This window comes from Chelon labrosus (genome assembly GCF_963514085.1).
Source record: "Chelon labrosus genome assembly, chromosome: 8".
In the NCBI taxonomy this organism is placed as follows: Eukaryota; Metazoa; Chordata; class Actinopteri; order Mugiliformes; family Mugilidae; genus Chelon; species Chelon labrosus.
This window is the reverse complement of record NC_140358.1, coordinates 7131381-7203469: the sequence shown is the minus strand read 5'-3', so window position 1 is coordinate 7203469 and position 72089 is coordinate 7131381. Positions and strand designations below refer to the sequence as shown.

Sequence of the window (72089 nt, the reverse complement as noted above, 5' to 3'; positions counted from 1 at the left end):
TGACCTGATGATGGTGCTATATGTAATACCGTTCACTTAAAACCATGAATGTCAGTTTTGCAGTAGTATTTAAATAAAAGAATTCTGAGTTTCAGAGTGAGTTTCAACCTGTGCTAATGACGAATATTTGTCCAATCACAGTAGAGTATATGTTGACATATTCCATTAAACAACACAAAATCTTGTCCACATAATCCATATATGTATACAATGGAGTAATAGGCTATACCTCAAACATGCGGCTGCTGTGAAGTTGATGTTCAGGTTATCTGTCTGGATTGCTGCCTGTCATTCTCACTGGGGGCTAAATCATTATTGACAGATGCCAGCAGCAACTGACTTACATCATTGCGTTGAACACACCCATTACAGGGAGGAAAGTAATTGGATTCACAAATCAGCTGACAGCTCCAGGTTTATCATGGCATTGGGCTTTATGGGCAATATTTCAGGGACTTTTAGGCACTTTGTCAGAGGTAGTTTGCAGGTAGCAAGGAAACGGCACAAGAGACAGCACCAGGGGAGCATCAGCTTTCATTTCTTACCTTTTGTGGAGCTTTTATGGAGCACAAGCCATGATGAGTCAACTGTGATACCACTCGGCCCCAAAGAACTAAGCCCTGCATAATTGACTAGAATGGCACATGCATTTATTGTTTAAAATGAAGACCAGACAAAGTAATTTCTGCTGTAGTCTACCACATCCTCCTATACCAAAGTGTGTTCCAAACTGCATTCATTTACTAACTTGTTCTTGGATCAAATTATAAATGTGCCACATGATGTTATGAGGCATTTGTCTCTCTACTGCATCAACAGGCTCTAACCATTGTCAAGGACCGATTTGGGGAGAGGAGAGACATGAAGAGGAATGTCATCCACAGAGTTTTTTTGTACTTCATAAAACCCGAGGCCGTCTGAAGTGAATGAAGAGGTCAGAGCATATGGCATGGCACGGTATGAGATGACCCTTTTCTCACTCAATCTCTGTCTTGCTCTGTTTATTATGGCAGAATGAGCAGCATGTTCCCGCTGCCGGTGAAATAATGGCACCGCCTCTCCTGGGCCACAGTAGAAGAAACTGCCTTGATTTAAGGTTCTTTTAAGATTTTCTCTCTAATCTTTTGCTTCCCTGCGCTGCTATCACTGGTCCAACCAAGAGCCACCAAGGCAGAGAGGAATGAGGATTAATTGTTTTCTGCAGGTACAGAGGGTAGTACCAGCAGCCTGCTTTATCGAGCACCCACTGAGATTCCATATGCAGAGGGAAATCTGTTCCTTTTTTCTCGATGAATTGGCTTGAGTGTGTTTGTCTGCACTGTAGACTGAAAAGGAGGTCCAGAGCATCACACTGTGGCTCGACTCCCAGCAGAATGAGTGCCCAAACCCAGGAAATTATGCCATCCACAAGGCCTAGTAAAATCTACAAATATCTGTGTAATTTATTAGATTACTGTGGGATTGTTGGAGTTCTGTAAGACATCAAAACCCCAGGGCCTCAGTCTGCTTGGATGTCAGTCTGACCTTTCTCGCATGAACATCTTTTGTTATTTAGGTACTTGGAATAGCATTGGATTCGTCAAAATCATATAATTTCAGCAGTTTCAGTTCAAGGTACCTTTATTCTTTAATGGAGCGAGACCTTAAGGGTGCTGCTTTGCTTACTTGGTGAACATGCAACACTTTTTTCCCTTCTTCAATTTCCGCTTGTCCTTGCAGTGAAGATTGGTTTGTGACAGTTCCAAGATAAATGGCTTGTGTCCTGTGGAACATATTTTATTTTGCTATGTCCAGTATATCATGCCAATAAATCAACAGTATGTGTGTAACCTCCCTGGCTGTTTCCAGCGCAGCTTGGGGTGTGCCAGATTTGGTCAACAGTTGAATGATAAATTCCCTTTCTGAAGGCCACAGGAATATGTGGGTGTTGCTGGGCTGATTTATTAAAGACAAAACAGAATGTGAGTGTGGGAGTTTTGTTACTGATGGGGTCGTGAATGATATCTGCTGTTGCCGCTGGCAGATATGGAGCAGGTGATGTCACCGTAGGTGTGCACAGGATTGTCTCATTGGATATACTGTCGAAGCCGATGCAAATGCAGAAAGATACAAAAAACAACCAAATCGCTCCCTGCAAAGGGATTTGCACTCCAAGCAAAAGCATTTTGCCTCCATAAATAAACTGTCTCCTCATCCATATAAATCTCTGCATACTCATTTTTCTTTATCAGTTTTGTACTGTAACAGCACTGAGTACAGGATTAAATCCTGCGATAACTACTTTTGTATTCTTATCAACATTCGGTTCCTTATGTTAAAATCAAAGGAGAGGAGATTCATTTGCCTAATTAGATAAAAACTTAATATATAGTACAAACATAACTGGATGAGTTAGAAGCTCTGTTATGGCCCGAGCACATTTTTGCTCAGTCAATAAAATATTTAAGGCCGCAGATTGTTTCAGTTCAGCCTGATCATGTAATACTGTCCCTTGCCTTCACATCAAAGAGCTCATTAGTGAAACTCTACTCTTAGCTCTGCAGGATCTGCTACGTGGGAATATCTTTAAGAATCCCACATATACAAGGGACCGCAAATGTATCCGTCTGCACCTGCAGTTGCATTGTACGACTGCAGATGGTTGTCAAGACGGTGGGCACGCCACATAATAGCACACGATAAAGCCCTGTACTGCAGGCAGTACTTACGCGTGAATGGGTTTGCTGTATGAATGCGAAAAGGCAGTGGTCTGCATGCTCTGCTATGCTTTTTCTCAGATACATAGACATAAATTCAATCCATTTGAGAGTTTTCACAAAGTGAGAGAGATACGTTGCTTTATGCAGAAACAAAAGACCCACTACTGTGATGTGTGCGTGTGAGAGAGGGAGACGGTAAATGGAAGAATGAGAACTCCCCAGCCCAATTGTCAGTAGGACAAAAGGGAGCTCTGCTCGCCAATTCACACACATTTTCACTCTCAACTTAATATTGCAGCTCATATTTCTCATATTGAAGCCTCACATCTGTTACTCCCTGTGGTTCATCAGTATTCACACAGCCCCTTACATTCAATTAGCTTAGTGTTCAACACGTACACACACACGTGCACTCACATGCACACACACCATCCTGCAGATGACCTTCAGCTTGCCATATGCCAGTGTGAATACTGTATTAGCTGCATTTTAAAGCATATTACTGCAGTTGGGATAACTTCACATCAATCACCAACAGTAGGATTAAATGTCAGAGCAGTCCTTTACTTGCTGTGTCAATGGATGGATACATAAAGATATAGTGTAGCATTATGGGAAATCTGCTTTATTCTTGAGCATTAGAGAAGTAGACAAACAGAAGATAGAAGATAGCTCTCTTGTAGTGTTGCTAAGGCTATATATTACTCTGCATAATGTCTAACGACATTAGATTGTTCTATTGTATTATCGAACATGGACTTAAAGTCCAAAATGTCAAACTATTTCTTGTAAGTATCAGTCCTTGACTCTGACACAACCACCTACTGACCAGATTGCCATTTTTTGTTTTGTTTTTTTCCAAATGCAAACGACTCCTTTCAAGTTAGCTGCATGGGATGGAGCACTAAACAGCCAAAATGAATAAATAAATAAATCACCCAATAAATATGGTAATATGCCATTGCATCAAAAAATAATATTAAATGTAAACATTGGCTTTGTGTTGATTCACTTATTCATTTGATTTATTAAACATTTATAAATTAATCATTTATTTTATTTATTCAAAATCAGATTTTTACTGATTCTGTTGTAAAATGAATCAAATATTGTGTCAGCCTTTCACCTATTGATGGGTGCAGACTACATCTGTCTAAAATATATATACACACAGTGTAAAAGATCACTTTCTGTCACATTTTATAAAATAATTATAATAATTAATACTTTACATACACTGATATGTTTGGTACATTTAAGGACATGTTAATCTGTTGAGTCATTTGCATGTTATTTCAGCAAGTGATTGTTTATAGACTAGATTTATGAAACTTAGATTTACGTATTGAAGCAATTCTGTCCAAACATGTAAAATCTTGCCTACCTAGCCCATTTATGAACTCCTTAATTTATTTCATTACCATGTATAGAAGATATGAAACACTTTATCCTAATCATTGTGGCAAAAAAGAAAAGAAAATGCAGAATAATCACTCTCTGTAAACTTTGTACTAAAATTAAAAACAGAGAGGAACACATCTTCAAAGAGAGAGGAAAAATTGAACCAACAAGGCAGACTACCTCCAGAGCAGTGGTGTTTAGAGACCTGCAGAACCACGATGATTTATTACATCACTGATATAATAAATGTTTGCTGTGTTTCCAGGTCATTTGGCCACTTAGGCTATAAAAGGGAGCTTCTGACAAATAGCACACAGCTTACATTGATTGTAGGTATCAATAATGAAGGACATTTACGATGGCTTATTAAAAGTGCAGAAAATACTTCATAGAATTTCTGACAGTGATTGATGCAATGTGCTGTGTTGCACTCATATTACCTTCTTTTCTGCCCTGGAGAAAGATGAGATGACTGAAGATCTTTTCACAGCCTAAATGTGATGACACACTATCATATCAATGGAGAGTATGCCTACTGTGCCTTAATGCTGTGGCAATGTGCCTCAAAGGCAGTGATAACCCTTTCCATTTTCACTCACTGCACTCTGTAGCGATTTCTTTCTGCAAGCCAAATTAGCCCGGCTGCAGACTTTTTCTTTGCAGATTTTACTTTCATTTATTTTTGCAGTGATTTTGTGAAACCCGTGCCTATTTTCAGTAATATTTTTTCAGCACAGAATAGTATGAATGTGAGTAATTTACATAGTTTCTAAAACTGTTTGCCAAACTGGAAACCTGCCTCTATCTCTAAATATATAATTGGTGGTTACAGTGATTTGATGTAATTATAGTGCATATTAATTAAATTAATTAAGAATGCTTTATTAGGCATGACAAAAAACACATTTCCACATGCATGCAGATAGTTCCCAAGCTTCACTAATAATGAAATGTAAAATGTTAAAACCTTAATCATGTTAAACTTATACATTGCAAATCTCAGTAGATGGAACAGTTATCGCTTGCAATTTTGGAGTCATGCTGTTATTTTGTTAATCTTGCCCAGACGTCTTTTCAGACCTAGAAGTTGTAGCAGGATTATTTGCAACCATACATATACAACATAAGCTTCTCATTGTTGTCATATTTCCGGCTGTTTACAGAATTTCTTCTGTGGTGGGTGACTCTCAGTGTGTTGTTTTTATGCCTTTATTTGACTATCATCAGTGGAGATAGACAGGAAGTAATGAGGCGAGGGAGAGGGGGTGGCATGCAGCAAAGAATGAAGGCTATATTTCCAACCTGCACCACTGCAGTGACGACTATAGCTTCAGTTTATGTGAAAAAGGAAAAAAGCAGAAAACAATGCATTTAAACCTCTCAGAGCTGCATTGCTGGGTCTCACTGTCCACAATATGCCGTTTTTCCATTATTATATGACTTGTTTTTTTCCCATGTTATTGTCTCAATCTGTTGCAATATTTCCTTGATTCTGGGGTATCCCACATTTTTATTGTTTGCTGTCTCCAGAGCCAAAGCTCCTTCCTCTAGGCTGTAAATCTGTTCACAACAACGTTTCTAGGGGGAATCCTGTTTTTGTTCATGATATTCTGAAGTCTTGGCTTCACTTCTCATGTACTGAACCCTTCCCTTCCCAGACATGCTGTGCAGTAACATGTGGTGGAGTGGCAGAGTTTCTCCATGTGTATAGATCAATATTAATTAAATGCAGGAATGAATGACTGAAGAAGTTTGGTCATGTCGGCGCTTCGTGAGGAATCCCTATCTAATTAAAAAGTCAGTAGACCTCCAGGCAGTAGATGCTGGCACAAGCCTTGTTGTTTTCTCTCATCTAATCTCTCTGTAAGACCAGATAATTAATGGTGCTGTGACAGGGGAGCCCACAGCCATTAATGGAATGGATTCCACTTGTTTATCCAACTTACTCCTTGTCCTGTACTTTCCTAATGAGGATGTAGGCAAGGGCGAGCCATCACCATGGTTATCCGACATTTAGGGCTGTGGCATCAGTCAGGAGCTCCTTGTAGACAACGCCTCTGTAGAGGAATAATGATCATCTATGTATGACGATACAGGAAGTATCTGTGGGTCAGATATTGTAGAAAAATGACAACTGCTGTCCATTAGGGTTAGCTTTGATACAGCCACAATTCAAGGAAAAGGGGAAAAAAACACCAAGGAATGATAAAGAGTGGCAAAGCAAAATACTTGGATGGTGGCAGTTTCCTTAAATGTGCATCCTCTTGTATTGTTTATTCAGACGGATGACGGTCACAACGTAATTGATGACAGGTGATGGGTTTATTTCCAAACACCGCTAGTCCTCCATTCGAACATATAGCCTGCAGGTAAACAGACCAGTTTGGAGATGAGAAGTGTGCCTAGAGCAGACTTGTTCCTGTGGGGACCTTGCAGTTCAAATCCCCCTGCAGAGCAACTAGCTGACAAAAGCCTTTGAAGAGATGAGCTGTCAGACGCTTAGACAGTCTTGCATTAACCCTCAACCCACCTAAGAGAAAAGAAATACATGGACCTTTGAAAATAAGAAGGAGAAAAGGGAAATATCTAAAACCGCGTGGCCTATAAGTCCCATATATGGAATACAAATACTGAATGTCAAAGCATAATTAGTGGTTCACTGTACAGTGAATAGGGGCTTCCTCTATGAATTGTAAACCTGCTGGGGAAATACAGTGTATGTGGAGAAAGTAAATGAGAATCCTTCTTTCCCACTGGTCCCTACTAAGATGGCCTAGAGGAAGGTTATTTTGCTTGTATTTCATCTCTGATGTCACTCTACGGGCAGCAATAGAAGAGAGTAATGGCTGGGGGCAAGTCCCAGGTGTGAATGCCTATTATTACACTACATAGCCACAGTATAACTAACCATAGTTGTTGTAAAAGAGCTTTCAATACTAACATTAAAAAATGTCTTATAGCGTAGCATGATGCATATAAACACAAGCTGCTTGGTTTGTGTAATGATTTGCGATGCAGGAGTTTTAAAATTTTACCTGAAATTGTACAGTTGTACCTAAAATTGTACCATTTGAAATCAGGCTGCATCACACACTTAAGGAGAAAACAGATCTTATAGCTAACCTCAAACATGTACACACAACCAGATGTAAAAGTAATGCCACAATGTACACTAGCTCTGGAGCTATGAATGCTCCACCTCAGGTGAAGTAAAGGACAAAATGAAGACAGTGATGCAACAATTAGCAGCAAATATATTGATCAGTAGCAGTCCAGTAAGTGGTGTGCCAACTCCCAATCAAACCAAAAGAACAAGATGCAGGAGGTCTTGCTGTAGCATTTTAATACTTAGCAGTGAGTAATCACTGAAGCAGAAGACAAAACGAATGCAGATAAAACAATAGTTGGGAAGATGTGGTCAACACTGGGCGGTACAGACTAGTTGGTTTGTCGACTTTACTCCTGTGTATCATGTTGACTAGTCACTGGTCACTGAACAACATGGACACCTCCGAGAAGACAGGTGAGGAGCCCAGTGGGTCATTGCAGCAAACTAGCAGCGGTTCATCATTGTGTAGAAATACTTCACTAAAGATGAAGGCCATTCTACCGTGACATGCAGAATATGTAAGTCAGTCATGAAATACAACAAAAGTGCGACTGCAATGCGCTTTCATCTGAAAAGGCATCCACTAACGCTGGCAGAGGAACGGTCCAAATCATCTCGACAGGCGTCAATTAACACCTTCCCCAAATGCCCTGCGGTAACGGAGAGAAGGAGACGGCAAAACAACAATTTGCTGGTGAATTTCATTGTCAAACTTATTAGACCTTTAACTGCAGTACACAGAGAAGGCTTCAAAGATGTACTGCATTTATTTTTAACCCAGCTACATTATCCCATTATCTTACTATTAGATGCTATTGATGGTGCTGAGTTGCATCCTGTTTTTGTATAGGCTATACATATCTGCAGCATACAGTATGTAGCATACAGTATGTAGCACATGAGCTGTCTGTAGTCTGTATTCTGTATTCAGTCTATGCTGGGTGTCTTCTCTACAGTGGTGACTCAAGGTGAGATTTTAACGGTCAGTTTTAAGGTCTGTCTAAAGTAGTTGCTAACGTTACCCAGATTTTAACTTCTAAATATTAAACGTATCTGATATTAATCAGGATGGTCATGATGGGGCAACAAGAAGTTTGGAAGGTTTAGGAACAGACCTGTTAACACCTCATATTATCAGATAATCTGGTCTGAACCTGATCACTGAGCAAGGGACTGGGCTTTTCTACTGATTCTCAAAGAGGTGACTTTAGAGATAAACTGCCCTGAAACTCCTGTAGGCTGTTGACTCCTGAAGAAGAGTACCTATTTCTTAGCACTTTGTGCCTTTGCAACTATTTTTCTCTGTAAACAACGGCCATTTCACAAATCATGTACTCTACTGCAGTGTCCTGAATACATCCTGAATAACTTTTTTTATGCTGTCTCTGTGGATTTTCTGTCATGACACAAGAGTTTTTAATGAAAATTAAGTAATGTGCTATTTCTGCAACAAGATGTTCTGAGATGTGCCAAGTCAGGTAGTGTTCAGATCTTCAGCTGAATGGCACAAATATAGACTCGGGCACTTCATTTGCTTTTATGCTCATTGTTGTGGACTGTGCCTTGCAGCAACTTCTCGTCAGTCCTCTCTTTAATTGGCTGAGACATTTGCCTCTTTTTCTGTCATTTTAAATGTGTTATGTTGGAGCTGGTCTGAGGACTTCGCACTGCGCAGCCTCTGGCATTGACTTGATTTGACTGGCTCATGAGGGGAGGAGCATGTTTGGAGAGATGAGTCTGTAAGGCATGTAAGCTCAAAACTGACAGGCCTCCATGCTATGCCCTTATTTAGATGGCTTTTTTGTCACTGTTAATTACCCTGCATTCTTGCTGTGTTGCTAAAATAAACCTAAATAAAGAAGCAAGGCTTGATGCCAACTGCTGATCTTATATTCTTTACTCATGACAGCCTGAAGAGCCTGAAGCATTTTTGCCCACTGTGGTTACCCAGATGAACACTTTCAGGAAAAAAAGCAGGTCATTGTACTATGACTGCCTCTAAAGAGCTGAAACAATGAGATGTTTTTTTGTTTTGTTTTTTCCATTCAGGCAACAAATTTAGACATATGAAACGATTTTCTTTGCCTTTATTCGCAAACAGTACAGTGAGCTTCACTTCTCTTCACCATGTGTGTTTGCAGAGCTCCTTTTTCTGTCTTCCGTATTTGTTTTCATTTTGACCATTTTAATTGCATGTCAAACTGTTTAATACTGCTGATTCATTAACCTATGCCATGTATCATTTAGCTCCCACCATCTTCATTTCATCTTGTTTTTTTCTCCTACTGTTAACAAATCTGTTGCGCCGCCCACAGTTTATTGTGGCAGAACACTTGCATTTCTCCGATTCACTATTCAGTTATATAGCCTCTGGTGGAATAAGATGAGAACACTGTGGTCCTGTTTGGTCCATATATATCTACCGTACGTTACAGATGTGATTACACTCAGGTTGCATTGAGGATGCATTTGAGAATGGTTTGCATTTGGAAGTGGTCTGGCCCCTCATGTACAGTAACTACATTCTCAGTAGTGTGTCAGGTAGTCTTTTTTAAATAAAATTTGCCTTCCATCAGTCCTAGCAACGTGCTTTCATCTGATTCCTCCATTTTGGTAGCTGCTAGCCGAGCTCTGACATGTGCATCAGTGTAATCGGTGTACCAGGAAATCGTGCACGTTTTAGGAGTTAACTGTCTTGCTGAAGGGCTCTTAAACCATGGATGTAGAAGGGATATGAAGAAGTGAAAAAGCACTGCACATGTTATCTTTTCATTTCATCAGAGCTTTTGAATATTCTTTGTCCTTGTAGCCTTTAAGTAACTAGACTAATAAATAAGTCTAAACAAGAATAAATTAGCAAATTAAATAACTGAATATGACTAGTTTGTATCTTATTCTGTTATAAAAATGTTTATTTAATGTTTTTTATTTATTAATGAATTATTATTTATGGTCTGTGTGGAGACATGCACGTTAGGTTCATTGGTGATTCTAAATTGACCGTATGTGTGCATGTGAATGTGAATGGTTGTCTGTCTCTCTGTGTTAGCCTTGCGATAGACTGGAGACCTGTCCAGAGTGTACCCCGCCTCTCGCCCAATGACAGCTGGGATAGGCTCCAGTCCCCCACGGCCCTTCACAGGACAAGCGGTTACAGAAGATGAATGAATGAATTATTTATGGTCATTATTTAAATGTTTATACTGTATGGAAAGTAACCATGTGAAGTTAAGTTCTCAATAAGTTACCTTTATGACCGCATTGGAGATAAACAGCGCAGCAGTGACTTTGTTATATATGTGGTCGATACCAGGGTTATAATCTGAGTTTTGTTCAGGTCTCTAAATCAACTAACGTACGGGAGGAGATAAATTAAACGTGTGCTCATGGTGTGCACGCCTTCACCGCTCATTACGCTCCACATTTTCTGTCACGTAACCATGCACGCACACACATAACAAACAGTGCTGTTTGTGGTTGTGAAATTGCAGGAGTGAGACAGAAGCTGTTTGCACTTTCCACTGCCCCCCAAATGGTGTAGGTGTAAGTGTTATTTGCATATACAGCGTAGATTTTGATTGGATCACAAGTGGTCACTTGAGACACATTTTAATACAAGGTATGGACACATGACCCCAGGATGCATGTTAATACCAACTCTGAATGGGGCCCAAATCGTATGGTTCTCTCCACCACATAGGTGTGCGAAACTTAGGCATCACATGGCGCAGATATTGTCTGAACAGTGACTGTAAATGGAAATGCACTGAAGATTGGCTGATCAATACTAGACCGTTTAGCTAGTCAATTTTCTTCTTGTGGTATTTCTCAGGTCCACGTGCTCTGCTTCTGTCTCATAAGGCGTGCCGCACTAAGATGGATAGAGGCTGTAGTTTACAACAGACATAAAATGGCACAGAGGGCACCAGTGGAGGGCTTTGTCATGAATCACTGCTGCATTCATCTGCATTGACCATCATAACTCGGGCAGAGCCATTTCAGAGCTTTGCTACAGGAAAAAAGCTTGAACGAGCTTTATATACAGGAAAAAAGCTTGAACGAGCTTTATATACAGTTCAGATAATCCCAAAAGAACACTGCACAAATATAAATCCATCATTTCTCTGGCTTTTCATGGATTTTTTTTTTTTAATGTGTTGTCTTTATTTTCTTCTACCAACATATTCATGTAGTTATTTTAGTCTATTCTCAAATAATCATCTTGCATGATTCATGTCTCTGGGTGATGTTTTCTGAGTAAAAAGATGTTAAGCTGCTTAAGCTCCATTTTTATATCAACACGCCTCTATTATAATAGTTTGGATAAGATGAGAAATAGGCCTCAAGTAATCCTGCGAATAATTTAGACTGTACAGCACAGATTCCTTCCTTCAAGTAGTGTGACTTTAAAGATGCCAAGTGGAGAATTGTCTCATTAGCATATTACTGTAAATGTTTTAATGGAATTGTGTTATTAGGAAAAAAATTGCTTTGTGTGTGTGTTTTTCTTTTGGTCCAGTGTAAAAGTTGCTCAGCTGCTTTATCACAGCGCTGCTGAAAATCCCTTCCAGTAAATCAGGATTTTTTTATCCAGAACACAATTATTATGGGATATAAAAGCTGGGATTAAACAGCAGATTCACAGGAATGGAATCTGTGCTGATACTGACCTGATTAAGTAGAACAGGTGTCGGTCATGATGTGACAAATCCATCATCAGTGTTGTTTCTCTGTTGCTGACATTTAAAATTCAGTGTTTCCAGCCTCATTTACATGAATTCAGTCGTTACAGGTTGCCAATTCATATTAACAAAAAAATCCAATAAGCTGCATGCAGTGAGGTATTTGTATTGAACTCCAGTAATGTTTTTTTCCAATCATGTTTCTGTTTTGTGGCATTATGACTCCTGAGCCAACTGTTGTACGAGTATCATTTGGATGTGATGAATGATTGAACCAAGCTGGACTGGGTCTGTTCCAGTCTGAGTCAGTTTGTGTCACAAGTCTGCGGGTAAAATCAAGTATTCAGATCCACTTTCAGCCAGATGATCTCATACTCATACAGATTTGTTTACTGAGGATGTGTCAGAAGCAACTAGGTGAATTCTGAAGTGGACTGGGGTACGCCTATGCACCGATTCAGCCAAATGGAGCAACGTTGATTGGATGATGCTTCACAGTACAGAATGACAATGACACAAAACACACCGTGAAAGAAAACCAGGAGTTTTTGAAGGTAAATAATTAGTATATTCTGCAATGGCTGAGTAGGTTACCTGATCTCAACCTTACTGGGCAGCATTTTACTTTCTGCAGTAAGAGTGCAAAGCATCACAAAGGAGGAAACCCATTAACGTTCACAGAGTCCAGACTTTAGGCAGCCACTGACTACAAAGGATTTTGAACAGAAGTATTCAGAATTCAGATTTTATTTATGATCAGTTTAATTCGCCCATTTACATATAAACTTCTGTAATGTGTATAAAAATGAATGTAATTCCTACAAGTCTGTGAAGGTTCTCAGTCATCCAGGTCATGGTATATAATGTAATTCCTACACCTTTCCTCCAATTATGACATAAAATCAAACAAAGAGTCTATGTTTTTGTCTACCCCCACAAATCCTGTTATTCAGCATGGTAATATATTTGTTAGATTTATCCACCTACCTGACTGTCGAAGATAGTCTTTACGTATCGTTTGTCCGGTATTTGTAGTCTCTGCTGTCTTCAGGTTTGTCCAACTCTTTCATTGTTGATTATTGGCATATGATTATTATGTACAGAATGAGCTATAGAAATAAGTCAAGTAGCTTACCTTTCTCTGGGGATGGATTTGTATTCTGTATCTGCAAATGTCCCTGGTTGAAGTAGTATCCAAAGTCGAATGGGGAGACGAGAAGTCATATCGGCGAATTCCAAATAATTCAATAGTCATTTGTGCAAAGCCTGTAAAGTCTCGCAACTCGATGTTAGTGTTTGTCGTGCCCCATATATACAGACCAAATGCGTTCAATACATTATATTATTATTTACATTATCTGCCCCTTTCAAAGGTAGTACATTGTACACAGTGCACAGTGTAATGTTTGCAAATGTTTCTTTGGTCACATAGTGTCCAAGGCCATGATGTGAATGTGTATGTGCATTGGCTTTGCTTTTATTGTGACCTTTTGCAATTGAAGTGGCTGTAGGTCAAATCAACTGTATGGGGTGTGGGCTTGTAATGCGGACAGTGTGAAGGCTCTTCTCGGGTCAACACACATCGAAATAGCCCCTGCTCCTCCCCTGCTGCTGTTAGGCAGGTGTGTTACAGGGTTGCCTTTAAAGGTATTCAGAAAACTGAACATGTATGGGTGTCAGCACAGTATCTCTTTCATAATAAAATTGTCTCTGCAATGTCTCAGGAAAGCAGTAGCTTACTCTACATTATCCCAGCCTCACAGCATGCAAGCCTTTGAAACCGTGGTCGGTGTTAAACTATCGAGCTTGTTCTAAATAATTGAAAAGATTTTAACAGATTTTTGTGAGGTTTTCTTTCGGATATGTGTTGTATCCTTGGGATGGCAGAATTTGGCTGAAATTACACACATTTTAGGCTTTGAATCTTAAACCTCCTTGAAGCAAAAATAAGATTATGTAGGTGTGAAAATGTCACACTAGCCTAGAAGACTGTTATTAACATTTCAATCTGTTCAGCTTGATTGAGTTTGGGATATTGAAGGTGCAGATTATTGATGTGCCGGGTCTTTTGTAATGTTGGTTAAATGTGCTAAGGCTGGTCTAGTTGCATTTTTTTCAGCTGTTAAATTGTAATCTATGAACAGGCTGATTATTCCTGTCCTAGTGCAGTAATGGCATCTGTGACAGGCTCATTTGACGTCTTGAAAGGTTGATTCCCTTTGTGCCATTCTTTGAATGTGGTCATCAATTCAAATGTCATGTATCTAGCTCGCAGTAGGATTGTAATTTATTTCTACTTATGAGATTGTTTTAATCCTTGCCTCCTGTCCATTTTTACCTCTTCTTCCAAAAGCAAGGAAGAGTGCAACCATCTGAGAATTCGTAAGTAGCTTAAGTGGACGGACCGAACGGTTGTTTTGTCTCAGTTGTCACACTATTTCCACCAACGAGTAAAAGTGTCGACACGAAGGAGTGGGGGATTTTTCTGAGGGGGACACAAGTGGGAAATGGTGAAGCTAAAAGGTGCAGAAAATCCAAATTCATTATCTGTTTGTTTGGGAGTGTTGTTCACTAGAGCGGCACAAAGACCCTGTGCTGCTGTACTTTGCATTTACATTTAAAGTACAGCAGCAAACACTCAGAAACTGACTTAAAAGTCGATCATAAAAAATCTAAGGAAGAAGTGAGTGGACAACTATTTGGGCAAGGAAGCTATCTGTTTGACCGGCAGCCACACTGATTCACCGTACAACATGCCACATGGTTTATTTCTCTTTGTTACAGAATGGCTTTAATAATGATTCACTTTGCCTTCTGTTCTTGCTTTCATGAAATGACTCACTGCTTTGCTTCAATGTGTATTCTTGACAATCCAGGGCATCTGAATAAATCATAATGATTGTGTGTCACCCATGACAAGCAGATTGACATGCACTCACCGCTGGATTACACTAAAGTAGGCACTATGTCATCATAAAATGTATAACTGCTGCTGAATGTACCCCAAAGAAAATAATTGATTGTTAAAACTGCACTAATATTAAGTCTAAAAACACAGCTGGTGGTTTGAACTTCTTAGTCAGCTGTAACCTGATTAGATGCACGTTGGAGGTCTGCTTGGAATGTTTAATCGGAAAAATGCAATCATGCACAACACAACAGCACATAACCACAGGAGAAGTAAAAACTTTCATGAGTTTAGCAGCAAGAGTATTGGACATCTGAGTCTGTCCCAGGTCAGGTACCATAAGGAGACTCAGGGGGCCAAACAAGCTGTGGTAAAAAATAGCTTGGATTGAGGTAAAATGCAGGTTTACAGTCAACAGTGACAAGTTGAGCAAACAAGTCCAGAGGGCTGCGACAGGCTGGCAGGCACAAGTCAAAAGACAAGCAGATAATCATCGGAACGGATACAGTCAGGCAGAACAAAATAAGGACCGGAAAGCTTCAGGGACAGTCTGAGCGATAGCAGTTACCCCAGTATGATTAGTGTGGGCCTGCACCATGTGGTTTATTAAAAATGCATTAAAATGATGCAGGCTGACACAAGCACACGCACAAAAACGGTTTAGGAACAACATACTGAAAAACAGCACAAGGTGTTGACCTGGCCTCCAAATTCCCTAGATCCCAGACTGTTTTATGTATCTGTGGGATGATCCACAGAGGCCCCTCCCCTCAACTCAACTCATAGGACCCAAAGGCCCCCACTAACAACATTCTGTTGCCAGACACCACAGGACACCCTCAGAAGGCCCATGTCCATTCTCTGATGAGTCACAACTGTTTTGGAAGCACAAGGGAGACCTACACAATATTAGGAAGGTGGTCATAATGTCAATATTTCAGTTGCTCCATCGCATTCTGTGTTCCACAAGGGGTGGTGTATTCAGTGTTCCTTGATCTAGCATGGTTATCTAAATAACATCATTTGGTGTGTAATGTATTATTATTTTTAATTTCGAAGTGGTGTTTACCTCCTATTATCAAAGCCTGACTTTAATAGCAGCTGAGGGGAGAATTAGTGCTACCAACTGTTCTTTAGGACTTTAAGCTCTTTGGCTATGGTGAAACCAAAACCAAAAAAAAAAAAATGCAGCACATTTAAAGGAAGGCTGGGAAAGTATGACTATTAAAATGTCATGATTGTCACAACCCTTGTGATACAGTGTCAATTTGATGTAATCATATGATGATTAATGATTCCACTAAAAGCTGATGAAAGCCATAGAAAATGATGTGATTTGCTGGTCCGCATGGGATTTTAATTATGATTTTATAGCCTGCATTTGGCTCACAACTGGTTTATTTTCTCATACTCACGATGTAGCAAGTCGTTACCAAACATAAAGTCAAGTCATGGTGTAAAATTCACATTTGAATGCAAAATGTCATAGCATCCCTGTTAGGTTTGCAGAGCTTGAAGCTCAAAGACTCATAGCGAATGACAAGCAGCCATCTGGCTATCCTTCTCCCCAAGCTTATTCACTAACCACAAACTGGAATAGCTTTAAAGGAGAAAGCCTCTTCTTTTGAATGAAGGCTTTTGGCACTAAAGCTCTCCCCTGTGTCACCGATCAGGGGTTATAATTAATCATGATTCAGATTTCATCATATGTAATCATCACACTCATTTGTTGGGAAAAAAAGAAGTCAAGCTCATTGTGCTTCCTGCCTGATTGAAGAGAAATGCCACAGATGGTCCAGAGAGAGAGAAATGCCGCAGAGGGGGATTAGGACTTTGGTAAAGGCAAACTTGAATAACAATATTGAATGTGCTGGTGGCATGCTGCAGGGTGTCGCGTTCAGAGGAATAGTGCTGGATGGTGATGCTGTAGCAGTGGGGACGATTGAGATTCACTGTGTGATGTGCTGTCGCCTAGAATAACATTTTATCAGCCACGGACATTAGAAAATAAACAGATGAAAAAAAAAATTAAGACACTTTATTGTACACTGCAATATTTACAAATTCTCATCACAAACTGACTAATAAGTTCAATTTCTATTTAAAATTTCACTTTTAATGGTCTGAATCCCTAATTTTACTTTAATAGCAAAGGCTGTTTCCAAATTGACTTCTCTCTTACATTTAAATATTCATTAAAACAGAAAAAAATGAATTTCTTTCTCTTTTTTTTTTTGAATACTCGAGTCTGGAAATGTAGGAAAGCAACCTCAACTTGTCAGCTGTCACCACATTTTCACTCAGTGCGTGGAAGTACATGAAACAACTTTTTAGCTGATGAACACTCGCTTCAAATCAGTGAGAAAATTTCAGAAAGAGTTCTGACTGTGGCTACAAAAAAAATGTTTGTTCGTGCAAAGCCCCATCACTCGCAGTGAGAGCGTGATTGAGAAAACAGATTTTCAAGGCCATCAGTAACACATCAATCAGGCAAAATCTGTAGACTCACGCGGAGTCCTCAGAAGCGGCAAAACCAGCCAAAATATTTATGCTGCTTCCCAATGTGAAGGGAGTGAAACAGAAGAGAATCAAGATGGTATTGTCTCCAATGTATTTAATGTGATGGATAACTTTTCTCAAGAAAGTGATGAAAAACTGCGATTAGATGAATATTGTTCTGTTGTTTTCGACGCTGATCATTGCACAGATGCCACCTGGCTGATGTGACAGAAACCGATACAACAGAAAACAGTGGGCGCAGCAGCGGAGGATGAATGAGAGAGAGACAATGGGAAACTCAGAGGTAGTGTTACATGTATGGTGTGTAATATGAGAGACATGTGGTAATTCTAGCATTTTATGCTAGCGTAGCTTTATTTAATCTCCAAAGCTTGGGTGATGTTTTGCTTTACTGGCACATTTTCAGAAGCTTGGAGCACATCTTCAAAGCATGGGATTTTATATTTAAACGATACACAGTGTTTTCAGTTTAGAAAAAAAAGAGTTCCACTCTGATCTGATGTTCTGTGCTAAATTGTTTGGACACCTGTTGTCCAATAAAGCTTTTGTCAGTGGGGGACTGGTAGCTCACCATCATAAAGTGACTTCTGTCACTGTCTGCTCTCTGCTCTGGGACTGAAACAGAGAGCAAGCATGACTCCAGGAGCTATTTTTGCCCTTGTGGATATCGACACACTGATTTGTTCTTGACAGGGAAATTAACTAACTTTACTTTCCAGCTAAAGCCGTTTGTGTCAATGATTCCAATCTGAATAAACCTGCTTAAACTGACAACCACGTGGTTAAATACATCTTTCCTTCAACTCGCTGAATTAAAATGCTTGGATACTAACACATCACAGACGCTCTAATATACTGTAACTCACAGTCTGAAAAATATTAGCATGTTCTTTTCTTATCTATGTATCATCATGACTGTTTTGATCGTTAAAGCCGACATCCTTTCTTTAAAGCATCGTTATGCATCAGATTTGACATCATTTTGATGTCACACTGACTTGAGGAGAACAGCGTCTCACAGATTAAATTCATGATGTGACTTGTCAACGTGATTATATTCTAGATGCAGAACAATCATATTACTCTTTTTCATGACTGTACAGAGGTGATTGGTGAGGTTCCCGAGATTGACTTCTTCAGTGTTTAGATATGTAAACGGTGTTGAGAGTGATAGTGTCTGGAGCCAGTACTTGTACTGGCCATGCTCAACACACAAAGCAGCAAAGGTTGGACGTCAGTTTGTACCTTCATATTGCCACTGTCCACTGACAATGAGTTGTAGCCTGTTAAATTTTTGTCATTAGTGTGAACACAGCTCTAGTTCTCACTGGGTGATCGGTCTGGTGCAGTGAAAGTCAGAGTTGAGTTGTGTCAGCTGTCCAGGGACACTGTGACGCACCAACCAATTGACCGTCCGACCGACCAACCAACTGACCGACTAGTCAATCGTTTTTTTGTCACCAATTCGTTTCTAAATGGATTAAGACAACAATGTAGCTGGCCATGCACTGATGTTTTTTTTGGTTTACGTTTTTTTGGCAGTGGTCTGAATATAGCATGTCTTAGTCAGTTCATGTAAGGATGGCGAGTGTTTGGGTGTTGTCATAGGAATAGGTGTCAATAAAAGTGTCCTGTGGAGTTTACATTCGATGCAATGTGTGTATCCTTAAAGCCAAATGCTTTGAATTTTAGTTTTTATATCTCCATTTTTTTTTTTCTCTCGAGTCCTACTTTCTTGCCTCTTGAGCAGATTGGTGCATTTGATCAAAGTCGTAGAAGTTTTCAAACATGATGGATAAAGGCCATTCTGAAATGCCCTCCTTTTTGTCACAGAGCATCCCAAATGTTGGCTCTTCAGTTATTATGGATAGCACACAGTATAATAAGCAGCTGTCTCATGTGACCATCAGTTTTGTTCCTAATGCACCACATCTGGTTGGCAGGATATCATCGGGCCAATGTTATGTTGTTTGAATTTACACGCTTGTGCTCACACATCACAGACTGTACACTGACCCTCTCTCCCAGAGCTGACATCCTTGGACACCAGTTTTCTGGTCATAACTCTTCTGCTCCTCTGAGCCTCTCATTAAGCAGCCCTCTTCACCACAAAAACATGCTGACATCAATGAGACGTCCTCATCGGCAGACTGCAAATGGCTTCACCCACTATTAAACCAGCAGCTGAGCTTTTTAAGAGTCATTATCATAACAGCATCTGTGTATGGCTGACATGACATGCTGTAATAATGATACAGCACTTGTCTATATAGCCAAGGTCCCCTTGTAGCTCAAACTAATCGTTGCTATCATGGCCAGATAGGTATGATCAGAAAAAAAACAGGAGTGAGGGCAGATGGGAAATTGTGTTTCAGACCACGAGCCTCGACTTTACAGGACCTTTGGGACACTAAAGCAGCACAGGACTCTAAGAGGGTTCAGCCCCTTTGATTTTATTGCCCCCTACCATGAGCTGCATTTAGATTAATTATACCAGGCTTTTTGGATGCATTCAAAGGGCAGACGTCTGCACACAGTCACCCACACGACATCTACTGAATTTAACATGACCTTATCTGCTGCCATGTTATCACTGAGCGCACATCCACAAGCATACATGCAAAATGCAGCTATGGCTTGGGCTTTTGACAGTAGAAAACAGATTACATGGCAAACCAAAGATTTATTAGTAGAGTTTAATGGAATAGAGATGAGTGGATGGGGGATTTAAATAAATTAACCTTCAGTGGATTCCCTGAGGCCTGGGGGAATGACAGAAGGGGACTGAGAAGGAATTTTCTCCTTGTCACTGATGTAATGAATACTGATGACAAGAAGCTGGCCTGAATGCACTCTGATCTTGCTCAGCCTATAAGTAATCATGAGCTTGTGTTGACGACCAGAGAAGCCTCATGATTAAGAGGAGGCTGAAAAAGTAATTAAATGAACTTAAAGCAAACCAGCATTTTTGTTCAATGTGTCATATTCACCTGAAATAATTATGAGGCAATGTTACACAAGTGTTTCACTGAGGTGAGCTCTTAGTGAATTCACAGTAAAAGCTTGTTGTATGGGGCACAGCGTGAATGAGAGAAATAACACATTGGAAGAACCTGCATGCAGTAATGTAAAATATCAGAAAGTGTGACCTTATAATTGTAAATGTCAGTGGTGTCTATCTAAAAATATTTTTTTTTAAATATTTTTATCTGCGTAATATTGAAAGTCATAAATGATATGCCCTGTGTAGGACACTGGGTGTTTTTTGTTTGTTTGTTTGTTTTTTTAAGAAAGAACCTGCATTTTAAAATGTCACTTAGTTTCTGAGCTGAGAATTTAATACAGTTTACCAAGCCCAGAAACTAGATCTAAGCTGTCTGCATTTTATTAACCATTATTAGTGAGTTTATGAAAGATTTATTTTTAATTCCTGTTTAGATTTGAGGTAAAGCATTGAGCATCTTGTTTTCCAGTTCCTGTGTTGTATTTTCTTGTTTAAGTTGTGTTCATCCATCCTTTTAATGCAATATCTGAATTGCACAAAACAGTGAATGGACACTGTAGCGCATTTTAAACCCGCTATGCTGCCGATAATAAGACCTCTCATTATACTGGACTTGCTTGTTTACACTAAGCCAAGCAAAGCAACGATAATGATGCCCAAGTGTGTGATATTAGATACCCTGCTGCCTTGATGTGCGACATACCTTGAGCATACTGTTGCTTTCAAAGAGTACTTTTGCTAGCCGAGAATATTTAGACCACTCTCCAATCACATACTTGACAGTTTACAAACATGGACACCCATTGGATTTCTGAAGAGCCATTTTGAAGCTCGATGTAGGTGGCAAAGGTCGTGGCTGAGCCTCGCTCTGCCTAATCAACCCACTACCTGACTAACTCAAAAATGGGTAAAGAGATGAAACATGATTGAAGCCCACCTGTCATTAAATGCGGTCTTGCCTTAAACTATGCTTTTCTTTAGGCCTTGAAATAATTTCCACTCACTTTTTTTAAATAAAGGCGAGTCACATAAAAGTGTCACCACTGTACATTAAAGTCATGAATGGGTAAATAGAGAAGAAAACGTTAATTTCGGCTGTAAAATTTAACACTCACTCAGTTCTGAGTCACAGTCTCAAGTAGACATAAGAGGAACTTTCATGTTGGCTTTATTTTTAAGCCATAAAGCTTGCCGCTTGTATACAGTATGTTGATGTAGATAGAGTAAGTTGGTAATCATAGTGGGCCGTTCACATAACACTCCACAAAAATGTTCCACTCCTGTCCTGTCACATCGGCTCAGCCTTTAACACAGATGGAGATTCAGCCCTATAACTAACTCGGCTGATGATGAACAACAATTGCGTTCGTATATTTTTTTTACAGTGATGTGTCATAACAGCGCATCATTGCCACCTTGAACAGTCTGTATTACAGGGGCTTCTATCTACAGTGTATTATCAATGGAAATAGAATCCTCTTCAGTGTTCTCTTGATGTACCTCCACTCTTTACTTCAGCTGAAATGGTACAAACAAGACATTTTCACACCCGCAATCTCATTCACACAGCGGTCTGCAGTCTCACATATGGTCTGATACCATAAAATCTGGCCTCTTGCTTCAGAGGCCTCTTGCAACAGTCTGCACAAAGGAGTGTTTATGGAAAAGCGGGCTGTGTGGTTGTCTTTTTAAGCATATTTTCACACTAAGGTATAGAACGGATATGTCATAACTACTGGCATGGAAGATGTTCTGCTGTTTTATGGATGCATGCAAAGGTGTATGTGGCTGAGTGCGATACAGACTCAAGAAAGAGAGCATGTAGGCATGTTTTTGTGTGCAGCAGCTCACAGTGCTCGGTTACATGTCCAAGTGTGTGTACATCTCTGTGTTTGAAAGTGACTGTGTGTGTAATTTCTCTCGCAGCTTCTGTACAATATAGAGCTGACAGCTGGCCCAGCTGAAATCTTCAGTTTTTCTGCATTCGGATCTCTATGGAAACTGGACGACAGCAGCTGGTACAATTGCCAACAGATACCTGTCACCACAGGTTAAGGTGTCACCATGGATACCCTACTATGTTTAGTAAGTTCTTCTAAACCTCATGGCATGCATGCTTTGGTTCTGTTTTCTGCAAATACCAACTAGAAAAGTTCATTTGATATGATTCTGAGTATCAAATAAAGTCATGATAATGCCTGGGAACCTTATAGGTAGAGGGTTTAGAGTAGAGTTTGAATGTAACTGTTGATAACTGACACTAAAACAGAGTAACAAAGAATCTTTAAACCTAATACATGCATAGTATCACCTTTCATATGCCTCTCATGTTTGTGGTTGGTTATTTATACATTCAGCATTCACAGAGCAGCATTAGCATTGCTTTTCAGTCATGTCTCTATACAAGTGACACAAGTCCAACAGTCAGTTTCCAGTATTGAACCCAAACAGTAACGTGAGTCAGAAAACCATAATAGGTAGTTTAGAGATGCACATGGAAAGACATGGAAGAGCAGTAGTGCTCATCTCAAAGTCAGCTCATTTTGACAGACTTTCTAACAGAACTTTCTTATATTTATGTGTGTACAGTAAATCTCTGCATAAAGTAAAAAAAAAAAAAAAAGGTTAAAAGAAAATGTAAGTTTTCCACCCTACTATATAGCTGTACTGTGTTTGCTTCCTGTTTATTCATGGTATGTCTGGATTTTCTGAATACACAGACCTTTCATGTCTTCACAAGAGGCAGATGTTGTGTGGGCCGACTGAGAAACTACTGATGGTCTTTCACATGTTCTCATTGGTACTGGCAGGCAGCAAGCAGCCTACTGCGCTGAGATCGACTGGAAAAAGGCAATCTGTACGTCTGGAAGCTAAACATCTACGTTAATTAGATCTGTGTTGTTGTTTTTTTGTGTTGTTGTAGCTGGCTGCGGGTCTGTGAGGACATACATTCATGAAACACTATATATAAGTGTCATGGCCACCCCTCCTTGTGTCTGCCGCTAAACATACTCAGTCACCCAGTGAAAAGCTGCGTTAATGTCAGTATGAGGATAGTTCACATGGCCAGTGTGCCAAACCATCTATTGTTAAGCCAGATCAAACACCTTGTTATTCATCTGTCATCAAGTCTAGTCTGCAAGTTTTATGGCTGACTTATCTCTCAGTTGCTCTTCCCACCTGGAGTCTCTTAAAAGTCTCATGACTGGGTTTCATGGGCACACTTCCAGATATGGAAACATTGCTGCTGGTGGTGACAGAACGCTAATCTCCGATCTATCACCAACATGAAATGTGTCACTTGAGTATGACCAATAGCAACCATGCTGGAAATGGCTTATCACCCTGTGGATTAATGTGCGTGGCTACGGTGCGTCATGCAACCTCAAGTGCAACAGAGTGTGACTTATGGCCTCAGTGGTCGATATAATTTTTGCAAAAAGCACGATGATCATTGGTTCTGTCACCGTTTGCCAGGCTATATCTTTGTTCAGTGGGAAAGAAGCAGCTCATTCAGGTGATGACAGAAAGGTCACGGACAGCTGAGTTTCATTTTTGAACTCTTTGTTAAAGGTTGCAACTCCTCAGAGGAACTAGTGGCAAAAAGTAGCCTTCAGACAATTTACTGATTAAAGATGACCTGAGAAGTGTTAATGTATTGCCCTTTATCTAATGCAAGACTTTAATAAAGTTCTGTGTCCCTGTGGTTGGAGGGTCTAAAGGTCATATCCGGTCATTATGTCTGACTGTGTCTAAGGGGTATACAAAGACATTAATTCCTAATCATAATCTTTAAGCTACATGATAGATGGAGTTCTGGGAAAGTGCTGTATCTGCCCTGAATCCATCAATCCAATATTAGATAGCATGGCTTCTGTCTCAGAGCAGCTTTTGTAATGGTGAGATTTGAGTGTAGAACACAGGCTGGCTGATAATAGACAAGGACATTGTGACTATGTTTAATTTAAAGTGAACAAAAGTGCCCTCTCTGTCCTCTGCTCTGGCCAAGTGTTTACACTATTAACCAGAATATATGGAAAGCACAGGCCAAGCACGAGCTGTAACATTGCAGATACAAATAGCTCCCTTGAGAATAAAAGCAGCTGAAGAAAGCTTAGTTGATTTAGCCTTTAAGAGGATTCACCAGTTACTGTGTATTATTATTCATTACAAAAATACAGTAAAATATATGTTTGGAGCTTTGAAGCTAATTTTTGTGGACAGCCCTTTCCTCCTTGCATCTCCTCCTGATATGTGCCTCTACGGAAAAACATATAATTATCTTTGAGCCTGCATTACCATTAGAATGTATGTAGGGACTGAATTGGGTTTAAATGAATTTGTGGTGTGTATTTATAAGGACAGCAGCTGCATAAAACATGTTCTATCTCATATTTTCAAACACCAGAGCTGAGAAGTCTTAGTTCATGCATTAATTCAAATTCTTCCACTGCCCTTGATGTTTTTCATTGTCAGAGCAGTCAAATCCTCCGAGCTGCATGAACAAATAAGCCGAAGTAATACAAAAAAATCCAAATGGCTCGGAGATGTGTTAATATTATACGACTCTGAGTGGACCATATGTTTCTGATGTATGTACCATAGACTGTAAATAAAGATGGACGGTGGAACAGCTCCTCAAAAGAGAAGCCAAAGCAAGTAGAGCTCCCCCTGGTGTCTGGCTGCAGTATAGGTCATAAGCTCCACCTCCTCCATGTTAGTGGATGGGACATGGACCAAACTAAAACACTAGAATACACGGCAAATACATTTTTTTTTTTTTCTGATAAGTTTCATTTTAGTTATTTGTTGCCAAGTCGCCATGCCAATATATATATTTATGTATTTACACAGCTAATTTGTTCCAAACGTATGGTTTCACAGAGCAGTCATAGTAGCAGGCAAAGTAGAGAAAGTGGTGGAGTGTAGAATTTTAAATCATTTTAACAAGGAGAGGGGACAGTGATGAAGCGATACCAGTTCCTTTAGTACTGTCAGTTTTGCCTTGTATTATTTGATACCCAGTGACATTAACTTTCCAGTTTTAGCTGCAGATTGAAGCTGCAGATTGAAATAAACCACTTCAAACTGAAATGAAATGAGTGTGGTGGGATGTGGTATCCCAAATTATTCATCAAAGCACTGAAAATTGTATGTTTTGGTTTCTCGATTGTGTGTGGCATTTTACAAAATCGTGATAGTATACATTTTTTTGTTTTTAAATAAAATGAGTAGCAAAAGATATTTATATCTTACATAAATGTTGTAGGACAGCGTCTTGTTAAGAATCTCAGTCTTTGCAGATCTTGGCAGAGGAAAGTGTGCATGTGAGGAAGGGTGAGGCAGAAGGATTGGTAAACACAAATTTACCCAACAACTAATTTTGTTAAGCTAACAACTATCAACTGTTCCTGCGTCAAATACCAAAGTTTGACAGTATCTTCCAGAAAACCACACAAGTCCATTGCAGCATCAAGGTTGCACACTCTGTATACATGGATAAATGAGAAGTTGCTGTTAAAGTACTACACATTACCAGATTTAAAAACCTGCACTTCAAAAACTCGGACCCAGCCCATAAGCAAGGCTACTCAGTCACGCATTTTAAAATTCTTTATTTTTACTTCATCATGCAAATAATAATCAAGATGGATTTTCTGTTCTTGAATCACAAACTAAACCAAGAGGTTTTTGGGCTGCACTTGATGTCAAGATTGCAAGCACATTTGATCTGTTCTCACCTGCTGCCTGTCAGCATTGAATTTACAGCGCTTCAGCGCTACTCTTGAAATCATGATTTTGTATTTATGGTATGGTCACTCTGCCTGTCCGAAGACAAAGAGGAGACAGATGGCTTTGTGAAAAGAAAAGTTGAGTGGATTCAGCGGGGAAATGATAGGACGACGTGTAATGTATGACTATTTCAATTGTTTGTTTGTTAGTTCAGGTCCTAAGTTTTTTGAAATGTTGTACTTATTAGAATCTGCCTCATTGGCAAGGCTGTACAGAATGAAACAAAACACCTGTGGTCCACCTGCACCCCAAAGCAGTCAGCCAAGGAGAAACACTGATATTGTTCTTTTGATTTTTCCTATCATATCCAGTGTGCACTGGGGCATTAGCAGCAGGAAGTGATGTGTATGTGTACGAATGAAAGTCAGCATCTTATGATGGGGAAACCAGACTAGTCGCTCTGTATTGTGCGCCAAGTGAAGATGTCCAAGAATCGAGTTGTGTTTAGAAATAGGAGAAATTAACCAGGAATATGCAGATGTTCTACCAGACAGTCTTGGTTATGAAATAGCTGAGCCGCATAGCCAAGGTTTTGATTTACTTTTTAATTTGCATTTCACCCGTCACCAGTTGTCTTCTTGATGCTCCGTCATGTTAAAAGAAGTGAGCTGAGGTGGCTCTAGTATATTATAGAATGTCTTCTGGACACCACCTTGATGAGGTATTCCAGACAGGCCTGACTGGAAAGAGACCATAGGGCAGACTCGGAGCATGCAGGAGGGATTACATTTCCCATCTGGCTTGGAAAAGCCTCAGGATCCCCCAGGAGCAGCTGGCTAGAGAGAGAGAGATGTCTGGGCCACCTTTCTTATCCTGCTGCCATCATGAACCAGACCAAGAACAGTGTTTGAGCTAACACAAATGATAATTAAAATTAGTCAAGATAAAATTAGTCATATTAGTCAGTAATATTTTCAGCTCTTCTCTCTACAGATGTTACCAGCTTGTTGATGTTACATTTCAAGACATATTGTACAATGGGATGCAAATTCTCTGCATCTATAAATACATAGCGCAAAAGCCAAAAATTTCCATTAAAAAAAAAAAACATATTCAAATTTACATTTGCCTGCCTTTTTATTTGCATCTTTTCGGGAAATAGTGACAAGTTGTGGCTGCCTGAGTACTCCACACGCCTTAAATGATTTTCAAAATCATGGATTGGTCTTGTGGTACTGACTCGTCTTACTGATAAAAGGGGGTATCATATTTAGCAGATGCTATCCTGCGTTGTCCATGGATTTGTCTGAGCCATTAGCTACATGATCCCTTATTATTACATGGAGTTTTCTGTGATTGCTGGTTCAAGTGGTTTTCTTTACTGGTCATCCCTCTCTGCATTACATTTAATGCAGTGTTTCCCACACATAGACGAATCTGTGGCGGTGCGCCACAGATTCAACTCCGACCGCCACAGATTCAACACAGACCAAAAAAAAATTTTAATAAAAAAATTCTTTTTTTACGCTTTTTAAAACACGCGCGTATTCGTTCAGCTGCATTTCCTTTCCCTGCTCTCTCTTCGTCTCTCTGTCACTCACGTCGTGTCTCTCTCTCTCTCTCTCACACACATACCGTAATTTCCGGACTATAAGCCGCTACTTTTGTCACTTGCTTTGGATCCTGCGGCTTATACAACGGCGGATGGATTTTTACAGCTAACGGTCACCAGGGGCGCACTATCATGGAAGCGCAAGAGCGAGACAGACAGTTCGCGCCAGGTAACGAGAGCAAAACAAACCGAGTGAGCCCTAATGCAGTACGAGAGCTGCTTTTAAGTTAAAGGCGATCGATCTGGCTGACTTTTCTGGTATAGTAGGCTGGTTATTTTGATACAGTAACGGCCGTGTTACTGCACCTTTACTGCTGTGTTGGCTGTTTTCGAAAAAGATGCTGGTTATTTAGTTGAGCAGCCGGGTTACTGCACTTTTGCTGCCGTGTTACAGGCAAGCACTTTTACAAACAAATTAAATTTAGCCATTTAACGTTACTGCCTCGTCAAAAAATTATATCCTGAGAAAAGTGGATTTTGAGGGGTATTGCTCCATAGACCGCCATTCATTCTGCACTCGTCCTGAGAGCGCCCTCATATGGAATCAGAGTGGAACTGCAACAGTTCAGAACCCGGAAGTTCAGTGAGAGTGGAACTTCTCCCCATATTAGAGAAGTTTGTTTTTTGTTATACTGCACTACGGTACTATGACTGCAGGAAGTGCGCTAGGAGCGCACCGTTGTATTATTTGTGCACTGCACGAATGCTGTTTGTAATGTCAAAGATGTGAAAGTTTGATCATTGATTGAAAGATTTGTTTGTCAAATGTAAATAAATGGGACGCTTTGCGTTTCCATACAGTCATTTCTGTCCCGACAATCCCCTCCGTGGTAGAAGAAACTCTTACGGTAATTAAACATTAAAACACCAGCGGTTTAGGGTGCGGCTAATAGTCGAGTGCGGCTTATATATGGAACAATCTAGCCTGGCTGACGCGACTGCACATCTCAATGAGATGCTGGTCTGGAAACTACGTGTTTATTTTCTCGTATTTGAGGCGTGGTTTTACAAATGCCTAGAGCCGTTTATTGGGCGCTACGAATGTCTATCAAATGCGCCTGGTAATTCCCATGCTGCCTTGCGCGCGATTCATAGCCAAAGCAGAGAACGTCTAATATGGGGAGAAGTTCCACTCTCACTGAACTTCCGGGTTCTGAACTGTTGCAGTTCCACTCTGATTCCATATGAGGGCGCTCTCAGGACGAGTGCAGAATGAATGGCGGTCTATGGAGCAATACCCCTCAAAATCCACTTTTCTCAGGATATAATTTTTTGTGCAGTAATTTGAATATTGAATTTGAAAGGAGATGCAAAGAAATTACACACTGCTGGGTGTTAGATTTTTTAGAGTCACTTATTTTGCTTTAAAAAGTATTTTAAAATGTCAATGACGTCATACACATCGTACGACCAGATACTGCTTTACGGCAATCCTTCAGTCACTGCTTTGGTGCTTTCGCGCTGTGCACTTTATTTTCTCTCGAGGCATGGACAACACAGCTGACACGGGTAAATAATCGTGCTAGAAGAGTTTCTGTTTCGTTGTTTTAAAAGACCGGGCCGAAAAAAAAAAAACTTGGGCGAAAAAGTCCGTCTTAACATTCTGGTCCCGCTTCGGATGCCACGATGCCGTCAAGCGGGATCTGGTCGTAATCAGTCCTTCACTGACCAATCAGCGTTCATTAGCACAATGCTAGCGTGTTATGGGCAACAACAACTCAACCTGTAAGAAAACGAAAGGACATAAGTTCTCGTTCATTCAACTTTTGACCTATAACCCATGTTGAACTTGCAAAACCTACAATCAAATCTGAGATTTCTCAACGACAATCGGGTGAAAGAGACACATTTAGCCGTTTAGCTCCATAGAGTCCCATTCATGTTGCACTCATGGTGATCGCCCCCAGTGGAAATCTGGTGGAACTGCAACCAAAATTCGTTACAATGGGACTTAATAGAGAGTGGGAAGGCTCTCCGTAGACGGGCTCTGGCCAAAGCCTGTTGGCAGCAGAGCAAACACATCCTTCTTGGCAGTGAAGTCTTTCAACGCCAAACGTTGCTCTTTTTTTTTAAAATAAACTTGCGTTCTAAGCTACTTAAAACACTGTCTAAGGCTGCATCGAACGGTAACGTTAGGTCCGCTGCCATGTTGGATTAACACACTACAAGCTTCGGTGTCGCGCATAGACGTCGTCATCGTCTTGCTGCCCCCCCCGTTCTGTGATTGGTTCCCTATCTCAGGAGAAAATATGGGCGATGGTTTCCAGACTGCTTTTGCAGCGAGAATGAAATCGCGCGCAAAGCAGTATGGGAACACCCAGGCTAGGAACAATCTGTATTTTCCCCAAAATTTAGCTGGTGCGGCTTATATTCAGGTGCGCCTTATAGTCCGGAAATTACGGTATATAGGGTGTTAAAATTAATGTAATAAAGTTCTGTGTAACCAACTATTAACTGTTTTTTTTTAATTATTAACCTTTAGGAATTAGGAAATCCCTTTAGGAATCCCCCCCCCCCCCATCGGTCAGACACAGTCCTCATGCACATACCCTATCCAATCGTTCTTTTCATTCCCCAATCCCCCCCCCCCCCCCCGGGCCAAACCTCCACCTCCAACCCCCCCCCCCCCGGCCGACCACCACACATTGCTTTCAAGTCTGTGGGAAACACTGTAATGTGTCTGCCTCACGTAAACGCTTGTCTGCTTCTCCTTACACACAGATAGTACAGATAGTGCTGGGTTAGGGAAGTGGTTTATTCAATACGTTCTTGTCCACAAACTATGAACACAACACAACATAGTGTAGAGTAGCTTTCCTTGAAAAAACAGTATGTGGCAAATGTGTTGGCATTTAGTTAAACATGCATTTGGATGTTTGCTTTTACCCTAGACATGAAAATCCAATATTCTCTCACTCTATCTTTTAATTCTGTCTAATATATAGCTTTTTAGCTGCTATATGTGTCTATTTGGGACTGAGCAGGTAACATACTATGGGGTTTTAAAGCGCATTTCCTACAGAATTAGACATGCACATGTTAAGTAAAATCATAATCATAATTCCTCATAACCTCATAGCATATCAATAGCATGTAAAAGCTGAAAGGGGTATTTGTTTTGTTCTTCTGAAAAACTTGTTGGCTACTTAGCAAACCAAATCTCTGTTACCTCTCGACCTCTGTATTAGCTAGCTGACAAGGTCCTCCAAGGTCATCCTGGTTTTCCCCAGAGTTGAAGAATCACTAGGCTGTTTTATGGAGGAAACATGTCTGAGAAATATAAAAATTCTAATGACTCCGTATCAAAGATGAAAGTCAGGTTATGTCTCAAGAGTTATTTTTGGTTTTACCGAAGGACAGAACTGGACTCAGCCAGAATTTGTGATTTGTGGCGAAAAGCTAGCTTATAACAGTTTTGGAGATGCAAACTAAAGTTAATATTTGTGGGATTGTTAAGGCTGGGTGGGCTGTGCCTTTCTTAGATATGTGATAGTGGGGCTCCAAGGAAAAATGCTTCACAGAGCCATTAAGCAGCCAGTCTGTCGCTACGAGTTGCTCCTATCACTTATACCATTCTTAAAATACAAACAATGATTAGAGCAGATTAACTGTGGATGTGAGAGAATGAAGTGGGAATGGTTCAATGTATGTTTGGTGTTGGAGATATCTCAATGTAAGTAGCGCATTCAAGAAAACGGGACGTTTATAACGCTGCCTCATTAGTCATGCACTGTTACAGAAGTTTCAACACTAACTGCTTCAAGGAATTCATATCCGTTTATGAGACAGTGAATTATTTCAATTATGAATCACCTTATATAGTAAGTAGTCTACAGTATTATACAGTCTGTACAATAAATACTTGAGTGGAAATCATAATTCTGTAAATTGCTACATATGGCTCCACAGATTTATCTGTTGGGTCTGCCTGTGCACCTCCGTAACCTCAACTTACTCCATTTTAGAGTGTTTGGATTCCCAGGGAGAATATGTTTGCCCACCTCCAGTCCTAGTAACACAACCATGCAGCGTAAGCAATTCAGGTTAAGGCATTTGGAGAAAAAAATACACATATCCCATCTGCCTGGACACAGATGGAGAGAAGAGACGCATAAAAAAGCCCAGAATTTCAAGAAGAATCACTGTGTACAAGCCTACTTTAGTTTTTTTACCCCAGCCCTCACAAAGTCTGATCCTTTGGCCGCCATGTTTCCTTCCTTATGCTCTTTAATGTCTTGGGTAAAGTATTGGCAAAGATCAACTTGTAGACTGACAGCAGAAATATCAAATCAGCAACAGAAGACGAACTGACACTTCACTGGGCCTGTCATACAGCGCCAGAGAGAGTGAGAAAGAAATCCCAGACAGATGGATGTTGAAGGCCTGCAGACATCTTAGGAAGGGGAGATGGATGCAGTCAGTGAAAAAGGTGTGTGTAGGTGTGTTTGATGTAACCCCAGACAGTTGCGTTACACAGACAGAGGGGAGAAATACAGGTGCGAGCTCAAGCATGCATGAACACTTGCATCAGTATTCACATGTACTGTCAGGAAGATTTTGATGAAGACTGTTTTCGACAGGGGTTAAAGATGCTTCTTGTGTTCGGATTACACAGCCTCTGCCCTGCTCTCTGGTTAAAATGGAAATGGATGCAAAGGTTAAGGTTTCATTGTGCTTTGATTTGATCATTTTCTAGTGACTGATGTGTTTATATTGTGAATGTGAAGTGCTGCACCCGCTGTAGTCTTTGTGCTTATCACGTCCTGTGCTGCAATTTTGGTAATCACTTTGACTTTAAACCGTGCAGTGTTTATTCCTGCCGAGGCCGCTTCTTCTCTCAAATGCTAGAAAAAAAAAAAATCTTGTTTGCTTCATACATGTAGATAGAGGAGAAGGTGGATAGCTAGCTTTTATTTGATTCGGAATCAATTAATGGTTAAGTGGGTCGACAGAAATAAATAATCTTGATTGTTATTGTTATTAAAGGGCAACTTTACCAGGTCTTCTTATGGTTCTTTGGGACTGCTACCTCACATATGAAAGTATAATGCTTGTTGTAGCAAGAGCTGTGTAAAATCTGATAGACTATCTAAAGCTGGGCCACTTGAGTCAGCGCTAGTTGTGTCTGAAGAGTGCAAGTTTGAGTGAGTCCCGCTCTCATCTCTGCTTGGAGCTATTTTAGTGGCTACTACAAAAACTCTCTTGCCACTCTGACTGAACTGTCAGGGACTAAGTAGCATTGAGGATGATGTACAGTAGGAGCCAGGTTTTGACATAGAATAGTCTGTGAATAACTGTATATTTTCTTCTGCTGCCTTTGAAAAACAAAAACAAAACTAACCTGACTTCAACAGCAGTATGGTAAAACAGTGCTATTATAATACAAATGTAAATGTATGCAAATATGTAGTGCTGGGCGGTATGACCAAAAATTTATATCACGGTATTTTTCAAAATTATATCGGTTTCACGGTATTTGACGGTATTTTTTTTTTTTCAAGCACGACTGGGTGTTAACCTTATTTTCTAATAATTTAGAGAATAATTACTGCAGTAAATTGGCTTGGAATGACATATTTTACTGTCATGAGGAGTGAATATTATAGAAAAACATTAATGTCCACACTAGTATTAATGAAGTGAAGGAATCAAAATGCATGACTGTTGACTGTTGCATGACTGCAGTGCTACCTTTACCTGCAGACGTGGATGACGCAGATCGTAGTTTCGTACATTCCTGATATTCCAGGACATGCTTGCGGCTGAGGTGGTGAAGTAAATTGCTCGTGTTGCCGCCTGCGGCTACAACTTTAGCCCGACAACGTTTGCAGAATATTGTTTTTTGATCTACGTCAGATTTTTTAAAGCCGAAGAACTTCCAAACAACAGACACGGCTCCTCTTTTCGGTACAAGTTCTTCTGTTTCATTTACAGTAAATTCCGGACTATAAGCCGCTACTTCTGTCACTTGCTTTAGACCCTGCAGTTTATACAACGGCGGATGGGTTTTTACAGCTAACGGTCACCAGGGGCGCACTATCATGTCATAGACGATGACACGAGGATTAAGAACTGACTTTTCTGGTATAGTAGGCTGGTTATTTTGATACAGTAAACGGCCGTGTTACTGCACCTTTACTGCTGTGTTGGCTGTTTTCGAAAAAGATGCTGGTTATTTTGTTGAGCAGCCGGGTTACTGCACTTTTGCTGCCGTGTTACAGGCAAGCACTTTTACAAACAAACAAACGGGTGCGGCTTATATATGGAACAATCTGTAGTTTCCCCCATATTTAGCTGGGTTCGGCTTATATTCGGGTGCGCCTTATATTCCGGAAAATACGGTACTCGTTCTGTAACTTCAGTTTCAGAACCGTGTTGATCCATTTTGTTCACCTCTCGACACAGGCTGTGCTCTCATATGCTGCTTGTTTGGTGTAACTGCAAAACAGCCCCCTCTCAAACAATGTCCGGCGGCGCGACGTTCCGCCGCTCTGCGTTCCCAACGTTTTGTGCGCTACTCACCGGTATTGGGGTATATGAAAAATTCATATCATAAAAAAAAAAAACACCGGTATTCGGTATGAACCGGTATACCGCCCAGCACTACAAATATGTCAAAAACTCCATTTGCTGCTCCACAGTTCAGTGTTTCCCATACAATGGTGATACTATGGCGGCCAGGGTCTAAGTTTCTCATCTTTGAGTCTCATTACAAATTAGGAAATATTCTTGCACGTTTCAAACAAGATTGTGCATGCGTTGATTTTCCTGTTGCTCCTGAAAGCATGAAAGCATTTCTCCCTCTTTGCCAGTCACACACCTGCTCTGTAATTTAACCTTACGGAGAAAACGGCACGACAACTTACGTAACATGCGAAGCTATTTCTGTTGTGTAATAAAATGTACGCTACACGATGTTTGTGCTTTAGATTTTTTTTTTTAGACCATCGAGATTTACAGTTATTACAAAAGAGGTGGTCAAAACCTAAAGGAAACGACTCCAGACGTAATGTAAACTAGCTTAAATTTATAAGTGCTAGCAAAATTAGGTTGAAAGTCAACAGTTAACTACAGATTAGATTTATTCACTTTATTTAATCTTACAATCTTACATTTTTCCATAGAATGCCACGTCTCAACAGCGTATGTTTAATATTCATATACATGAACTGCACAGGCTGCGGCTACTTGTATACATAGTTTTTAATAGTTGGGATAGCATCATAATTATGGGCTTTTATTAAGACTGTAGTATCTCCCCTCCAAAAATAATTTTCTGCTTTTCTTGTCTTATGCTTTTGTAAACAGTCAATTTGAACTGTGAAAAGAAAGAAGTTATTAACAAACTTTCTCATTCAGGATGTTACTTATTACTGTTTTATTTAATACTTTAGTTCTATACTCTCTGCTGCTGCAACACTGTAAATGTCCCCAATGTTGGAACAATAAAGGACTGCTGTATTACACATCAGTATCACAATTTTAACACAATTTACCCCGAATTTGATGATCTTGTTTAGTATCTTTAGGGCACTATCTTTATAACCATGCATGTAAGGCTCCCCCTCACTTGCAAGAACAGAGGTGCAGGTGTGTCTAAATGTGCTTTAGAACACAACTTTTTAATGACGGCTATGTTCACTTCTCTCTCAGTTCCCTCCACTTTTACTTTTTCTCACATCTTTGTTAAAAATCAGATCGGAAACCAACGACAAAGACTAACTTTTAAAATGATCAAACTAGGAGACATGTCCTCCCCCGCCTTAGTGACGCATTTGTTCTCCCTCATGCCAGGGTTGTGCAGAACATAGTTGGTTCTGGTTCGTCTTCTTACTGCAGGGCCGCTTCTTTTTCTTTTCTGCCCTTGATACGTTTCCCGTTCACTACCTCCTTTCAAATGAATATGAGGACTGTGAATGCATCCTGAGAAACATGATTCTATTCACAAGCACGATGAATTCACTGTTTGCATTCTCACGTTGTCCGAGCAGATGTACTGTATAGATGAGGTCATGCATTCCTAGCTGCTCTCTGATTAATAGAAGCCATATTGTGGCAAGGTTAGCTAGGATGATGGCTGAGAAAGGAGATAACTATGAGTAAAATGTAGGCATGATTTCTTTATCAAAGTTAAATTGTTAACCCAACACTGAACTATGGGATTTTCCTCATATCTTGCTTGCCTTTAGATCACTGATTTCTAAAATATCATTAATAATGTGTCTGTAATCTTTCTGCTGTTGTCTATCTGAGATGATGATAACTGTTTTCTCTCAGAGGAGCTCAACAGGACATTTTAGCAAATCAGGAAATGTTTTATTTGATATTAGACTAGATGTGCTTTGTGGCCAGTATTGAATGTTGCTCGCATTCCGACTGGAAAGGAAATGCATCCGTCCCACTTGAAAGTATATTAGTTTATTATTGACATCTCACTGCTTTAGACCACACGTAGATACAGAGTACTCTCAGACCTCTCTGGTTAACTGTAATACCCATCCATTTAAAAGATATACAGGTTTAAGCTGCATTCTGCTGCATTGCTTTTTTCAAGAGTCTGGCAGAAGAAAGAGGACCAGCACAAAACTTCAGTTTATTAGAGATAAAAGATATTCAGTTGTTGATGCATACAAAAGCATGGCAGCCACAGGGACAGATAAAGGTACTTATATAACAACATGCCACATATACATAGAGGAGAAGCCCACAAAAACGCAGTGAAACACTAGACAGATTGTGATGGAGAAAGGCTCCATCTGTCCTTGTCTAATAGAGGGAAGAGAAGAGAGTCAGCTGAATGAAGGGAGCTATTAAAATTCCATGTAAACACATTATAGGCCTGGTCCTGTCCAATATATAGAGCCAAGACATAACAGTGATATAGAGGCTGGAGTGCATCCATAAATGCATGAAGCCAGTCCCATGTCAGCGTCTTCTGGCAGCATCCTGATGTGCAGCAGAAGTGGTAAAAAGTCAGAAGAACTGAGGAGAACACAAGTAAACACATCTTTGAGTCAGTTACAAGGATTAAAATGAAGATTCTTTAACGGTACACATGTGATATGTTTTTTTGTGAAGTTTTGTGAATTTGTGAAGTGAATTGTAAAGGAATTCTAGTTTAAAATGGAGAGAAAAATTATGACCAGAATTCACCTTTAGAGCACACACAAGAACATATGTAAGCTCCTACATGTGGAAGCAACCATGAATCTAGAATAGAATACTTGGGTGTGAAGTTAAAAAAAAAAAATAAAAAATCAGTAAATATAATTATTTTGATGCTTTTCCATTACCTATTAGTTAATGATGCTGCAGAAGATGCTTTTGAAATACCATTATTGTCTTAAAAATTCAGAGACACGTGCTAATGTAAAAGGAAAGCTGAGATCACGAGTGAGTTAACATTTTCAACCTTTTATTGTGATGCCACCATTACAAAAATTATGTTTTTTTAAATATGTACATATATTTGGCTCATCTGTCTAATAACTGTCAAAACCACATCATCTTTGAGAGCCAAAATTCACTGGCTCTTAAACACACATGCGACTAAATGCAGAGATGAGTAAACTCAACAAACAAGCCTGTTGTCAGGCAAACAAGATCACGTTGTCTGACTTTGATACCTGAAATTGCTTCACATCCCACTGTGGCGGATCGATAAAACCGACAGGGCCTGAAGAAGCAGCGCTCGCTTGCCATCATCCACACAGAAGGTTTCCAATTGAAAAGCAGACACACGCAGAAACCGGTGTATTATTAGGAGCGGATACTGTATTTGTTTCACATTAGTATTATGGGACTAAGTCTCCAAAGCCTTCCTCCAAATATTAGAGCCCATTTACTCGTCATTCCTTCAGATTTGGAAATAAGTTTCACGTTACAGTTGTGACAGTTAATCGAGGATGTGACTTTAGTTTTCACTTGTGCTGCTGTGCTAGTCTACTGTGTTCCAAGAAGAGAATAAAAGATTAAGAAAATGAATAGGTGAAAAGTATTTATAGAACAGAATATCAGCTCAAATCCATGAGGTATGTGTGGCTGATTTGTAGGGAATAGTTTGTATGGCAGCCTCTGAGTGTATTCCAGAAATTGAAATCTCCAATTAACATCAAATACGATATTTAGGATTTAAAATCTGGATGATTCTTCTTCTTTTGGCTTGATTTGTGGTTTGCGAACGTGATAACAATGTGGATTAGTAGATTTACAGTGTGATGTTGCACTGCTGTTTCCGTTTTGTCTGCATCCGTTTCAATGTGAGATCATGTGATATGGTGCGTTCATTTCTTGTAGCATTGTACGTTTGAGATTCGAGAGCAACGTTTCTGTGAAGCTTCTTCTGAGGTGTCAGATGAAACCGTATGCAGATAAGCTGAGCACAGCTGTTTTGTCCTAGGATGATTGTTCTATGATTTCACATTCATTACACAATATGTGTATTTAATTTAATTAGAATTTGTAATAAAAATGTTACGAATACTAGATCATGGAAAGCAAAGGAAAATGCGTACTTTATGATTGTGAGCGTCGATCAGCACTACAAAACTATTCATCAGAGTGAGTTTTCAGGCTACAGATTGCTGAGCTAAACCACAGTTAGTTGTACATCACTGTGTTGTCTCATCTAATCCAGTTCTTACTGTAATCTTTTTGGGCTCTGTTCTTTGACCCAGTCACCAACAATCACCCACTCTAATCCAGCAGGTCTATGGGCCCGACGGGGACAGATTGTCCACTGCTGAAAATGACAAGTAAAAAAAAAAAAAAAAAAACACAACAAAAAAATGAAAAGAAGCTTCTTGCCTGCAGGTACTGACAGATTTATCTCACTTCCATTATGGTACCATGGAGAAAGAAACCTGCTGTTTTGCTACGTAACCCCTACTTTTGGTTACAGTTGCTCACCTCGTTTGGTTTGATGTTTCCTGATCAAATGTATTTAAATGCTAATGCATCAAAAAAAAAAAAAAAACACACAATAAAACTGCTGGTGATAGATAAATTAGAATCATGTTATGTTGAGACAGTCTGAAAAGAATAGCCTTGTTTGGTCTTTGCTGTTCCTGGCTGTAGCCTTATGTCCTCCAAATAGTCCAGACAAGCAGAGCTTCAGGCTCCAGGAAGCTGCTCGCCAGAAATTTCACATCCGCCTGCCTCTCACCATGCCAACAAGCCCGCCAATCAAAAGCTCATATGCCTTCAGCCCTGTCACGCACACTGGCCTGTTACACATAAAACTCCTGTAGTGCTGCCTTTGTGTGCACATGCATCCACCGCGGTCTGTTTGACTGTGTGTGTCATGTGCACGTGTTCAACCAGTGAGTCTAATTTGAATCAGGCCAGCGCTGTCTAATTAAAGAAGGGCTTTCTAATTAATTGCATTATGAGCAGCAGAAAGAAGAGGGCCCTTAAGACAGAGAGGTGTTGCTCCATGTTCTCATCTGTTGAGGTGACACTAATTGGTCTGGATTTGCAATCTGGCAGAGCTACACAGGGGCTCTAAACTAACTAATATCAGTTCTTGCAGGGCACACCTAACTCAGTGGTGGGGCTTCATGTGGCACATCGCCTGTGGAACCTTGCACTAGCCAGCTAAATGGTTCATTTTTCTCCTGCCAGAGACGGTCACCCACAGTTTCATTAAAGACAATATCTGTGTGTTCCTCGTGTCGTTATAGATTTAATTCCCAGGGGCAGAGATAAGGTGTTCTACCTGTGAATCTGCACATGACCATGACCATATGACTTATCGAATAATGATAAATAATGTTTCTCTCCATGCGACAGCTGTGCTGACCTTGTGAGAGCCATCCTTTTAAATCCTGAACAAACAAAGGGGACTTTTGTAGGCATCTGTAATTGCTTTTCAGTTCAGACATATCATCTGTTGTGTCATTCACACATCTCCTGGATATTGTTTCAGTTGCCGGATGTACTGTGCCACCTGGCACCTTAGCAATTTCAGACAACAAAAGAAGAGCAGTACAGTCAGCACAGCACATGAAATCCTTATTATACTTTAAAAACACACATTGATATATACAATAATATGATAAATAAACTTAATATTAACACCACAGAGGAATGTCTGTTTTGGCTAACCCAGCTACTTACGGTAAATACCATAACTACTGTATCTTCCTGCCACTGGTCATAAATGTGCGGTCTGTGTTGCAAAGCAGTCCTGCTCATAGATTAAAAAAAAATGCAAATACATTTCTAGATTTGTGTGTAAAGCTCTTCCAGTGTTCTTGCATGTAATCAGCTCATTTTAAAGCACTGATTTTGTTCATTGTGTTGTAATTAGCGATGGATGCTTTTGGACTGTGAAAACTATTACATCCAAAAATAGAACCTTCGATAATAACATCTCGGCACATTTAACCTGCTTAGTTGGATTACATTTTTCTCCGCACTTGGATGAGTTACATCCACTCTAATTCAAACAGCCCATATTTCATATTTTCTTTTAAAAGACAGTAACTTGGTGTGAATCTTTTGTGTTGTTCATCTTCACCTCGCAGCAAGAGACTATACATTTTACAGCACAGTACAAAATAATCATGGAAAACTACAATGAGTGAAGGGTGTAGAAATATGACCTACTTTGTACGTCCCATTCGTTTTTCAAATTAGTGATAGCTTCCAAGTGCAACTCTCTGTTTCTCCTGTGATGATACAACCAGTGGTGCGTTGTGCGTTCTCTTTGCAGTTTAAATGTCATTAAATGTCCTCCTCTTCTCACGTTCTGTTGTTGAATATGTTGCGGTAAGGAACAATTAAAATAACCACAAAAGGATGCAGCAGGCACATTTATTTATCAAAGTGACCTTTGTGACAGCAGCCTCCGTTCCAGAGTTACAGTACAGTGTGACTCATCACAATTTGTGTATGAAGGAAAGGAGATGAGCTTGACGTGGTTTCACAGTTTATTTCCACTTTTTAAACACCTATTTAATAAGCACTGTGTCTCAGGAACACTTTTCTGTTGCGCCATCAACATAGTGACTTTCCTCAACACCGCAAACAGATGGCTGAAAATAAGTCTGTTCAGTGTATTGTGGCTTTAGTAAAAAGGTGTGTGTGTGTGGGTGGGTGTGTGTGTTTCTTTCTCTGTGTGGGAGTGTGTGTGGTCTGCTCAGATTAAAGCCTGTCAGAGAGCCTTAGGATCAAAGCCTTTGTGGAACACAAATCTGATCTGTCACTGGAAAAGCCACCCTGTTTTGTCTGTTCCATCTTAGCGATAGAAAGCAAAGTCACTTACCCATTATTTTTCACTCTGTCATTTTGTCAAGTTATGCACTCTTTGATTATAAATGCACCACTAAAGCTGCATAAGTGCACCACTACCACACCTCTTGCTGCCTTTGTATTTAATCACAGCTTTGAGGAAACAAATATGACATCTTTAAGGTAATCTTGTCAATATTCATTTATTCTTCCTCAAACAATTGTATTTCTGGCCTGCGTTGTTAAAATATTAGAATCTTTTGAAACGCAACATCATAAGAGGAATGTATGTTCGGATGTACAGCGCATTCGGTTGATCTGTAATGGAGTGTGGAATATAAAAATAACCTTGGTTTCCGTGTTCAGCAACAATTCAGTCTCAGCTTCACGGTTATAAAAATACAGGTGATAAAGAAAACAACTTGCCTCTATATTGTGTTGTGGTTGCAGGGCTTGTTTTATGTTAGATTTTTAACAAGACTGAAATCCCTTCATTTTGCTGCACACTGTGTGTCATACTGCCTTGTTTATTTGATTTAATGTGTTGGTTTCAAGGCTACTGGTTGAACAGATGCACAATTATACATAACATATTGATTTTAACATGCAAATCTAAATTTTGCTCAGTGTTCTAACAACACCACTGCAAGCATGTTAGCATGCATGCTAAAGGTTTTAGGTGGGATTGTAGCTGACTGTTGATTATTAGTAGATTTTCCAGTCTCTGGCTGGCTCGGTAATCTGTTTTGGCACATGCCCAAATGTTTCAAAGTGAAACAAGCAGAACATTAAAATATACACCATCAACAATGCCGCTGCACCACCTGGGTTCACGGCTTCGAGCTCAATATTAGCTTGGTGAATTTGGTGGCATGACCCATATGTCCACATCAGACACTGCCATTGGTCTTTGGCTCAGTTGTATTGAATTAAATCAAAGTTAAGATAGCTCAACTTGATACCTACCCACTTTGTTTTGCCTAAGGTTTTTCTCACCTATAATGTCTACAACTCCCTGAATTGAAATTTCTGCTTGTCCCTTACCCACCTTTAGCCTACAAGGCTGCTCTGGACTCTTGTCCTTAAAATCAAAGAATAGGGTATTAGATGAGTCTCATCATGATTGTTCTTTCAGTATAGTTCATCCCACTGCAGCGCTTCATATGAACTGAATTGCACCCCTGCTTCACTGACAGTTATACTTACAACTGGCAGGCGTCTTTTACTGGAATGATCCTGTTAAGCACCAGTCCTTGTTGTTGGCAGTTCTTGCTTTAGCTTATTCCGTATCCTTTTAACCACTGCTAACCCTTTCAAATTGCTATTGTGCAAATAAGGGTTCACAAAGGCTTTCAAATGGAAATGTTCTCTAATCTTTTATGTTTCCTTTTCTCTGTCCTCCATTTTCATCTTGCAAGGTCAATAAATATCAACTGCCGGCATGACAGTGATCGATGTACATGGACTTGTTTACTTTATAGTTCCATGGTTGAAACAACTCTTTTTAGTTTTTCAACAAGTCCAGTTTCTAGAATAAGTGGTTCAGCCCTGTGCTGTTATGTTAGCCACATGCTGTTGCACAGCATGTATTGCTTGTGTAGAGAACACATGTTTAGCACAGCAGTAGCTGGGAGGCTAATAATAACACAGTAACAACAGAATTCTTCAGAGCATTGTTCCATCAGGCTAATGAGTATGGCCTGTAATGACAGATCAATGATTACAGATGATTAGTGTTTTCCTGCTCTGGCTATGTCTCATGTCTCACTGAATTGTTGCTGCTTGCTAAACTGAAGTTCCTCCCAAAAGGACCGGCTAAATGACAGAGGGCCGTAGTACAACAGCTGGAGCTGTGGATTTTACTGGCTTAGATGGTCTGATTCTGCCATGCTTTGGGTCATCTTCAGCCTTACACAGGTCCTCCAGCTCTCTGAGGACAACTGATGAAGCACAGACTCATTAACAGCAGTGTGGATTTAGTCTTGCTAAGGGACCCTAATGGATAGATTTATCTCATTACATGTGGCACTTCATTAGATCACATACTGTTGGACAAAAGGCATTTGCCGCAGCAGAACCTCATCCACACACTCATACACAGTGTAGTGATATTTTTACATTTACTTACTCATTGTGTGCATTTATGATTTAACAAACTATAACACAGTGAGATAAAGATGAGAATTGCTTGTTTGTCAAGCAGCTGAGACCTGAATTATTTACTACACCGTAATAATATGTCATGTGCATCAGAGTTAAACAATATTATTAGCAATATTAATAAAGTATGTTGACTAAATAAATAGTTTGACGGATTATATCTTGTAGTTGAAACAATATCACAGCCTGATCACAGCTGTCATCTTGAAAGCTTCACACAGTCAGTGCACTGAAATTGAGAATGAAATACAGTTTGTTAATATTTCAGGTTGCGTACACTTTAAGTGCTTTGGTAACACCTCATTTCTGACTACTGTACTATGAGCGTATTTAGATGACAAGAGATTCATGTTATATCTGATTCAACTTTATTGTCATTGCATATATTATGGGTACATACACAATTAATGCAGAAAACAAAACAAAATTAAAATGGGACGTGGATCCACTGGGCTGTACCTAATGAAACTATGGATATTTATATGAAATGGTGATACAGCTGGTAGTTGATTTTCACGTATTACATTCGACAGTGATAGTAAAGATTATCTGCAGCATTTGTTCCAAGCTGTGTAACTTTGTATCCCAAGCACACAACAGCAACCATTATTACATACTCAGTTATTGCTGTAGCCAAAGATACGAATAAATGCAACTACATTATTTAATAACTGGAAAGTAATTAATGAAATACAGTGTAGCTTTTTCATTATTCACTCTTGCTCTTCTTTTCACCAGCGTTTTCAAACAATGCATAACAAAGACTGCCTCAGGGCCCCACACAAACTGCTTGAATTGTCCTTTTTTCCACCGGTATCAGCATCTCACAGCCTTCCAGGATGGCCTTCTCTCTGCACTACTGTTGTGGTCAAACAAAAGCAAGAGAACAGAACACAACAAGCAGGTAAAAAGCTGCTGCTGTGTTCAAAGACCGCGCCTTCACTCTCTGACTTGATCAATAGCAGGTAAACATAATGTGTTCACGGGTTGGCCTGACAAACCAACAGCAGCCTTATTCCTGTAGCAGCAGCGCAGTGCACTCTGAAGGACTTTTAATTTGAAATTTTGCTTAACAGAAACCTGAAAGTCAACGGGTGCAGCTGTGTCTTTTATAACAGTTCAGTAACAGAATTAAACTGGATCATATTGTTAATACGAGGGAGCTTCTCTATTTAGTCATCAACGTCATTTTTATATTTTGCTCCTTTGTGAGTGTTACCTGCATATTCTTTAAAATAAGATTTAAAACCACATTTTCATGCCAAATAGAGCAAGGTTTAAACCCTTTTGAGTATGAATAGTGCTGTAATGTTTACTAAATTTATGATACAGCATGCTGTATGCTAGATTCATATTTATTTACTGTATTTACTTCACAAAGGTGTTATGGATCCAAGGTTTACAATCAAAACGTGGTCAGTTTCATAGATTAAAGGAATATCATATAAATAGATCCATTCTTTTGCATCATTTTCTTTTCCTTTTCTTTTGATTGCACCTTTCAATGCTTGTAATTACCTTTTGGCATTTAAAACATGTCACACTATTGTGTGTCACATCATTAAAATCTAACCCTTGCATTTGTGAAAGGCAGGATTAACATAATTTTTGTGTTTGAAATCGCACTAGGGAAGAATCTTGATGGACTGTTTGCGAGTGGCGTCTACATAATTGCAAAGCCTTCAGTATACAAATCTCGGGCTGTCAAGAGAGTCTCTAATTTGTGTTTATATTCTGCAGAGTGACAGATGTACTTTAAGTGAAGTAATTCAGTGTCTTCAGTATCTGCTGTCAGGATTTCTTACTATGTCGTGAATGTTAATCGAGTGTGTGGCCAGATAAAGAAATCAAGGTAAACACTCCATGCAACTTCATTGGAAACTTGATTTATTTTTTTATCAATAAAATAAATGAAATGAAATATCAGCTAAAGAACATCAGAAACTTGAATTCTATCCAGCATAAGTACAGTACAGTACAGTGCACACAATAGAGATACGTGATCAAATCATTTGCAACAAAACACAAAATGCTAATTTTCAGAGCTCAAAGAAACATCATTAAAAATCAGTAGATAATGATTACTTAATTGGCACTACTTGTAAATTAAACACATGTTTCACATATTATTTTGGCACGTATATTAAATTTGTAAAATTTTGTTACTGTCAATTGATGCCTTGCAACTCTGTGCTAATTTTAGTTTCTGGAGAGCAAGGTGTGTTGTGACCATTAGATAATGCCAAAAATAATTGACTATTACCGTAAAATAACATACATTCATCGACTGACGTTGATATAACAGCTACTTATGCTATCGTGCCCCGTTCCCCAGCATCTGGCACATTTTTAATTAGTAGACATGGCAGTACGTGGCAGACAGGCTCCAATTTTGTGACAGATCCATTCATTAACTTGATTTTAACTGAATAACGTCAATTTGCGGAGAAATTGTTTTTTTCTCAAGACACGTTTAAGAAGAATTTAATAATAACGGTCCTTCATTTTGTTGAAAAAAAATAAAGCAGCCATACAACAGTGTGCAGATTTAATGGCAGTCACCTTGTGAAGAGATATCCTGGAGTGTACCCCATGTAGGTCAAGACTGTTAAGTAATTTAAACCTAGGAGTCAAACCCATCCATCATGTCATGAGTAAAGAGGCATCATATGTGTCGTTCTAAGCAGAACAAAACCCATGCTTATATCTTGTGAATACTACAGTATTAGGGCTCCTTTACATCTGTATTTTGTTCCAAATCAGGGAGAAATTGATAAAATATGTTACATTGTTGCATTCAACCTTTTTTTGGTTTGTGTTCACAAGGCAATCGAGATAAGTCAATCAAGACAAAGTTCTGAAACGCTCTCAATGCCATGCACTTGCACTTGGAGATCTACAGTCGTGTAGTGTGTGACAGGCGACAGTTTGTGGCACTGATAGATGGGAGAAACTAAATGAAGCACACACTGTTGGGATTTCCCTCTCCGCATCTCACAAACATTTAGGTTTTGGATTTGACAGGAGTGATGATCAGGGGTGCAGAATTTTTACCTCCGTCATTAGCGCAGGGGCTGAAGAATGGGAAGAGCCTCTCTGTGAAGTTGCACCCAGTGAAGGAGAAGATGCTAGCCCTAGCGTCCACATCAAAAAAGGAAACCTCACCTCCTTCGTAATCGACGAACACCCCAACCTTTTGAGGTACCTCCCTCACGCTGAGAGTTATAGCAGGACCTGTGTTGGCTGTAAACTCATTTCCTTTCCTCAGCCAAATTGTCCAGTATCCATTCTTCGGGCTCAGTCTAATATCGCCCTTCCTGTTAATGGACTGGTTTGCAACTCCTAAATCCCACTGTGTTTTGTCTTTTACCTGGACTTCATAGTAAAATTTTCCTGCTGAGAAACCCTCCTTTGCCAAGACATTAAGGACAAAATCAAACCTCTCTGGCTTGTTCACAACACGCTGCTTTTGGTTTCCATGTGTGACTTGCTTTCCGTCTTCAGAAACATACAGGTTTGGGTTTGCGGTGTCAGGATCCAGTGTCACGTCTACGGCATGCCGCTGCTTTTCTTTAAAGCTGGGATCACACAGAAACTGTATTTCTGTTGTGATTGTTTTCTCCAGCTTGGCTATGGTCCCCTGAACTTTAGACTGGTCAGTTTTTAGAGACACGTCAGACCAGTCCTTTACCTGAGGCAAAGTGGTGTCCAGAGAAAGAATAGTCTCAAGAAATGTGAAGGGGTCAATGGTGAGTGAAGCATCATTGAGCTTCTGGTTTTTCTCCTTTATTTGCCTAATTTCTTCCTCTATTTCCTTAATGAAGCCTTCTCCCTCTGTTTTATTTTGTCTCTTCTTCGTCTCAATTACCTCAGTCAGCTCAGCTTGGCTTCTCTTAATGTAGTCCACCACAGCTGTCATCACATGCCTGCTGTATGACAGTGTCTTCTCTGCATTACTTTTACTGGCCTCCAGTGAATTTTGAATCTCAAGAATTTTCTGCTGACGTGCCTGGATCATATTATCCATGTCTTTCTTTCCTGATGCCAGCTGGGTTTGCCTCATTTGAGCCTCCTCCTCTAGAGTCACTAACTTGTGTGTTTTGTGACTGCCTTTACAGAGCTCACATAGAAACACTTGATCCACCCTGCAAAACAGCTCCAAAGGTTCGTGGTGATCCTTGCATATCCTGCTCTCCAGGTTCTTAACTGGTTCAATCAGCTTGTGTCTCTTCATGGCTGGGATTCTCTGATGAGGCTCAAGGTGTGCATCACAGTAGGACATAAAACACACTAAGCAGGACTTCAGGGCTGGGAGCTTTGCCCCAGTGCAGATATTACAGAGCACATCTCCTACACCTGCTGGTTCTGGAGTACCAAAAGGCTTTGCTTTACCAGATGTCTTGAACTTTGCTGCTATCTCATTAATGAAAATGTTAACCCGAAGCATTGGTCTGGTGTGAAACTCCTCTTTGCACAGTGGGCAGTGGAATATACCATTCAGAGTGTCCCAGTAGCCTGTGATACAGTCGAGGCAGAAGTTGTGCCCACAGGGTATCGAAACAGGTTTAGTGAACACACCCAGACAGATAGAACAAAGCAAATTATCCTCCGCCATTAGACTCGTCAGAGAGGCCATGTCTAGGGTGTAGAGGGTGAAAAGAAATGAAAGAGTATAGAGTTAATTTAGTTTCATTATTGAATGTAAAATGACAGAATAAAAGTACATAAAAGACAAAACTGTGAACGTAACAAAACTTTACCTGTTGTATGAAGGCTTTTCTAAAACTTCGAACGGTGCAAAACAAAGTTAAAACATGACTCTTCTGTCTTCCTTTTACTTTCTCTTTCTACTGTGACGCTGCAGTCCCCTCCTACTTCCTTATTACTTCCTTATCTGACTGCAGCGTGTTAACCCATTACAGACTCAGTTTACGACACATCCCAAATCTTGACTTCAAAGTCTAGTATACCAAGGTTTTTTTTTATTTTTTTAGAAGTGCAGTATCCATGGTATTCTTTTCTTGTTGTTGCATCCATAACGCCAGTGAAATGCCTTTCACGTTCAGCATATTGCACCAGTAAAATTAAAGTTCTGTGACAGCACACTGTGACAAATTCAAAAGCAGTTTATATGCATTTGTGTGCATTTGCATCACATGCAAAACCGTTACATAATAAACTGTAAATGCACTCATCCTGTCCTCTCGTCTCAGGAAATAAGGCGCCTGAACACAAAAGCTTTCCTGCATATTTCAATGGCTTTGTCTAAGCTAGAAGAATCTGTGTATGTGTGTATTTTTCTGCTCAATGTTTAGTGTTCATGTATCAATCAGTCTATTTATGGTATGCATGTGGGTTTATTCACAATGAATGCAGGAGCGAGCGTATGAAAACGGGGCAAGAGCTGATAACTAAAAAATAAAAAAAAAACGTGAGAGACACAATGTACTTAACCTTTCAGCTACGCAAATTAATTAGCCTTCATCCTGTTTTGGTAGGTCAGGAACATTAGGTATGTGTGTATTTAAATATGTGTGCGTGGGTGTGTGCTGTGTGCGTCATATCTCACTATCTCAGGGCTCCATTATTCTACTGCAGCGTATTCTTTGCTGGGTACATGTGAGTAGATGGTGCAGCTTTAGCAGCCGTTAATGAATTGACTGACAATGTGAAGACGTGATTTATAGGAAATAGCACTTTAAATATACAGTCTTACGACACCAGCAAGCTCTATGTTTGCTCAGCATTGTAAATGAGTTATTCATATGGTCAGAAAAAAATGCTCCCAGTTGTGGGGTACTCATCTGAAAATGATCAACCACTTCTGATCTCAGCTGTCATGGGCCACATCTTATTAAGGTCTCACCTTAATGCCCTGGCTACGATGAAACATTCAAACGACATACAGTATGGATCAGATGGGGGTTCCCTTTGATGCTGGACTCTGTGGAGCTCCAGGACCCAAGCCTTTCTTCTCCTCTGCATGATTCAACGATAGTTTCATCGAAGGATGAGAGGGAATCTGGGCTTTTCTCCTCCCATCCTTTTTCTTCTCACTCCAATCCATCTCTCATCCAGCACTGCTTTTTTCCCCACCTCTTCATCCCTGTACTCCATATCTCTGGGCTCTAACCTTGAATACATGAATAAGAGATTAGAGGAGCTCAAAGTGCTGGAGGAGCTAAACCTCCATCTATTAGTATTGAATGCCTCCTGCAAGGCGTCTGCTTAGTTTTAAACAGAGTGTAAAGCGCGTCCTAGAGCCCAAGAGAAGAACTGTAACATTGACTGAGTGGTGGACCTCAGGCTAAAATGTGTGATTACCACACAGCACAACCAACAAAAACACATTAGAATATAATTAATATCATAAGATGTATGGCCAGATGTTTATGAATACCCCAGTCCACCTGTTTTCGTAACTCGTGTACAGGAAATGCTGAAAGAAAACTTGTGGTTTTCTTTTGTACGCTTTTACTCAACTGTCCATGCTAGCTGTGAAGTGGAACTTCTGTAGAGCAACTACTGTATGTTGTAAAAGATGTGGGATGAAACCCACAGTTTTAGAATTCATTAGTTTAAGTGAACCTAATTCAGGCCTAAATCAGGCCGGTGTCTGTTTTCTAGCAGTTACATGTATGTTTGGTGGCAGACTTTGTCTGTGCAACATATCTACTTACAACTTCATTCATTCATTCATCTTCTGTAACCGCTTGTTCACCCTGTACACCCTGGACAGGTCTCCAGTCTATCTCAGGGCTAACACAGAGAGACAGACAACCATTCACACTCACACCTACGCCCAATTTAGAATCACCAATGAACCTAAGGAGCATGTCTTTGGACAGTGGGAGGAAGCCGGGGTTGTACTTGCGACTTGCAAGACATATACAGGACTGGAGTGTAATTTGACTCATATTAGCCTAATAATAGGAGCAAGGACTAATAAATGTGTCTCCCATGTGGTACAGTATGTAAAACAGATTGTGCTGCTTGACCAGTATTGGGAGGAGGAAGGATTACATCAGGAACACCTGCCATTTAGCTTTTATTATATAACCTAACCTGTGCCTTTAACGCTGCTATATACAGTGGTATTGTAGACTGCTGGCCCCATTTTAACATGACAATGCTCCCATAAACAAAGCAAGAAACAGAAAGAAATGGTTTTCCAAGAAGCTGACATGCCTGCAAAAAGCCCTGTCCTCTTACTCTCTGTTATACTCTTGCTTTTATACTTGTTGAAAATTTGTACTTGAAATTAAATGTGGTTTAGTAATGACAATACACCTTTTTATGACTTATGGCTAAAAGCACCAATGTACAAAATGTCATTAATGGTGTTACATGAACGTAAGTCATGACAATGAGCCAGCATGCACAATACTAGGATCCTGGAAGTTGCTCACCAATTAAATGAGATCTGTTTGAATTCATTATTAGTGCTGTGCCTTGAATTCCAATGGGGGGGTGGGGGGTGTGGGTCTTGAACCACACCACCACTCTGATCTATTACATTATGGCAAGCAGCTGACGCAGATAGAGCAAAGAGCAGGTGCCCTATCGTGTCCAAATGAGTCTATTGTTGTTTCTTCAGTAACACAAAAGTTGTGGAACGTGCACAATGGAAAATCTGACACAATTTTAAATTCGACACAATATATGGAAAAATAAAGGTAAGGCTTTATACCTAATAATAAAGAATGTATGTAAGAAGAACACACTAGTGTAAGAAATCAAATGTGCCACATTATGTCTGTGGGCTTTAACAGAGTTGTGAGAGAGAAAGGAGACTCCATCATTCTAGTTTGTTTACTACTTGGTCAGAACAAAGGGATGTATTATTTCCAACCCCTAGACACAACACTTCTGGGGGGAAGATAAATAATTAGTCATGAGATAAGTTTCTCCCTCCATCCATCAGCCTGGGGACTCTGGCTGCCATAGGAGAACTGAAGCCAAATAAGAGTCCTCTCCCTCCAGTGTTTTTATTCCCTAGACACTCCAGCTCTATACCCCCCCCCCCCCCCCCCTTGATGGGAAGACTTTCACATGCTTGCGAGGACGACTCCGTCTTTGTCAGGTCGTCCACGGATTAAAATGAGTTTGTCGCAGATACTGCTTTACTTTTTCTTCAAAACTGCATGGAAAAGGAAGAACACTGAACCTGAGTTGCAAGTCAATCCAAAGTTGTTTGAGGCAATTCATGCCATTAAAATATCCAACTGTAACATTACATCTTTTTTTTTCTACCCGTAACATTTCTCATCATCTTCTCAAGTAACTTGGCAGTGCAGAAGATTTTAGGCTTTGTAAAATGACATGAGAAGGAATGAATAAATGTGTAAAAGTCTAAGATAAGATTTTTTGAACTTCATTAAGTGACATATTGAAACTGAAACAGAACATGAATACTAAATTCCCACCTGGTTTATGGCACAGGAAAAGCCTTCTAGTAAAGATATTGCCTATATTGTCTGGGGGATGTTTTTAATACTTCAAAGTGGGAGTAAGCTCTTTGAGAGCTGAATGTTTTGTGTATTGTATCTGGGCTACTCTCCCGCACTGAAATCAGACCGGACAAATTCTTGAACACCGTGGTGCTTAGAGATTATAAAAGATCAGACAGTTTTTTTTTTCTAATGTTAAGGCTGTTAAGCGGCTTTATCGCCACTCTTAGTCATTACGTGTTTGGTGACTGTTGGATTTATACCGCTATCCGAGATAGCCACCAAACACCAGAAGAAGGAGTTTTTCTGAGAGGCTGCTTCTACTGTTGAATTATTCATTTGTGTCACTTGCCAGAATCAGTGCCTGTGACTGAAAATGTGACATGGATTGAATGACTGAAGACTCAGTGAGATAAATATTTTTAATGCTACAGAGGTCAAAAACTCATGTGAGCTGTGGAGCATAAGAAAGCCAAAAACAGAACTCCCCCCTCCCCTCCCACCATTGTAGTTGAATCGTTTAACATTTTTGGATAAGCACATGCCCTGAATGCATTTTACACGCTGTGCATGATTTGAATATTGACACAAAAGTTGTATGAGAACACAAGGAACAAACTTTTTAATGCTAGAAAGGGTAGGAAGATTACGGTTCAAGATGTATTCATACATTAACAGACCCTAATCATGACAGATGGTGAAATGTCTCCAAGAAATCCTGATCTTAAATCCAGTCACCTTTGTTTCACCCAGTACTGGAGCTAGAAGCAGCTACACTAAGCTGGTATATGAAGAGCTGCAGGTGACTTAAGTCTGCTCTCACATTAAACTTTTTCTGCACACTGAAAGAAATCTGATTGCCATTACTCTAATTGCTCTAAGCATATACACTCAGTGCTCTGTTGTTGTGTTTTTGACAAAGCAGCTGCTCAAAGCTGGTTTCCAGCAATATCGAACTACATTTTCTGTAACCACACATGTCAACAACACTCCATATCTCCATATCAGCGGACAGAGCTGTAGCTTCTTTCACACCTTAAGTCTGATACATGTAATTAATTGTTACAACGTTCATTCCCCATGTTCCTGCAAAGACTGGTTTACATGGATAAGTTCAGTTTCTCAAACTAAGCATTAGTTATTTCTCCTCTATCTGATTTCATTGCATCCAACATAGCTTATTGTTCGTTGTGAGCTATACATCATCTTCCGTTTCCAGACTGACACTCCTCTACTCTTTGTGCAGCACCATCCTCTGTAACGCTCTCTCTTTCTGTCCATACATCTCTTTTTTTTTCAGTCACTCTCAACAGCTTCAGCCGCATTAAATGACTCGGAGCAGCAGCCCTTTCTTGGCTGTCACAGAGGGGCTTTTAACAAGGTCCTGCACTCCTTTTGCTCTTTCCTCCTCATTTTACCATGCTGCCACCACTTTCCCCTCTTTCCCTCTGTAATTTTCCCTTTCTCTGAGGGTAAAGTGAACACCTTCCTGAATAAAGTAAAGGAGAGATGGAAAGTGGTTGAAGCCTTTTAATAAGTGGGAGCCTGAATATTTCTCAGCCACCTTTAGGCCTTTGTAAGGACTTATTGTACGGAATTAACATTTGTTTGATGTGTGTTCATGCACTGAATGAGAACATTACATTTCAGTAAAAAAAAAAATTTAAAATTAAAAACAGATATTATGCCTCGACAACAAATAATAATCTGATTTGATTGAATGAGACAACCAGTTTATCAGTTATGTTATTTTTTTTTAAACAAAAATGACAAACATGTACATGTTGCAGCAGTTTCACATTAGAAAATGTGCTCATTTTATTTATTTTCTATGGGAGTGAAATGAGACTTTCAGGACTTTGAAGCAGTTTGGGAATACAAGCCATATAACCAGCATAACCCAAAAAGAAAAAATATATATATATATTTTTTATTGCTGAAATACTGGTATTTGGGTGATAATTTGTCTGGTAAAACAGCGCATGGCTGCACTATGAATGCCACTGAAAAGCCAATTTCGAGGAGTTTACTTCTCAGCTTTTCTTTCTTTTGCTGTCTGTGCCTTTTGCCCTTATTCTGGAAAAAAAAAAAAAAAAAAAAAAAAACATATTTATGTGACTAATGAAAGCGAATACTCCACTAATAAACTGTGTACATAACATTCGATTTTTTTCCACTGGCGGTAAAGTAGTTTGACCGTTCGAACACAGCCCCTCTCTTTCATTCCTAAGTGACCATACTGTCTGGAAAATCTTGGCATTGGGATGTTTGCACATATGCTAAAACCTGTTGATTTCTGAGTCTTTGATAATGTTTCAAAGTAAGCGTGTTTCTCCTAACACTAACTCAGTTTTACAAGTGGTTGTCACAGAACTAACTGTAAACATTCATGCCCCCAAAACCTGAAAAAAATGCACCAGTCAGAAAATGCTACATTCAGATTAAGGCCTAACTCATAATTTAAAAGTGGAATACGATGTTCACATGCAAACAATTCCTCACCTGTTGAACAAACAAAATATAAATAATCCCCCAGTTTTTTCTTCTCTGTGCACATTGGTGTATTGTTAGTAGTAGTGTTGTGAACAATTAAAAGGTAAAAATAACACGTAATGTTTGAACCTAATGACCCTAATGAGCTATGTTTCTTTAATATAGTTAACATAGTTCTTGCTTAAAATCTAGGTACTGTGAATCTCTTCACAATCTGTGGTAGGACAGAGAAATAAGTGAATGGTGCAATTAATTGGAAAAGACCTGCTCCTTTCTATACAGTGGTGTTTAGCGGCTTCATGTAATTATTAGTTAATCCACATAGCTATTTCTTGTAGCTTCCACATGCTTGTCAGTGTCGAGATGAAATTTCTGCATTTGTCAGGTTATAATGGAAGCATGTAATATAGGAATGTGTGAATGTGCATTTAGAGATCTGATGTCTGTGGGTTGATATTAGCATTCATGACGAACATGGATATTAAAGCCGACTGAATCACCTCTGACGCCCTGTGTTTCAATCATAGACAGTATAAAAGAGTTATTGATCCATAGCAGAGGAGACACACAGAGAAGCGGAAAGATTTTTAAATACTCATCAGTTTTCGCACTCTCAGAAAGGTTTGGTAAATCTGTTCTTTAATTGATTTCTAGAAGGAGGCAAAAGCCAGCAAGCTTCAGCAAAACAGTGAAACAGCAGAAAGTATTGCTGTGCTGGTCTGAAATACACTCCCTCGTGTATTCCTCTGTACTGTTTCTTTAGTAATCTATATCATCCTCCAGTGTTCTCCTATACCGACCCAGTGGTTTCTGGTGTTCCATCATCTTTTAGAGTAGGGAGGAGTGGCCGCTCAGGTTCATTCAGTCTTCCAGCTGACCATGATGAATGTGAGAAAGGTCCAGTTCACCCCTAAGCAGCATAGCCTCCCTACCTAACTCCTTCCCACCAGCTCCAGCTCCTCTCGCTCTTAGTTTAGCAGTAGAATTGAATGTGTTCAACTACCCATGTAGAGCGGAAGCACAATAGGTCAACTAGCTATCCATCAGTGGTCTGGTGTGTGAGAACTGAATGAACCCAACAGGTCACGTTGGGCTAGAGTCTAGGTTTGAAGTTACTGCTTCATGTTGGGAGTAGAATGGAAAAACAACAAAAGTACAGAGATACAAAATCACCACCATGATACAAAGTGAAAGAAAACAAATACATGGCAACAAGCATAACATTATGACCACCTTCCTAATATTGTGTAGGTTTCCCTTGTGCCTCCAAAACAGTTGTGACTCAGAGAATGGACATGGGACATGTTGTTAGTGGGGGCCTTTGGGTCCTATGGGTTATGGATCATCCCATAGATACTTTACCAGATCAGTTTGGGATTTAGTGAATTTGGAGGCCAGGTCAACACCTTGTGCTGTTCTTCATGTTTTTTTTTAGTTGTTTCTAAACCGTTTATGTGTGTGTGTGTCTGTGTCAGGCTGCATCCTGCTGGGGATGGCTGCTGCCATCAAGGAGTGTCATTGCTATGGGGTGGGGGTGCCTGGTCTGGTCTAGGTGGGTGGTACACATCTAAGTAACATCCACATGAATGCCAGGTCCAAAAGTTTCCCAGCAGAACACTGAGTTGTCACAAGATGGTCAATGTTATTTACATCTCCTGTCAGTGGTTTTAATGTTGTGGCTGATCAGTGTACAACTACTAAGAGATAGAAAATAACTAGAAAGGGACCCATAGCCACTGCACTGAGACAGAACCCAACAACAGTGACATGTAAAAAGTCTTAAACGACAAACGACAAAGCCACTACATGTCATCAATGGTAGAAGGGTGGAGGAGCTTTTACATGTATGTGCCCAGCAGCCTGTTGTCTCATCACCCATCCAATGTCTAGTTCCTCCTTTAAATGTTTTTTTGTTTTATTTTGTTTTTGTCTCTCTTCTGGTCTCTTTCTCTCTCGTCTTTCTATCTCCTCTCCTCCCTCTGTGCCGTCTGTCTCCCCTCGGTTTCTCTTGTAACGCCAGACGGTCCTTGTGAAATATGGAGGAGATCACAGAGGATTTCTGTCTATCTGACCCTAGAATGCCCTTCATCTTCCTCTCACAGCTTGATCTATCACACACAAGTGCTTTTTATTGTTGTTTGGCAGCTGGCTCTTGGCCCATGGCTCTACTTTTCTCTTCCCGCCCCTCTCATTATTGCTGCGTGCCTCTCTCTGTTGGGAATAAGCCAACATATTTGCATATCCTCTGAACTACAGTATGGTTGTTTTATCTAAAACCACTCTCGACCTCAAAGTCCGTATTCTTTCTGATATGCCGCAGTTCTGTGATCTGGTAAAGGTTATTTATAAAGAGATTTTGTCATTGTCGAAGACACAGCTATCCTTTACCAGCTCCTTAAATATTGATTGCCAGCTCATAAATGGCTTCAGCCAAACAAAACAGAAACACTTCACGGAGGCGGCGGTCTGATGTCTTAGAAGTCTGGTATATTTAAGACACTCCACCTATTGATGCTTATTTTAGCTGCATCTTTCACTGTCTCACCTTGACCATCAGAAGAAGAGAATTGTAATCATCTGTCATCTGTAAAACTTGTCAGTGTGGAAAAGAAAATCTTCCAAAGCCTGAGCAACTTCTCCCTTTTCACTCCGTCTTGTGATCTTCTCCCACTCAATTAAAAACTTGGTGTTTTTAAGATACCAAATATGTACTTTTTTCTACAGTGGCATCACTAGTTTATAGATAAAACAAGATATCCCTGCTGTACATTATTTACAACTAATTCATCCCATCTTGTGTATGTTTTGCTCTGCATCGTATAGGGACAGTGGTCTCATTTATCACTGGCTAATCTTAAGGAAGACAAGAAGTCTTGTCTATTTGAAGTGTCATATATATTATGAGAGCTCCAGGGTATTTTAGTGTTGATGTGTTTTGAATCAACGGAGCCAGTACTTTGTTAACAGCCTTTTAACAACCCCCTGACACTGTTTCTTTCCCCTCCAAGACTTTGTATAATAAGGGAAGGTTGTTCATTTAATCTGAACTCACAACAGCAAATGATTAGACAGTTAACTCTTTGGGCCTGGTATGCTTATGCAGTGCTGATTAGAACTGAACAGGATTTCTTGAAATAATCTGAATATGTGAATTTATCATTAAGTGTTTACCAGATCAGGCGTAACATTAGGACTGATCAGAGAATAGACATGGGTCTTCTGAGGGTGCCTTTGGGTCCTATGGGTTATGGATCATCCCACAGATACTTGATCAGTTTGGGATCTAGTGAATTTGGAGGCCAGGTCAACACCTTGTGCTGTTCTTCATGTTTTTTTTTTTAGTTGTTCCTAAATCGTTTTTGTGTGTGTATCTGTGTCAGGCTGCATCCTGCTGGGGATGGCTGCTGCCATCAAGGAGTGACATTGCTATGGGGTGGGGGTGCCTGGTCTGGTCTCGGTGGGTGGTACATGTCTAAGTAACATCCACATGAATGCCAGGTCCAAAAGTTTCCCAGCAGAACACTGTATTGTCACAAGATGGTTAATGTTATTTACTTCTCCTGTCAGCGGTCATAATACTGTGGCTGATCGGTTTATTTATCACTAAGCCTGATGAAAATGACCATAACTAAAACATGAAGTGCATTATTTAAAAAGACTAAAAATGTATGATATATGCCTACAGTCACTTAATCGCTTCTGTTCTTACATCACATTCTAGGAGGATGTCCTCACCATTATTTGCTTTCTTTTTTAGACTAATCCTTCCTCTGAATACCAAGATCCTTTGTTATCTAGAGTGTCAGAAACGTTCTTAGATACTTGCTGGATTCAATTTCTCTCTTGCTGACTACCATGAATTCAAAGAAACCCAGGTTAAATTCAGAAGTCTGGTTTCTCCACCATATTCCTGCATGGTAGTTGCTGTGGGCTCCATCACTATGGTTGCTCTCCTCATTAGCTCTTAAAAGCAATCATTGTTTATTGTCTGCCAGTGTGGAATGATGGCACAGACAATAGATTTAAAACTCTGGTATACAGCAAAATAAATGTACCTGCTGCTGATTCACTAAATTCACACCAAGGGAAGACCTGCTCTGTACCTTTGAAATATATTTTTTTCAACTCATTTATTGTACTCAAAAAATAGTCAATCATTAACAGAATTAAAAGCTGCAGGTGTTTCTGCTGCTGCTGTCTGACTGAGCTCCAGAGTGGAGATACCATCAAAAGCCTGCAGCAAACATTTCGGCAAATGAATAGTTCCAAATAGTTTATAGTTTATATTATAGTTTTAGACAGAAGTTTATTCCATTTTGACCAAGTCTCTGACCCTTGGTGGAGCAGCTATTTGTTTCCATTCCTTCTTAAGTAGGACTGCCCTAATATGTGTATTATATGAGCCTAGGCATTTCCACAATATTTGCACAACATTAGTACATAATAGCAAGTAACCATGTAAGTAAGGACCAGTTGCCAGTAATAGGATGCAATTTTGTATCATCCTCTGTCTTCCTCTAGCCACTGTTCCTTTAAATCACTCTCTTGTCACCTTCTTGTCTCATCACTCTCTACCTTTTGTCATTGCTGTACGCCTTTAGTCAGAGCTCCACTCAACCATCCCACCAGCAGAAGAAAGGTCAGTTGTTGAAACAATGACAGTGACCTTGGATCTGATGGGTTTAATGGATAAAGCAGGTGACCAGAGCTCCACACGTCATAGACCATTCAGGTGGCGTATCACTCCGTCTTGACTGATGATGATGATGGACTGGTGAGATGGATGGACTCGTGCTCTCTGATGGACCATCTGGAGGTTATGCCCATGTCATATTTTTTTTTCCATCATACACAACAGTAGCTTTTGTGTTCAGGTCAGAGTGTGGAGTTTCTCCATCAAGTTTGATGACACGTGACAGCCACTGACACATCTGTCTATTCTGATGAATGCTTGTGGGTGTCCATGTGTGCCGCTGTTACCTTCAGGGACCATAAAATGCAACTCACTCATTTTGTCCAACCTTGGTTTGACAATGTGACATGCAAGAGAGATGGAAGCACAAACATATTTTGGTTTTTTTTATATAACATTTTAGTTAAAATTGCATTAGTATTGTTATTAGTATTGTATTAAAGTCATGTGTAACTAAAGGTGCGGTCACTTTAAGTCATATCTGGGTGACATCACAGGTCACTAATCTCAAATTCTTTGCAGTGGAAAGTTGGTCCGGGGTCAATCTGTTGGGAACTGATTATGCCTTGGTGAAGATTTGCCAGGTCAATCAAATCATTTGGAGGGGCTTTATGCGGTGATGGTCAGAACAGCGAGATAGTCACACGAGGGCAGAGGCATTATTTGTTTGCAACCAACTAGCTCTGATTGGTCGTAGGACTGTCCAGTCGTGTGGATAGATATTTTCTCTCTATCTGTTGAAAAATGCCCCATAATCAAATCCAGATGGCGTGTTAGCGTACTTATATTTTGAAAACAACTGAGTCTGTGAGTCTCTGCGTCTCTGCCAGGCTATGGATCGCTTGTAACACATGCAGATTAGCTTCAAATATTTGTGTGCTTAGTCTAAAGCGTTCACGTACTAATTTGATTTTGGATGTCTCATAAGTTCAAAAGAGATATAATAACACAGTGTTAGTCTCCATTATATATCTAACTGTAAGCTCTGGTATTACACAGAGAAACTTTGCATAGAGCCTTTCTTTGTTGCAACAAATGACCGGATAATCTCGTATTGTGAAAGAGCTGATGTTACTTTTAACGCTAGATGGATTGCAAAGCACCCATTAGCTAGACAGCAGATCTATTACACTGCAACACCCTCTGCAGTGCTAACAAAATGTATGCATCTATTTTTCACATGCTTTATGTGACTGGGGAGACATGCATGAATACTCATGGATTCCCCCCTGTCATGTATTATAATACAGACAGTGTGGTCCTCCTGATATGCAAGCTCTTCTGGGGGGCTCCATTGGACTCTCATGTTGTAGTGAATCAATATCTTAGGCAGGATCTCATTTCTCTTGTCTGTTTTTGTCTTTCCCTGCAAACTCATGGGAGCTGCGAAACCCAGTGATAGACAATACATCTGTGGTGGATGGATCAAATAGACTTTCATTCTGTAGCGTTGCCATGTTTCCTTGTAAAGTTGCACCGTGAAACATGAGTTAAAGTAACTTTTCCCAAGGTCTTGCACACGCTTTCAACATCAATCAGCATTGTTACCTTCAGGTCTGACAGTAAAAGATGGGGAATACTCCAGGTGATTTCACTTCTCCAAGGTGTCTTACCTTTATCCTCTGACAACTGATAAAAGATGATTTATATTGCGCTCACCTTTGATGAAGCAATATCACGGTATATTGATGAAGTCTTTTCACCAAGAAATTTCTCATTACGTCTGTACAGAGGATAATACTGCGTATTCAAACTCCAAAGAGAAAAACACATTTTAGTCTCACAGTTAATGCCATTATGTGCTTGAAAATGGCTTAACCTACCAACAATGCCCTCATTTAAAACTATGATCAAGTTGTTACCATTACCAATTTCTAGCTACGCAGAGCTGCTAAATTCAGCTTTTCCTAACAGACAGAATTACTGCTTGCTGACACTGACAGGAATTGAATCATGTTGCTCCACTGTAGGACAGTGCTTCCACTCGCTAAGCCACCTAGCTGACAAATGGTTAGAGTTACAAGAAACACAACAATACAATTGCTGCACAAATAAAGGGCTTCTGAAGTTTAATTGAACATGTCTGAATTTTAGTTTGCTACCTTGCCATCGTAGTCTGTTGTTCAGGAGAACCAAGCAACAGAGGCTCACAAAGGCGGTCACTGAACCGTGAATGTTGACGCAGTTTAGTAACTGAATTTTCACCCTGGAAGGATGTTTTTGTTAGCCCATCTGAACCGTTGTGATGTGTTGCATATGCACGTAAGGCATAGGCTATAGTTTGTTGGCTGTGGGCTGTCATTTGTGTTTACGCTATTTTTATTTTATTGCCATACATCACACATACATCACAGAGCCAGCGCTGCAGGGAAGATGCCAGAATGTCAAGCATATGTGCAGGCAAAGGAGAGAAGTGATGGATAATGAGTTGACAATTAGTGTTTGACATTTACACAAAAAAAAATAAAAAAAAATAAAATGTGCTTGACTAGTAGGGGCCGAGTGGAAACTGTGAAAGTGGATATGTGGATAAATAAATGGTCAGAATTTTGTCCTGATATTACTAATTGGACATAATACATAAATATTGTAAAAGTAGATGTTAGTATATACAGTATATTTAAACTCAGCATTGATGAATCCTACTGTATCCTGTGTCACAATGTTATTTTAAAAGGCTACAGGGAGTGATGGCAAGGCATCAGCGTTACTGCAAGCACTTTATTCAGTGCAGTCCAAGTTAGACATTGACAACACTGACATATTTTGGTACTTTCATTATTATTTTAAAATGCCACGTCTTAGCTTTATTTTGAAATCCAGATCTACTCAACTAGTTTTTCATGCACCAACCAGTAACTGCACAATTAGCTTATGAAACGTTTATTGTGAAACAAAGATCCAAGCGAATGTTTTGGAGTTGATTCTAGGTGCGACATTTTCTGTTGCTGGCTACGACCACGAAGACATTAGAAATGTCGGTGCAAGTGAAACATGCTGTTATAAAGGTGAAACAACACAAATGCCCGAAATATGGGGTGTATTGAAAAGTGTTAGGTGTGTCAAATCCAACTGTTTGTTATAGTGTTACAGCTCAGGAATGTGCAGACGAGACGGCAGAAGACCCGTGAAGAGGGAAACAAAAAAAACTTAAAAGCTGTATTATTATAATATAAATATAGGTCAGTTTAAATCTTTATGCTCTGATTCATGTGCTCATCTTTGTAATTTATTCAGATTTATAATATACAAACTATCCTTCCTGTATGGTGAGCTGTCAATAGCTTGAGCAAAACACATGTTTAACTAAACATCAATTTTGGTGAAACCTAATAACATATAATCTTCACAGCCTAGGCTTTATCCTGTATCTGATCCTGACAGCAGGAAGAACTGAGCCGGTGGATATTTACTGTGTAACATTTGGGTCTATGTTTAAAACGATCTTCAGTCCTCACAGTGTTAAAGTTAAAGCTTAAAGTTGGCTCTCAGTGGCTGTTTCATTCCAAATCCAGTGCACTGGACTACAGAGCCAACACAACAGAAACATTACCACCGTCCTAATGTATTCTGACTGTGCTGTGCTTTCCATTGTGTTGACCATTTTTCAGGCCACAGTTTTTTAAATTGATGGATGAACTATTTATGCAGCCATTAGTTTCAGCCCCATGTAAAAAAATAGAATTGCAGCAGATTGAAAAGTGCTTCAGATGGGTAATTCATCACAGTCAGAGACACATTATTGGTAGGTGGTAATGCAGTTCAAAACATTTACAGTTTTGAAGTCTCCCTTGTTGATTGGATTCGACCAAATAAATGTGACATACTGTACATTACTCTGATAAAAAATATTTCCTGGTGGAGGAAAATTAAAAAACAGGGCATGGGTGAATGTGGAAATAATTCTGTTATGCTTTCACATCTTCTCCTCTGCACCTGAACACACCAGCTCAAAAGAAAACGGCATAATCAGTCATGCTCAAAATAAGTAACACTGACCACAAGGGATGGAGACAGCTCATAACCAATACATTTTGTTTCTTGGTATATCATACATCAACAGCAACTGATGTGAAGATTATAAGAGTAATCCTTAAATTATATTATACTTTCTACACAACTGTGTTTTAATGGTGGTTGTGGTATGATGGTTGTGGTGAAACAGGCCGCCTTTTGGCAAGACAAACCTTCTTGGAAGGAATCCATGGAAATAATTAAAACCTTTTAATGATGGAGAAACAAGCATTCGTGCATGTCACTGAGTGATTTGCATCTGTGGATGCCCCTTATCTTTAAAAACAAAATCTTTTTTCATTGACATGCACCTCATCTTGGGAGAGAAAAGATATCAGATGTGTTCAAGGAGAACTTCAAATCTTCAAATATTCTTGGTATCAGCACCTTTCGATGTTGTATAAATTGATTTACGTGTGGGTGTCAATTCACAGTTGTTTTTCTGTGTGTGATCTGTCTACTGCAGTCATAGGTCCTGAATTGCCCATTTTATATTTCAGAGAATCAGATGTGGGATCACGGACAGTGCTCTGTGAAGTAAAATTGTCTGCCCATTCAACTTATTCATAATTTAAAGCCATATCTGACCAAAACACCTCAACCAGAATATTCAATTCATTGGAAAATCAGCTAACAAAGATATCAGACTCTGAATCACTGACTTTTACTGCACCTTTACTGCTCTTTCACAGTACTGTGAAGTCAGAGTACATTTGGTGTGATTGTAAGGCCAAGGGATTTTATGAAAGAATTTATTTTAAAAAGACACATCAATAAATTCCTGTCCTTAGTTTGCCTTTGCATTTGTCTGCCTCTGCTAAAAAAAAAAATGAAAGCGAGGGAGACATTACACCGCCGTGAGCTTGTCTCCTCTGGGTCCAAGTCAGTTTTAAGTCAGTCAGTTTTAGTTTTTCACATGCAAATCATTCATTGGTATTCATTCAGTATGTAGAGACACAGCTAATTAGGAATACATGTTTCCAAGGTGAAATCCTTTGCCCCTCTTTTGTTGCGTTATACACTGGTTTCTGTTAACATACTGTATGTCTCATTTATATAGCTTCTCGTTTCTTACACAACCATGTCAAAAGACACATCCCGTGGTCGTGGAAAAGATGTTAGTCTGTTTGAGATGGGTCAAATCATTGGCATGCATCAAGCAGAGAAAACATCTAAGGAGATTGTAGAAACTACTACAGTTGGGTAAAGAACTGGAAGGATAGTGGGGATCTATCGTCCTCGAGGAGGAAATGTGGTTGGAAAAAAAATCCTGATTGATCGTGATTGCTGATCATTTAAATGTTTGGGGATGTCAAATCAAAGAAAAACAACAGTAGAACTCAGGGCTATGTTTAATAGTGAAAGTAAGAGCATTTCCACACGTACAATGTGAAGGGAACTCAAGGGACTGGGACTGAACAGATGTGTAGCCTTAAGAAAACCACTAATCAGTGAGGATAACTGGAAAAAAAGGCTTCAATTTGCTAGGGTGCATAAAGATTGGACTCTGGAGCAATGGAAGAAGGTCATATGGTCTGATGAGTCCAGATTTACCCTGTTCCAGAGTGATGGGGGCATCAGGGTAAGAAGAGAGGCAGATGAAGTGATGCACCCATCATGCCTAGATTTTACAGGTTCCCAAGGCCACAGACAAAAAGAAAGTGACAGAATGCCTTGGCACATGATCTTAAATACCTTTTGGACTCAACCAGCTTTAAGATGCAAAGGTGGAAATGAAAACGACCAACCAAGAAACTACAAATGTAAACAAAGATGTTAAATGAAATACAATGACTTCCAAACATATGTTTTAATCTTAAATTAATGTTACTAGGCTTAACAAGAAAATACAAGAGAAAGCAATCCCCCTCTCTCCCCCTCTAAATCCTAGATGGTGCAGTCCTGATTGGAATCACCTGCTGGATGTGTGGCGTTCAAGTGCGCGCTTCTTGAGCACCAGCTCCTGACAGAAAACCTCCAAAAGAGAAAATGATTACAACTCAAATCAAATAAACACCAATGAAACCAATATTTGGAGGAAAATATATTAGCTTAAGTAAATGTATTAATCAACTAATCAGGATCCATATTTAGTTAAGTAATACAAAGAAATACTCTAAATAAAAGTAAATATTCAAATAAATAAACAAACAGCTGACCTGACAGGTGAGGGAGTGAGTGCATCTCCCTCACAGTGCCCAGAGAATGACTACCTGAATATACTGAATGACCAGGTTATTCCGTCAATTAATTTTTTCTTCCCTGATGGCACGGGCATATTCCAAGATGACAATGACAAGATTCATGGGGCTCAAACTGTGAAAGAGTGGTTCAGGGAGCATGAGACATCATTTTCACACATGGATTGGCCACCACAGAGTCCAGACCTTAACCCCATTGAGAATCTTTGGGATGTGCTGGAGAAGGCTTTGTGCAGTGGTCAGACTCTCCCATCATCAATACAAGATCTTGGTGAAAAATGAACACTGCAACACTGGATGGAAATAAATCTGGTGACATTGAAGAAGCTTATCGAAACAATGCCACAGAAAATGCTGTCCTGTACTCAAAACTAAAGGCCTTTGAAAACCCATGCAGACACAAGGAGATTGTCCAAACTGCACACAGAAAGGCCCAGTCAGCCCCTAGATCCAAACCTGGAACCTTCTTCCTGTGAGGCGTCAGTGCTAACCACCACTCCACTGTGCCGCACCGTTATTACCATCCTTTTTAATATCTTTTTCTTGATTTTATAATGTAACATATATTGTTGTTGGTGGCCAAGCAGCGAAGCTGCGTAGGACACCTATTGTGTTTCTACGTTTTCTTCCCTATTATTGGTGGCCAAGCAGCGAAGCTGCGTAGGACACCTATTGTGTTTGTACGTTTTCTTCCCTATTATTGGTGGCCAAGCAGCGAAGCTGCGTAGGACACCTATTGTGATTGTACCTTTTCTTCCCTATTATTATTATTATTCCGCCATGGGAGTCTATGGCAGCCCATAGAACCGTATGGTAAAAAGTTGTCAAATTTTGCACACAGCTTAAGGACAGTCTCAACATTACTTTGACTGAGTTTCATGTAAGCACTAACCACGCTCTAGCGCCACCAACGGGTCAAAGTTTGAAGTACATTTGTGCATGTAACTTTTGAACCGTATGTCCGATTTTTGAAAACAAGGTATCCTCGGCATCCTTGGACCAAGCCGAGTTCAACGCACCATATGGCGTCAATTTCCGTCATGATGGATTTTCCGCCATTTTGGATTTCATCAAAAACACGAAAAAAGTTTCAGCGGTCACAAATTTTGTCCGATTCTCACGAAAATTGGCACAGACCGTCTTCTCACCAATGCGCACAAAAGTTATCAGAAGGAATCTTCAGATTCGAAACCGTTTGGCCGTAACAGCCAATCAAAATTGGCGGCGAAGGCGCCGTTTTCCATTTGAGCTCATATCTCGGCAACGTTTTGGTGCAATGAAACCAAATTTGGTACCACGCTTCCAGACTCTGTCCCAAGTGCACGACAAAAATCTGGTGTCATTTCTCCACTAGGGGGCGCTATAATTAGCAAAACATTGTTTTTGCTCATATCTCTTGATGCGTTTTTATTTGAAATGAAATTGCGATATCCGCACATACCGTGGGTTGCCCCAGTGACAGTTCATGCCGACTTTTCGCGTTAGCCAATCGCAGTCGCCGGCAACGCCGCCAAACAGGAAGTTTTCTTATATCTCGGCGACGCTTTGACTTCCGAAGACCAAACTCGGTCACGCGCTTCGACACTCCGTTAGAAGTGCGCAATAAAAATTTGGTGTCATTCGGCCTCTAGGGGGCGATGTAATTAGCAAAATTGCGTTTTTGCTTATAACTTTTGACCCCTATGCCTGATATTCAAAAACTTGGTACTGTTGGACTCCTTGGATCATGCCGAGATCGACGATACCTATGATGTTAATTTCGCCCCATTGGAATTTCCGCCATTTTGGATTTGATCAAAAACACTTCAAAGTTTTCACGGGTCACAAATTTTGTCCCATCGACACCAAACTTCACACACGTCATCTACGGACCGTGCTTCATTAACGCATTACTTTTTGTCTTCGGAACTAAAACCGTTCTCCCGTAACAGCCTATCGAAATTTGCGGCGAAGCCCCTAACAGGAAGTGAGCTCATATCTCAGCAGCCCTTGCGTGTATCAAAGCCAAACTCGGTGCATGGACTCAGGACCCGATCAGGGGAACGCTCAAGAAATTTTGGCGACCTTTGACCTCTAGGGGGCGCTGCAATTAGCAACCATGCATTTTGGCCTGCAGCTGTTGATGTGTTTGGAATTCAAATGTACTAATGGTGTCTGGTAATACTGTTAGACGTCCTCAGGCCGACCCAGGTCAACTTGTGATGTCATCGTAATTGATTCGGCCGCCATATTGGATTTAATCAGAAACATCAAAACGTTTTCACAGGTCACAAATTTCATCTGATCTTCACCAAAATTGGAACAGGCCATCTTCGGACCATGCCTTATCAATGCATTGCTTTCTGGAGCAATTGGCAAAAGCATTCGCCAAACAGGAAGTGACCTTTTATCTCAACCGATCCTGGGTTTTTTGGCTCGAAACCTGCTGTGACTGCTTAATGCTTTATGTCTGATGCGACTGCATTGAGTTACGTGGCAAATCTGCACTGCCGAACTTTCTGCTTGGCCACCTCAATGCTGCTTGCAGCTTTAATTATTATTATTCCGCCATGGGAGTCTATGGCAGCCCATAGAACCGTATGGTAAAAAGTTGTCAAATTTTGCACACAGCTTAAGGACAGTCTCAACATTACTTTGACTGAGTTTCATGTAAGCACTAACCACGCTCTAGCGCCACCAACGGGTCAAAGTTTGAAGTACATTTGTGCATATAACTTTTGAACCGTATGTCCGATTTTTGAAAACAAGGTATCCTCGGCATCCTTGGACCAAGCCGGGTTCAACGCACCATATGGCGTCAATTTCCGCCATGATGGATTTTCCGCCATTTTGGATTTCATCAAAAACCTGTAAAAGTTTTCACAGGTCACAAATTTTGTCCGATCGACGCAAAATTTCGCGCACAACATTTACCGACCATGCTTCATTAACGCATTACTTTCTGTCTTCGGAACTTTAACCGTTCGCCCGTGACAGCCAAACGAAATTTGCGGCGAAGGCGCCGTTTTCCATTTCAGCTCGTATCTCGGCAACGCTTCGGTGCAATGAAACCAAATTTGGTACCACGCTTCCAGATACTGTCCCGAGTGCACGGCAAAAATCTGGTGTCCTGTTGCCACTAGGGGGCGCTATAATTAGCAAAACATTGTTTTTGCTCATATCTCTTGATGCGTTTTTATTTGAAATGAAATTGCGATATCCGCACATACCGTGGGTTGCCCCAGTGACAGTTCATGCCGACTTTTCGCGTTAGCCAATCGCAGTCGGCGGCAACGCCGTCAAACAGGAAGTTTTCTTATATCTCGGCGACGCTTTGACTTCCGAAGACCAAACTCGGTCACGGGCTTCGACACTCCCTCAGAAGTGCGCAATAAAAATTTGGTGTCATTCGGCCACTAGGGGGCGATGTAATTAGCAAAATTGCGTTTTTGCTTATAACTTTTGACCCGTATGCCTGATATTCAAAAACTTGGTACTGTTGGACTCCTTGGATCATGCCGAGATCAACGATACCTATGATGTTAATTTCGCCCCATTGGAATTTCCGCCATTTTGGATTTAATCAAAAACACTTAAAAGTTTTCACGGGTCACAACTTTTGTCCGATCGACACCAAACTTCACATACGTCATCTACGGACCGTGCTTCATTAATGCATTACTTTTTGTCTTCGGAACTAAAACCGTTCTCCCGTAACAGCCAATTGAATTTTGCGGCGAAGCCCCTAACAGGAAGTGAGCTCATATCTCAGCAACCCTTGCGTGTATCAAAGCCAAACTCGGTGCATGGACTCAGGACCCGATCAGGGGGACGCTCAAGAAATTTTGGCGACCTTTGACCTCTAGGGGGCGCTGCAAGTAGCAACCATGCATTTTGGCCTGTAGCTGTTGATGTGTTTGGAATTAAAATGTACTAATGGTGTCTGGTAATACTGTTAGACGTCCTCAGGCCGACCCAGGTCAACTTGTGATGTCATCGTAATTGATTCGGCCGCCATATTGGATTTAATCACAAACATCAAAACGTTTTCACAGGTCACAAATTTCATCTGATCTTCACCAAAATTGGAACAGGCCATCTTCAGACCGTGCTTTATCAATGCATTGCTTTCTGGAACAATTGGCAAAAGCATTCGCCAAACAGGAAGTGACCTTATATCTCAACCGATCCTGGGTTTTTTGGCTTGAAACCTCCTGTGACTGCTTAATGTTTTGTGTCTGATGCGACTGCATTGAGTTACACGGCAAGTCTGCACTGCCGAACTTTCTGCTTGGCCACCTCAATGCTGCTTGCAGCTTTAATTATTATTATTCCGCCATGGGAGTCTATGGCAGCCCATAGAACCGTATGGTAAAAAGTTGTGAAATTTTGCACACAGCTTAAGGACAGTCTCAACATTACTTTGACTGAGTTTCATGTAAGCACTAACCACGCTCTAGCGCCACCAACGGGTCAAAGTTTGAAGTACATTTGTGCATGTAACTTTTGAACCGTATGTCCGATTTTTGAAAACAAGGTATCCTCGGCATCCTTGGACCACGCCGAGTTCAACGCACCATATGGCGTCAATTTCCGCCATGATGGATTTTCCGCCATTTTGGATTTCATCAAAAACCTTTCAAAGTTTTCACGGGTCACAAATTTTGTCCGATCGACGCAAAATTTCGCGCACAACATTTACCGACCATGCTTCATTAACGCATTACTTTCTGTCTTCGGAACTTTAACCGGTCGCCCGTGACAGCCAACCGAAATCGGCGACGAAGGCGCCGTTTTCCATTTCAGCTCGTATCTCGGCAACGCTTCGGTGCAATGAAACCAAATTTGGTACCACGCTTCCAGATACTGTCCCGAGTGCACGGCAAAAATCTGGTGTCCTGTTGCCACTAGGGGGCGCTATAATTAGCAAAACATTGTTTTTGCTCATATCTCTTGATGCGTTTTTATTTGAAATGAAATTGTGATATCCGCACATACCGTGGGTTGCCCCAGTGACAGTTCATGCCAACTTTTCGCGTTAGCCAATCGCAGTCGGCGGCAACGCCACCAAACAGGAAGTTTTCTTATATCTCGGCGACGCTTTGACTTCCGAAGACCAAACTCGGTCACACGCTTCGACACTCCCTCAGAAGTGCGCAATATAAATTTGGTGTCACTCGGCCACTAGGGGGCGATGTAATTAGCAAAATTGCGTTTTTGCTTATAACTTTGGACCCGTATGCCTGATATTCAAAAACTTGGTACTGTTGGACTCCTTGGATCATGCCGAGATCAACGATACCTATGATGTTAATTTCGCCCCATTGGAATTTCCGCCATTTTGGATTTAATCAAAAACACTTAAAAGTTTTCACGGGTCACAAATTTTGTCCCATCGACACCAAACTTCACACACGTCATCTACGGACCGTGCTTCATTAACGCATTACTTTTTGTCTTCGGAACTATAACCGTTCTCCCGTAACAGCCAATCGAAATTTGCGGCGAAGCCCCTAACAGGAAGTGAGCTCATATCTCAGCAGCCCTTGCATGTATCAAAGCCAAACTCGGTGCATGGACTCAGGACCCGATCAGGGGGACGCTCAAGAAATTTTGGCGACCTTTGACCTCTAGGGGGCGCTGCAAGTAGCAACCATGCATTTTGGCCTGTAGCTGTTGATGTGTTTGGAATTAAAATGTACTAATGGTGTCTGGTAATACTGTTAGACGTCCTCAGGCCGACCCACGTCAACTTGTGATGTCATCGTAATTGATTCGGCCGCCATATTGGATTTAATCAGAAACATCAAAACGTTTTCACAGGTCACAAATTTCATCTGATCTTCACCAAAATTGGAACAGGCCATCTTCAGACCATGCCTTATCGATGTATTTGCTTTCTGGAACAACTAGCAAAAGCATTCGCCAAACAGGAAGTGACCTTATATCTCAACCGATCCTGGCTTTTTTGGCACGAAACCTGCTGTGACTGCTTAATGCTTTATGTCTGATGCGACTGCATTGACTTACATGGTAAATCTGCACTGCTGAACTTTCTGCTTGGCCACCTCAATGCTGCTTGCAGCTTTAATTTTATTTGTTTTTGGTTTTGTCTCCCTTTACCTGTTCTACTTTCTGTAAATCACATTCTAAAGTTTGGTTTGAAAAGTGCAACACTAATTGAGTTTGTGTTTTAAAGTTTGCCAGTCGCACCGTGTTGATTAATTACATGTAATTTGGAGAAGAGAAACAGGACAGACACTAAATGTTGCTCAGCCCTGCAATCTTCATTTATTCTGGAATTAACTATGAACAGTCATTCATCTTAATGACAACTGATTGAGGGAGGTGGTATTTAGTTGTAGTCTTACAGACAGATAGGTATAAGGAAGAACATGAATAGTCAGTTTAAATGAATATTTATTTTGGTTCTGATATTATAGCGCTTGTGGATTTCTGGGGCACTGTGGTAATGCTTTAGGATTCAGGTGCTGTACAAAAAATATAACAAGTTTCAAGTTTATACATGAGGGCCATGTATAAATGATCTATGCTCACTAGCAGTAATGCATGCTTCAGAAAGCATTGATGCACTTGCAGTGGGAGGTGCAGTTTCACATTGATGTGGACGTGTTTGTGGTTTATTTGTGTTCTGCACTACGTAACGCATCCGTCATGTACATGCATGTGTGTTTATCTGGTCCTCTTTCTCCTCTTTATTTTCAGACACAGGAGTGAGAGAGACATAATTGCCAGACCTTAAAAGCACTGGCCTCGCCTGAATCAAATAACACACAACTTTGAAGAGAGCATTTTCATGTCTTCAAAGGGAGGCCAGGGACAGAGAGACAGAGGGGAGGGCAAGGGGTGAGAGGGAAACAAAGAGTATAGATAAATACCTCTGGCGTACACCTACCTCTCAGCGACTGCTACACTCCCCAGACGCCCACTTAGATGCAGGCGAGGATCTTTAGTGGTCAATGTGGAGCCTTTTGATTAATTTAGGCCATTATCTGACACATCAAAGTTCAGACACATTTTACAGTGTGGTTTAAGGAGCTTTACAATGCCAATTGAGTCTGTCTTTCATTAAATGGTCCCTGAGGAGCTGTTTGTAATGATGTTTACTGTATGTCTCCTTTTTAACATTAAAGTCGATGTGAGTCCAACGATCTGTCAGTAATGATAAACACTGCCA

General features: G+C 40.2%; 1 protein-coding gene across 1 annotated transcript; it reads right to left on the bottom strand.

Annotated features, from left to right (window-relative positions):
• Window positions 1–44991: 44991 nt before the first annotated feature.
• Window positions 44992–48000, bottom strand: LOC311492289 (E3 ubiquitin-protein ligase TRIM21-like). Its single transcript, XM_084550525.1, has 2 exons — window positions 47822–48000; window positions 44992–47699 (listed from the first exon to the last, which is right to left on the bottom strand). Exon 2 carries the CDS (start codon window positions 47695–47697, stop codon window positions 46066–46068), a length of 1632 nt encoding a protein of 543 aa, XP_084406651.1. The 5' UTR covers window positions 47698–47699; window positions 47822–48000; the 3' UTR covers window positions 44992–46065.
• Between the last annotated feature and the right edge of the window lie 24089 nt (window positions 48001–72089).

Bases quoted from the DNA above. Each gene is read 5' to 3' on its own strand.
- LOC311492289 (XM_084550525.1), bottom strand. From the start codon at position 47,697: ATGGCCTCTCTGACGAGTCTAATGGCGGAGGATAATTTGCTTTGTTCT.